Below are 70,973 nucleotides of genomic sequence, written 5' to 3' on the forward strand. Positions count from 1 at the left end.
AAAAGATAGTAGGAGTTACTAGATAGGAAACTTCTCCTATTGATTTAGGGGATGGCGTCTAGATGGCAACCCACTTTATAAAGAATGCAGCAACAACAATTCTTTCAATAAGGAGAAGGCATCTCGAGCTATATAGAGCTTCAAGTGTCAAGCTTCCGGGAATACCCCTATCAAAAGGTTTGAGAGAGAGAGAGAGAGGATGTGAATATATTAATTCCTTGATCTGAAAGTAAAATAAAGGTGGCAAAAGGTCCGAGTCAAATTGGTTCTGAAATAGTTTTTTTTTTTTCTCTACTAACAATTGTATTCTTGTTTATAGGATGGCAAAAATGGCATTTGAGACCCTTCAAAAGAAATTTCACTTTATTCCCCTAATTAAATGTATTAATCTAGTGAGATTTTAGAGTTGAATGGCAATTTTTTAGTGGTCCATATCTTATGCAATTACACTATTATAGTTCATTCTGCCATGGGAGTGGCCCCCTCCCCTCCCATGGAAGACGAAGTTTTAAAAGATCTTCAAAAAGACTCTTGGACCTCTTGTCTAGCAAAACAAAAGTCTTACTGGGGTATAATCAAGGTAAAAATCTGTCACACAACAAATTCAATCTTCCATGGTTCTCAATTCGAAATATAATGTTTTAGCAAAAAGCTTTACATTTACTTATCATGAATTGCATTCGATTTTTTAAGTTTTTTCTTATCACAATGGTATCTCTATCTTAAAAGAATTATGAATTTACGACTTGTGTTATTTTCATGAAATGGAAAAATAACACTATAAGTACCATAATTTTTATATTATCTTTTACTTTTGCATTTCAGCTTTTTGACGGATCACTTTCATAAAAATAAAAAAAAAATAAAAAATAAAAATCACTTAAGGGCTGATTTCGATTTGGAATGCCAGAAATATGAGGTGGCATTAGTTTATAATAAATTGGCTAAGGTGGCTCACTAGAGAATCTCAATTAGCAATAAACGACGTTGTTAGCCCTTGTTCTTCTCCCAAAAATGACAAATTGGGGCTAAATTAGGCCGAGTAACAAAGCCCAATCCTATCGATTGAAATTACTTGTAAAATTGTAGATGATTATCAGCAACAGAGAGAGCACATCGAGGTCATCGAAGAAGAGGAGTTGCGAGACTTTAGTGGGTGAGGAAGATGACGCAGAGAGGGAAGATAGGGCAAGTGTGATCTGGGTGAAAAATCTTCTTCTCCAAGTAAGGATGATCTTGCAGAATTCTTTATATATGCTTTAAAATCGCTAGTCTTTGTTGCCTTTTTCACAAAAAAAAAAAAAAATCAAGATTTAAGTGAGTGGTGTTCTAATTCAAGGTGATTCTTGAAACAAGGCAAACTGAAAGGGGCATCCTGTGAAGCTTCCCCTGATTGTTGAAGGTGGGGTCTTTAGGTGTGTATATCATCAACAGGCTGCACCACGATCTCCACCATCTCCTCAAGGTCCTACGAGAATGTGGACTTATTAACCGGTGCGTCTCGCCGACCTTGTCTTCATCTTTACCGCGTCTCAAATCCTCGACTCATGGTTTCATCTCCCGAGTTGTGGTAACCAGATTTGGAGCATCATGAAGGAGAACCAGAGGTCGAGACGCAGCTTTATTTCTCCATCATGGAATCAGAGCGTTGCTCTTTCAACTCCAGAGAGAGAGAGAGAGAGTCAGTTTGCCAGGTTGGACCAAAAATTGTCCACTTTGGTTTCAATTTCTTTTAAAAAAAAAAACACATGGGAGTCAAAAAATTAATAACTAAAGGTTATGTAAAGATGAATTGCTAGATGTCGTCATCGAAGGCATATAAGTGGATATTTTTTTTGGCTATGTGATATCTAAGTGATTGCTCGAAAAGTTTTAGTGTTAAGATAAGCATCATTACAAATTATGACATTTCTAATAATCTTTTTCTTGGGTTCTTCTTCCTTCACTTACATACGATGCGCTACCTCCCAGTTGTCCTTTTAACGAGCTCCCTTTGCACACATTTTTCGGAACCCCAAGTATCGCTAGTGTGGGTGTGTCCATCACTCGCGCACTAGCTACTAGCTAGCGACTTTGAGATGGGATGTTTAAGAGTACGAGGAGGTCAGGTAGTCAAATTAGCTACTAGCTTCGAGTTGAGCAAAGCGGTGAGAAGGAGGGCAGACGTGGAGTGAGGAAGAAATGTACCATTACCTGCTAATTAAGGACGATCAACCCTAAGGAGGTTATTATCAAAGTCAGTTTTAGGATGCGTCAACTTGAGAATCGAGCTTAGCTTTAAGTAGTACAATTGTTTCTTCAGAAAAACATACTATGTGAGATAATTTGTGGCGTTATAATTATGGTATTAATAGATTACTTAGCCTTCTTGGGTTTGAAATTTATCTCAAACAAATTTTTCTTTCTTTGAAAAAAAGTACAATAGTTCCCTGATTTTTTTACTAAAGATCATATCCAACCCCCTGTGAACCACCAAATGGGCAAGGTCAATTTAGTTAAATGGAGCTGACACATTGCTTGCCCTTTCAATCGAAGTGAATGTCGAATTTGTTTGCTGGTAGGATTATGGTAATAGACTTATACATAATATGGGTGGACTCGGCACTTATGTTTCAAAACGAATTATCTATAGCAAGTTTGAAACCTTTTTTAGTAATGTCCATAAGAGGTAGTCATGGTAGTCGCCTTTCCCACTTTTTAGTTATAAAAAAATTGGTGCCAATGAAGGACTTGGCATACGAATAGTAACTCCAGATATAGATGAGTCATTAGGTATATTTTGGTCTCTTCACCTGAAAAAATTGTGTAGTAAGCTACATGGACTGTGATGATAGATTCACCTTTTAGTGTAAATCTTAGAAATAAGATGTAGTCGAGACATAAATATGACGAAAAGAAATTAATGGTGGTAAGTGGCGAAACAAATCTATAATTTCAAAAGTAAAATATAACTTTTCAAAGTTGGAATTCAATGTCTCCTCAGCTTAAATTTGGAATTGCTTGCCAGAATCTTTAGGTGGGTGGGGGTGGGGGTGGGGTGGTGCTGGAATTGAGATACAAATTGTCATCTCCAAAGTAAAGTTAACGTAAGATATCATCTTAATATAAGAATAATAGGAACATGAAGCTGTGATTTCTTCATAAAAGGTGAGGGGATGCCGAGATTTCAAGAATTCGCATGGAAATAACATACTATCACAGGATGGACATATATATACACACGTATCGCCCTAAACACCTCCTTTTAGAGAAGCTGCTTCCTGGTTTCGATTAGCGTCACCATTAGCCAAAAAGAGCAAAAAAAAAAAAAAAAAAGGGGAAAAAGAAGAAGAAGAAGAAGAAGAAGAAGAAAAAGACACTCAATTAATTCTGACAGAGAACGAACCCTAGACAGCCAAAAAGGGGAGAAGAGAAAAGAAGGGAAAAGAAGGGAAGCGGGATGGATGAATTCGCTCAGGAATAGCAATTAGCAAGCAGCAGCAGCAGATCGACAGACGGAGCGAGGGAGCGAGACGAAGGAAGGAAGGAAGGAAGGAAGGAGGAGGGAAGTGGGGGATTGAATCATCGGCGTATATGGAGGGAATACCGCACCCATTCCCAAGGACGGTGGAGGAGGTCTTCAGCGATTTCAAGGGCCGACGCGCCGGCCTCATCAAGGCTCTCACCGCTGGTGCTGCTTTTTAATTCCTTCGTGGTTTTCCTTTGCGCCCCTACCACCGATTGCACTAGTGCCTACTCTCCCCCGTCTCTTATTTCTCTCTCTCTCTCTCTTTGCAGACGTCGAGAAGTTCTACAAGCAGTGCGACCCCGGTACGTTCTCCCTCCCTCCTCCTTCCCCCGCCAGCCCAGCTCGTCTGTCTCTTGTCCAATTTGTAAAACCTGATTTCGTTTTACGACATCGCTCCTGCATTTCAAGTTCGCCCCTCCAGTCTTTTCCATTGTACCGAATATGCCCCTCCCTCTGTGTTGACGCGACCCGACGCCCCGGTGATTTCTTTTCTTTTCTTTTCTTTTTTTTGTGGGAGATTCCTGGTTTCATGAGTTGCATTCCCATTACTCGTTTCTTCTTTTATTCTCTACTGTCAGAGAAGGAGAACCTCTGCCTGTATGGATTTCCAAACGAGACCTGGGAAGTTAATTTACCGGTGGAGGAGGTCCCCCCCGAGCTCCCGGAGCCTGCTTTAGGAATCAATTTCGCGAGGGATGGAATGCAAGAGAAGGACTGGTTGTCCTTGGTCGCCGTCCACAGCGATTCCTGGTTACTTGCCGTTGCTTTCTATTTCGGTGCACGGTTCGGTTTCGGTAAAAACGAAAGGTATGAAGAGCTATTCTCTTCGAGCAAAGCTACTATCAAGCCTCCTTTTTCTCCCTTGTAGAATCCGACTTCCCTGTTCGCTTCCGCATCGAACTCGTCTCTTTAGCTACGAGAGTTTTCCAACATCTTAGTCGTAGAAATGAATCGCGTGTAAGTTTCGAGTGAAACAACTGCTGAGAGCTAAATAACTATCTGCAACACGTAGGGTTATGTGATCTGTTTACCAAGATGCAATGTGTGGATATAAATATTTTGTTCAAATGAATGGACTTTCTTTCTCTTGTCCTTTCTTTGAATCATGATAATTCAACTGGATCTTTTTCTGACCCTAGTTTCTTGAGGATAGAGAAACAATTTGCTGTGTGGTGTATCTGTGAAGTCCCATCTTGCTGGTCAATGTCAGTTGCTCCTTTTGGGTCTTATGGTTTATTAATATCACCAGAACCATGAGCAATCATGCTCAAAACCACAGGGAGTTTCATCCCTAAGATTGATTTTAATAGGCTTTTCAGAGGTGAGACATCAGTTGGAGGCAAAATATTTGAACAAGTATGAGATGGGAAGATGGGACTTTTCATGGAACACATAATGGTAAAAAAGAGGGTGAAATAGACTCCTGTCAATCTACTTGTAGTTTTGAGCATATAGATGCGCAAAACATGTTTGGGCATTAAAGGATGTTAGGTGCATAATTTGCTAAGGCAGTATCAAAGACAAGGAGCATTGCCCCGTCTTAGTTCGCTATTAGGATCTTATAAAAGTTTGTGACATAGAAGCAAATTGTACTTTATATCGTTCACGAATTTAGATTCCCATCTATCTGTAACGTGAAAAAGACACTTCTGAAACTTGTGTAGCGGTTTTCCTGTTTTATCCTGCTCTTTCTTTTGAATAATCTATTCGAAGATCTTCAGTTTGTATTTAGCATTCTGTTCTTTTTTGTTGCCATCAGTGTGTAAGAGTTTCTCAAGGTCGTGAAGGCAATGACCGATTGCTCATCTGGCATCCACAATATATTGTATTTAACCATGAATCATTCGGTTATTTTAGAGGTTTCGTCGACTGTCTGACTTCCCTCTGACCCCATCTTCTTGTATCAGTTTCAAAGTCCTCCCTAGACTGGCTTATTTCTTGTGGTGTCAGAGCTAAGGGTTAGAACCTGGCGAAGTCTTTTTCTGCTTTTGGACAATCTAAGGGATTGAAGAGAGTCAAAGACTGGTTAACTTTAAGCTTTCAAATAAATCACAGAACGTTTCAGGTTGTCTTTTCATTTGGATAAGAGAGTGAATCTTAACATCAAAACAACTGTGTGATACCATGTAAGGACTGACAGAATGTTTTAGGATGTGATAGGCCCATAGACATCATGATAGATCGATGGAAAGTGCAAGCTTTGACATATTTTAGCCAAAATTAACATCAGAGGGTGTGTGCTATATATTAGTGGGAGTAGTTCTTCTGATATGCAAGGATGGAATATTTCAGGTATCATTTTCTATATCTTTCAGTCAGTTATTTTAGTCTAGATGCTTAGCGTATTTTGTGGCCAGTTGGCATTAATGAGCTGATGGTGTTTAGTTATGTATATGGTAGAATGAAAGCTAGAGAAGCAACTTGATAAAAACCATGCTTATTGAGTCCCATTCCATAATGGAAAGATAAAGAGAAGTTCATGTAAGAACTGTCTGCAAGGATTAGTTTAAGTTATGCATTTTGCAAGCGATGGCATGAGTAGATAAGGATGATTTGATTCTTCTCTCTGTTGGTTTTCTTTGGTTGAACTTCTGATATTACTGGATCTTCTGAGCACCTTCATAGTGCTAGGCAGGGGCATGTGTTTAATCTTCTTCCTTATTCTGCTTTTATCCTTTATGTGCCATTGCTGTTATGTTTATGGGACTGGACGTAACAGAAGACCTTGTTTAGCTATGTAGCTTATGCAATGATGATGCAAGGTGTTGCTGTGCGGATGCTACCAAGCTTCTTGATGCAATAATAGCACTCTTTTAATTTAGTAGAGGTCGCACTTCATGTCATGTCATCTTTTTAATGTTTGTGTTAGTATCGTCTGTCATTTCTCCTCAGTGCTAAGGTAGCTCAAATAAAGATTATTGTGATGATAATCTTGGTTTTGTGAGGTGATGTAATTGTCAACTTTTCTTTTATTCATGTTGTTTTGAGTTCTTCTGTTGTGCATGTTGGTGATGATCAGAGTAGTACCTCAATAGATAATCACTCTGTATATCTTGGATATTTAGTGCAGGCTGACATTGCAGTTCCTCATTACCATTTCTTTTTATTTTTTCCCCTCATTCTTTACAGCTTTTTTTAAGCTGTTGTTTTCCTCGACTGCTTGAACATCGTTCTAGGTTTAGAAGGTTGGAAACTTTCTGTGGTTGTGGTAATTGTTAAATCAGTTCTTGATTGTGAAGAACTATAACATTGACCCTTCTTATGGATTGGAGCATCTGATGTAGCAGGGTTCTGAGAACTTTGTTACACATTTCATGCTAATAGGTGGGGATAGAAGTGTGCTTTTCTCATACTGGGGACTGTCACCTGGGAGGTCACTTAGCCATATTGGCTGTCCTCTAGTCTCAATTTTTCCTACGGAGATTTTGGTCCCTGGGTTTCTTGGGAGGGTGGGTTACCCATCATTCACACGCCCAGCCTATTCTAAATTCATGAGAAATCTAAAGTTGCAGTTTCTGCTGATACAGTGAATTTTTATTTTTTTTAAGTGACACTTTTCTATTTTACTGTTTTGCAAACGTATAGAAGGAACTAGCTGAAGTAATCAGTGGCATTTTGAGTTGAATGGAAGCAGTTCTCCAGGCAAGATCCTACCATTGTCCCCCTTAGATCCTTCATAATATCCCCTATTGGTCAACTTGGATAAATTCCCCATGTTTATTGGTGAACGTCAATAGGAAGCATTTGCGTAGATCATTGTAATGAGTTAAATGGAGGTGGAACAACTAGCTGTGTTCTGCATTTTAGAGCGCAGAAAATAGTTGATAGTCCATATAGCTTGTTCTGATTTTGGATGGTCGGATTTTACAGAAAGAGGCTTTTCCAAATGATAAATGATCTCCCAACTATTTTTGAAGTTGTGACGGGAAATGTTAAGCAAGCAAAGGAACAATCTGCTAATCAAAACAGCAAAAGCAAATCTAGTACAAAGATGGTAAGAAGTTTCAGTTTTGACATGATATTATTTGCAGATGTACTTTTGCTCCCTTTGGTTTGCAAATAGTTATTCCTTGCTGATCATGCATGGATGTTGCTTTCAAACCTCTCCTTGCAGTCTGATCCACAATCCAAGGGAGTGAAGATGTCTCCACCACCCAAACGAGAAGAGGAAAGTGGGGAAGAAGAAGAAGATGATGAGCAGGGTGCCACCTGTGGAGCATGTGGGGATAGCTATGCAAATGATGAATTCTGGATTTGCTGTGATATCTGCGAGAGATGGTTCCATGGAAAATGTGTAAAAATTACTCCAGCAAAGGCGGAGCATATAAAGCAATACAAATGCCCCAGTTGCAGTACCAAGAAGGCTAGAGTCTGAACCATGTTCAGAAATTGGACATAGATCAATCAAGAAGGCTAGACAAGATTGAGAAATTTCTCTTTGCAGTTTAATATGGACACTGTAGTTGGGAACTGGCATTGCAACAGTGGGACTTAAGCTACACTCTTCTTCTGTCCAATTTTCTCAGGGATTATGTTTGAAGTCGTTGCTCAAAATTAGAATGCCTTATATGTATATTATTATTTGTGCAGTCTCATTTGTTGCAAGATCTATGCCTGAAGGCGATTGTGCACCTTTAGTTAAGTGAAGGTTCTTCGTTGGGATGTAACAGAATGTTCAGATGATTAAATAGAGTCCCCCTTACAGTGGAATGCTGTGCTGTCTTTTGAGTTGGGAACAGTCGTAAAAGAATGAGAATGATGAGTGCTCGATCACACCCTTCTAAATTTCAGATGCTGAATTCCAATTATTCCTGGTGAAATGGTCAGACTTCCAACGTACGGTCAGAAAAATTTATGGTTGATATTTCAGCTTCGCTTTTAATGGATGAGTGCTGCCAGACCTGCTGCCTTCAAAAGTAGGGGTTTCGACCTGCATTTGAAATGCAGGCGACCGTCTGGAAATCTACCAGTAATCCTTGCAAGAACATTGGCCTTCCACGAAATGGTGGAATCTGTTGTTGTCCCGTACTATTATCTCCCTGCCTTCCAATTTAGAGATTGCTTTGATCGCAGTATGACAGTCCCAACATACTCTCATATTCTTCATCACCCTGATTGCTTCCCCAGCTTCACTAACAATAAGAGCAAAGCAGACAGCGAGCTTCTCACTATGAACCCCCACCATCTCTTCTCTGTCCTCCTCCACCACGTCCCTTAGAACACAGCTTCCATCCGCCACATATCCGCTCCTCTCCATCCTCCTCCTCAAGTTGGCCAACAGATGGTAGATCTCACTGCATCTCTCGTGCGATCTGTCCCCTGCAATGAACTTATGCACCTCGCCCCCATGCTCCACCCAGCTCCATCCAGTTGCCTTCATCACCCCCCTCTTCCGCATCATCCGCCTTACCCTATCAACATCCTCCCACCTGCCTGCCTGTGCGTATATGTTAGACAACAAAACATAGTTCCCTGAATTGTTTGGCTCGATTTCAAAAAGACCGTAAGCAGCCATCTCTGCCAAATCGGTCCTCCTGTAAATGCGGCAAGCATTCAAGAGTGATCCATACACTCCTGCATGTGGCTTCATGGGCATGGTCTGAATCAATCTATTTGCTTCCTCAACCTCACCCGCACGACCTAACAAGTCAACCATGCATGCGTAGTGATCATTTGATGGAGCTTCAATCGTTTCAAACAACCGGCGACCCTCTTGCAGTAACCCCCCGTGACTGCATGCTGTCAGGATGCCTACATAAGTTGCATGGTCCGGGTTAATGCCTTCCTCTTTCATCTTTGACATCAGTTCCAAGGCTTCCCTTCCACGGCCATGGGCAGCCAAACCTGAGATCAAGGTGTTGTAGGAAACCGCATCTTTCCTTTCCATTTCCTGGAAGATCCGCTGGGCATCTTTAATGCTCCCACATTTAGAGTACATGAAAATCAAGGAATTGTACCCTGATGTGCCGAGCCTAATCTGATTTTTCCCAAGAAAAGCCACAGCCCAGTTGCCTATCTCCAGGGTGCCAAGATGCCCGCAAGCTGAAAAAACGCTCGCCATGGTGAATTCGTCAGGCTTCGGATGTTCACCAGTAAGTGTAAGCATGTCTTTGAAGAGCCGGACCGCAAAAGCTGATTGGCCGTTTTGAGCATATCCAGAAATCATGGAGTTCCAGGAGACCACATCCTTATTCAGCATCCTATCGAAGAGTTCCCTAGCCGAGGCCAAATCTCCGGACCTCGTATATGCCGAGATCATGGCATTCCAGGTGACGGTGTTCTTGCGGGGGCCCAGATCATCAAAAATTCGTCTAGCGGCAGCCAAGCGTCCACATTTGGCGTACATGTCGAGAAGCGCTGTCCTGAGGAAGCAGTTGAAATCAATCCCCCTCGCCCGATGAAGCAACGTGGCGAGCGAGTCGGCAAGGGAAGGATCACCACGCGCAGCGCAGGATGAAATGACGATGACCCAAGTCGTCTCGTTGGGTCGGAAGCCGGCATCAACCATGTCGTGAAACAACCGGAGAGCCTCGTCCTCGAAGCCATTCTGAGAGTAGCCGGAGAGCATAGCGTTCCAAGAGACGACGGTCCTATGGGGCATGGCATCGAAGCAGCGCCTGGCACTCTCCAAGTCCCCAGTCCGGGCGTAACCAGTGAGCGTGGCAGTCCAGGTTACGACATTGCGGCGAGGCATAGCATGGAAAAGGGCGCGAGCTTCCCGGAGGTGGCCCCACTTGAAGTAGGCGGAGAGGAGGGAGTTGGAATCGGGGAGAGCCCAGCGGGACAATTCGTCGAACAGGCGGCGGGCCTGGTGGAGGAGGCCGAGCTGGGCGTAAGAGTGGAGGAGGGCATTGCGGAGGTGGGGATGGGGGAGAAGGCCCAGCTTGAGGAGGTGGGCGTGGACGGGGATGGGAGAAGGTGAGGATCGGATGAGCAGGAGGAAGGAGGCCCAGCTGCGGCTGTGGTCGGGGGCGGTGGACGATGAGGTGGGCATGCGAGTGCGAGTGCGACTGCTTATCTTCTCCTTTTGCGGCATCTATCGATCCACAACATTGTTGTTTACTAGTCTACTATCATAAGTAACTCCTGCTTTTTGGCTTTTAAAAACTCATGCAGACTCTCAGCCGAGCCGATGATGGGCCAATAGGAATATTCATCTAGGCTGTAAACTACGACAACCGAAGCCCGACGCACGTAGCCATCCTTTTACTTGTGTAAAAAAACATCGTTCTCCATATCATTCATGGATGGATGGATGGATGGATGGATTCAAAGATGTTCCAAACCAACCTCTAATCATCGCGTTTCTCATCACGTGGCTTTGCTATCGTCCACGGGACACTGCCTTACATTTACTCGAAGCGAAATCACGTGCAAGCGAGGGAGAGAGAAGGAGCGTCGTGTCTTGTCCCGGGGCCCCCATGTTCTCTTCTCTTCCCAAATGTATTAATTTTATAATTTGATTCCTTCATGCGCGCGCGAGAAGGGCGCCGCATGACCGCCTTCGCCCAATCAATGCCTTTTGCCTTTGGCCTGACGTGACGCGCTTGGTTCCTCATCCTGACCACCCATCCAAAATTGACCATTTTGTTACTTTTCCTATGCTCTCAGGAGTTTCGTTTCTAGACACATTAAAGGGCGCTTCCTTTTGATATTCTGGATCGTGACACCATACGTCCTTTAAGCACTATTCCCGACATTAGTCAAGAGTGTGGTGAGTAATTCTTTCACCGCGACTTGTGTTTCTCACGGAAGTTTTTCCTTCTAGTCATTAGCGATAATTTTGGCAAATATATCAGTTGATTTTTAATTTGTAGTCGCTAGTTGAGTTCTTTAAAACTAAGTAGGGCTTGTACTATTTACACCCACTTTTTGGCTCCTAATATTTTTTTATTACATTGAATTGACTACATTATTATTTGTAAATCTTACTCTCTACATTTTTTCTTCTATTTCCTTTGTTTCGATTTTATCAAAAACAAAACTATTCCAACCCTCTCAAACAACTTTTGCAAATGGTTTGATTGAGTTGTCTTACAATGTTATTACAATCATCATAATTTCTTATCAACAGCTAATTATACCATGTAACCAAGCCAAATATAGCATTATTCCTAATAATGTTTTAGGAAACATGTTCTTTGGCCTTCGCATGATAACAATGAATTTTTATAATTTTTTTTATGTACTTGACTTTGTCATATATTTTTACAACATGTAATGGTGGCATGAAAAAAAAAATCAAAAATTGGACTATTAGATTCACTTAATAAAATAAAGCAGAGAAGTTAAATACACATAGAACAATGTAATGGCACGTGTTAAAGTTATAATTAAACGAAATGCATACTAGAACCAATATATGGTTCTGTTTATCTTACCCATGCTTAGGTTAGTTTTTTAAATGATAGTTTCCTAGTACAAAAAAAAAAAAAAAAAGCATGCAACTCAGAAACAGAATACTTAATTAGCTATCTACTAGATAAACTAACTATTTGGAAAAGAGCGGCACCGATTATGTTCCAAATGGATAAAGAAAATGAGAAAAATAAAAAATAAAAAGAAGAAACTAAGGTAAGAAATAATCTTCAATCAATAGTGGACCTCACATTTAAACTTGCAATGTTATTTGCGAGGAGCACAAATAATTACGTCTCTAGTAAAAGGAATGTACTTGCATGAGGGGATGACCATATTTGATAAGTAAGGTGCAACTTGAGCCATCCATGTTATCTTGCCTACTATGGGCAACCGGAGTAGAAAATCATGATTTTGTATTTTGTGATATTTACAAAAACAAATTTAATGACATTATTCAAGAAAGGAAATCCAAGAGGTAATTGTTTGCAAATTTTAGAAAGTGGAATATTGTTTCAAAATAAAATAAACGATATTTAAGAATTCATTAATGAAGAGTACTAAATACCCAACGCCCACATAATATAGATGCATTGGACTTTCAAGTTTTTTTTTTTTTTGAATTTTTACCAAACGGTTAGTCATGGACTTAATTTTCCTCTTGCGTCACTTCATTATCCTAATACGATTGTCATGGAATAAAAAAATCGGTGCCCCATTAAAGCATCATAAATGAAAATAAAATTAAGAAATAGAGAGAGAGGTTCCATCGCAGCTACCAAAGCATCAGCTCAAAGCTCTAGCTTTAGGACACCATATATGTTCAGGCTCAAGTTTGTGGACTCATAGCCACTCGAGCTCATTGCCATGGCGGCTTAATTCGAGCTCGCAGCTGCCATGGGCTTGAGTTGTGAAGCTCATAGCAAATATGTCCTGCTGATCTTTTGAGCAACGAAGCTTAGCTCCATGATCGTTCGATTTGAGCTTTTAATCACAATGACAGTGTGAATAGTTATAAATCATAAATTTTATATTGTTATAGATATATTGTTGGTTTTCTTCGTGTTAAGCACTTTCTTTATTTAATTTTTATTATATAAGGAATTTCACTGTCATCCCGTTAAGGGATATTTTCCTTCCAAATTTGTATAGGTTTCCTTTGGGAAATTGACAGGCTGAGAAGATACCGTTTCTTTTTAAAGAGGGACAGTGACGTTAGCCAAGCAAAATTCATACAAAAGATAAAGACAAAGAAAATAAAATGTCATTTTAAACTAAGAATGGGTCTCACAAGAAATAATATAATCAATTCAACGTGATATAAAATATTAACAACCAATAAAAGAATGAAAAAAGTGTGGCCTTAAGTAATTTCTCGAGACAAAATGTAAACTTCATAGATATATTTATGGCAACTTTAAATGTAGATAAGCCACAAATGGATTTTGAATGGTAAAGCTCAAGATAACAAATGATGTTAAATGGGTTCACAATTTACATAGATTCAATCCACCTCTATAGTTGTCTTTTTACTCTCACAGTAATTTAGTTATGAGTTTTCTTTTATCATGTTATATATATAATTATTATGGCAATATATGTCAAGTCAGATATAAATTACTAAATTTGTAGAGTGTGAAAATGAGTAAAAAATAGGTTGAAATTGGTTTGGGTCGGATCGTTTTTGTTTAGTCCAAATTTGACTTAATCCATCTGTTCGGCCGGTCTAATCACGATGACTGAAGTCCGAGTGTCCCAGAAGAAAGAGTTTTACGAGATGGATGGGATGGCTAACTTCAGGTAAAGAGGAAATGGAGAAGAATTCAAAATGGGGGAAGTTGCTGAATTTCAAATTTTGGGGGATCTTTTTGGCAGTAGTAAATGGTAAATGGGGACATTTTTGGGGGCGGAGGATCGGGATCCCGACTTTCCAAGTCTCGAAACGATGGATGGAAAGAAGAGGAAACAATTCCCCCCAAAAGACATGAAATGTAAATCCAACCGAGCCCGCCCCCGATCGAACCCTAAAAATACGTCTTTTTTTTTGTTGGTCCGGTTAAATTTTCTTTTTTCTACGCGCACTCCCCTCTGCCCAACCCATTTCTGGGACTCGCAGTTATTCTCGATGGCCCCGCCGTAGAATAATATGAATAATAATGACCCGCTGTTGCAGTAGCAGAAGCAGAAGCAGAAGCAGAAGCAGCAGTAGAGTAGGGGGGTAGTATCATGTCAAATTGTCAATGGTAGATCCCATCTTTTCTTCCTCCTCTTCCTCCTCCTCCTGCGGCTGGCTGGCTGGCTGGCTGGCTGGCTGGCCGTGCGTAGAGCAGCAGTCGGCGTCGGCGTCGTCGTAAGAGTTTTAACAAGGTGGGGGTGGGGGTTGCAAATGGGAGAAGCCCCAACAACGCTCATTGGGCATTTTGGATCCTGACCACCCCTCCCCCCCCCAATCACCACCTTCGCCTGCTCCAATCCTATTACTTCTTTGACGAGATGTCGGCGTCTTGCGTAATCAGGGGGAAGACTGGCGATTCCACTCCCAGCAAGCTCCACCTGAAGCGGGAGCTCACCCAAATCCGCAAGGCTTCCCGCCTGTTGCGGGATCCCGGCACCACCTCCTCCTGCAAGTCCCCTCCTCTCTCCTCCCTCCGCCCCCTCCCCGGCACCCTCGCCGCCGCCGCCGCCGCCGCCGCCGACCACCACCACCACCGCACCCCCGTCTTCTTGTACAACTGGAAGTCCCCCACCTCCCCGCCGCCCTCAGATCTTCCTCCCCCTCCTCCTCCCCCAGCAGTCCAGACGACAGCTTGAGCGATGCCCGCAATGCCGTCTACTCCAAGCCCGGCGGCAGCGACCGCCCTCGTCCCTCCCTCGATTATTTCCACCGCCGAGATGCCCATCTCGTCCCCCGGGCCGCCGCCGCCGCCGCTCCCCCCTCCGCCTTCAGCAAGCGGAGTAAGAAATCCGATGCGCATGCCCATGCCCATGCCCTTCTCCTCCCCAGATATCCTTCCAAGGACCTCCATCTCCCTAGGAATTCCGCCCATTCCATACCCTTTCGCAACGGTCACCCTCCCCTCCCGCTGGCCCCCGATGGCTCCGTCGACCCATCCGACGATACGGACGATTACAGCCGCTCGGAGGATCTGAAGCGGATTTCTGGAGCATCCCCACTGCTTCTGAAAATGAAGCGCCGCAAGAATTGGTCCCGCTCCTCCGCCAAATTGCTCCGGAGCATTAGGAAGGACGACTCTTCCTACACCTACAGCACCCCTGCTCTCTCGACCAGCTCCTACTATAGGCATGCCCATCGGAATCCGAGCACAGTGGGGTCTTGGGACGGCACCACCACTTCCGTGAACGATGGTGATGACGAGGTGGATGATCCTTTGGATTTGCCCGGAGGGCAGGGATGTGGGATTCCTTGCTACTGGTCTAAGAGGACGCCCAAGCACAGGCGCATGTGCGGCAGTTGTTGCTCTCCTTCCCTCTCCGACACCATAAGGAGAAAAGGCAGTAGCATTCTCTGCGGCAGTCAGTCAGTGTACAGTGGACGCCGCCCATCGCCTTCGGGGTCGAAGAAGCGAAGAACCACCACCGCATCTAAGAGTGCTCAGGGTGTTCTCCCATTGCTCACGAATGATACTGATGTCAGAGGAGGATCATCGGTTGGAACGGGGCACAGCGATGATGAGCTCTCCACAAACTTTGGGGAGCTCGATTTGGAGGCGTTGAGTCGATTGGATGGAAGGCGGTGGTCGAATTGTAGGGATCAAGATGGGTTGGAGGCCGTTGCTCCTGCCAGTGGCCAAGCAGAGGAAGATGCTATGCTGGATAACATCAGAAGCTTGAGTCAGAAGTACAAGCCCATGTTCTTTGATGAGATAATTGGGCAAAACATTGTGGTTCAATCGCTCGTCAATGCTATTTCAAGGGCAAGGGTTGCTCCTGTCTATTTCTTCCAAGGACCTCGTGGGACTGGAAAATCTTCCACGGCCAGGATTTTTGCTGCTGCTCTGAATTGTCAGGCTACCAAAGAAGCCAAGCCATGTGGATGCTGCAAAGAGTGCTCCGACTTTATTTCTGGAAGTAGCAGAGATCTTTGTGAGGTTGATGGCACCAATAAGAGACAAATCGATAAAGTCAGACATCTGCTAAAAAACTTGTCAGCTCGGCCACCGGCGCATTCGCGGTACAAAGTTTTTATCATTGATGAATGTCATCTGTTACCCTCTAAGGTATGGCTGGCTTTCCTCAAATTTGTTGAGGAGCCACCACGTCGGGTCGTTTTCATTTTTGTTACAACTGACCTAGACAGTGTGCCCCGTTCCGTGCAATCTCGTTGTCAGAAGTACCTTTTCAACAAAATCAAAGATAGCGACATTGTGTTACGACTACGCAATATTTCTGCGAGTGAGAATCTGGATGTCGAATTGGATGCCTTGGATTTGATTGCTCTGAATGCAGATGGTTCGCTTCGAGATGCCGAAACTATGTTAGATCAACTGAGTTTGTTGGGTAAAAGAATCACGACGTCACTTGTGAACGAGCTTGTAAGTTCCATATCGAATCCTTTGTCAACATTACCTGTTCCTCTCTGAGTTTTAGTTTCGTTTCTTTCCCCCGTAAGTTGGGACAAATTTTTTACTCCGCTAGGTGTTTACCGATAAAATTGATTAACCAAATTTATGTCTTTCTATAGGTTGGAGTTGTTTCGGACGAGAAGTTACTTGATCTATTAGAGCTAGCCATGTCGTCGAACACTGCAGAAACGGTGAAAAGAGCCAGGGAGTTCTTGGACTCTGGGGTAGATCCATTGGTTTTAATGTCACAGCTGGCCAGTCTCATTATGGATATCATCGCTGGAACATACAAGATGGTTGATTCCGAATTTAACGAGTCACTTTTTGGTGCTCGAACCTGTGAGTACAGAACACGGTCTCATTGAATTAATGAATTGTTGCTGCGAGAATGTCTTTTTCATGCCGACCATAATAGCACTGTGGAATTGTCGTCTTAGTTTTATGCTACCGAGAATACTTTTTGTTTGAAGCTCGTTTTGAGTTTTTCCTTCTCATGTGATCCTACTTGAAAATGATACTTCTATTCTGCTTGATTTTATGTAGATTGAGGACCCAGTATGCAGGGTATATAGTTTAGCAGTTAGCAAGACAGATTCTATTTGCTCATTTTTTCTTCAATAGCCCTAAAGCACTCAACCGGTGTTGTCTATATTGATAAAGGCCCGGGCCGTGCTACAAAATTGCCTAATAGCATGGGACCGCTGCAAGCTATGGTTGGTAGGTTCTGACTTTCAGAATTCAATCAAAGAATGGATTATTGATGCGTTAGCCTTTTTAATTGGCTGGTGAAAACAAATTTTCATTGAAGTGGCACCAAGCTGCTGACTGACCCCTACTCAAAAATCATTTACAAGGCCTTAAGGCATTGACTTCTTTTCTTGTGTTAATTGATATCAAGCCATTGGCTTGCCTTTGTCGTGACTGTTGCAGTTTAGCTGCATAATCATATGGTTTGGAACTATTATTAGGAGCTGAGGCTATTTAGTATGTCACCACCTTTAGTTATCTCCTTTAGCTTTGGTCAAAGTTTGAGCCACAAAATTCAGTAATCACTGGAGAGACACATGGTTAGGTTCCTAGTGATGGCCTCATGAGGCTGAGCAAGTGTGATGATTGAACCCAGACCTCGAGCGAGTTAGGTTTGAACATGCTGCCACTTCAGCAGCTCTTGTGCTCAATTCCTCAGCCATGCTATTTATCCCCTCAGTTAGCTCCTCGGCCTCCTATGACAAAGCTTCTTTTGAAGTGCTTGTGGATGAACACTTACGAGTTAATTCTTTTCTCCCCCTAGATTTCTGTGCTTTGTTTTCTTGCCTACAATCATGACGAGTTTAACTCGCTTCATGGTGTGCACCTGCCTTACCAAGTTCACTGGGGATAAAACTGGATAATGTTAGATACTGCAAGCACAATAGACCCTCATCCATCTGGTAGCATTTATGATTGTTGAATTTCTGAGTCAGGCATTGATGCTATGATGTCATACTTTTGGGAAAGCAGAACAATTTCATACTCATTTGCGTTTTTCCCTTCAGAAGAGGTTCTGCTTCAACAGTACTTTACGTTACCCAGTTGCACTTTATTACGAAGTTCTTGTTGTTCGTGATCACATTAAAGGCTCAATGTCTGCTGAGTGGTTTTTCTGTCAAGGCTTTCCCAAAAGTGTGGTTGTTATATTGTGGGAAGAAGCCAACTCTTAGATTTGTTATGTCTGCAAAGATCCTTTGCTATAGGTTCTTTGCTATCTTGTAATAAACGAGTGAAATAACCCTATTTTGATGAGCGGCAATTATTTTTGTAAAAATAAGCAGTATTTTTGCTTGATCACATTGATATGTTGGCTTAGCAGTCTCTGCATGATCCTCAGGCGTGTAATGAGATTGTTATGATGCTTTTGTATCTAGTTGACCACCTATCCTGAAGATATCTTCGCCATTATCAAGAGTTATCCACAAGTGAGCGTGGATTTATATATATATATACAGACTTTAGGAAAAAAAAAGTCCAGTAAAGAAGCTACCGTCAAATTTTGCAACTTCACTTAGAGGGTGATTAATTCTGTGATACCATGTCACTGTCTAGCATTGCATTATTGGCAAATTTGCACCTGCACATGCCTTTGAATGTTGTAGGGCATGTGATCTCAAATAATTGTGTAGATTTCCATAGCTGCAACAATAATAACTTTATGTTTTTTGGCTTTTGTACAGTAAGTGAATCTGAATTAGAGAGATTAAAGCATGCTTTGAAGCTTCTCTCGGAGGCAGAGAAACAATTAAGAGTTTCGAGTGAACGGTCAACTTGGTTTACGGCAACATTATTACAACTTGGTTCTGTGCCTTCACCAGAAGCTTCGCATTCTAGCAGCAGTCAGAAGCAAAGTTCTAGGACAACTGAAGATCCATCAAGTGCTTCTAGAGGATACACTTCTTACAAGCGAAAATCAGATTCTAAATATGCACCCCATGAATCTGCCTCTCCCATGTCTTTGTTTGAAGAAGCAAATTCATCTCCTTGTCATCAGGGGACTGTATTGTCACTTATCAATGATCATACTTTGAGAACCAGAGGCACACATGGTGGGGGGCTCGGAGGCACAATGACCAAAACAACTAGCCTGGAAAAGTTAAACGACATTTGGACACGTTGCATAGAAAGGTGCCATTCAAAGACACTCAGACAGTTGCTGCATGCCCATGGCAAGCTTATATCTATCTCAGAAACTGAAGGTAAGGCGATGAGCTTCTATGTTTCGTCATCCACCCCATGCAAGTATCTGGTGATGTACCACATTCTTGTTCGACTAAACTTTAATGAGTAGTTTTTCAATTGTATTCTATTGAAATCTAAATTTGGAAAAAGAGTTGCAAACTTGGTTAAGAGCAGTTGAACATCTTTGATACCAAGGATTTTGATTGTTGAGTATAAACTGTTGATGTTCAACCCACGCTGGTTATATTTAAGAGTTTCTCCGACACCGTGGGATCTCATGAAGATGCAGGGATGGCCTTGTCGTTTCAAAGTCTACCCTGTCCTTGTCAGCCACATTCTGAACCAGGAATTGCTTATTTGTTACGAGGATGGCCTACATAAATTGTTCGTTAGTTCAATGGCTGACATGTAGCAAAATAATGGTTAACATGTCGTTAGCCTGGTGTTGGCCTGCCTAATGCTCTCTATTGCGTCTATAACATTGGAAAAGAATCTTCATACATTGGACATTGATTTACTTGTGGGGCCATGTGCAAGTATTCCCCCAATTTCATTGTAACTTCTTCTACAATTGTTAGCTTGCCTTTAGAGAATTGTGGAGTACTTTGTTCAAATTGAACTTTTACAAATCTAAAGAATGATCATTTATAATTGCCACACTCACCACTAATGATCCAAACTGGTCAGACAGATGTCCATTGGATTTGTTTCTTGTTATTTTGATGCTTCACTTAGCTGATCGGGGGAGAACTTTTTTGTGCTTAAATAACAGTCGGGGAAAAACATTCCCATCAGAATTGTCTTCTCTAATGATTTCATTTTCATGCAGTTAAATTAAGTTTGGTAAGAGCCAGGTACCTTCTAACTTGTTGGGTGTGATGGGTGCCTATTGTACCCTCTGATCATCATATTTAACGAGTTCACTTCGTATGCTTTTATTGGTTGACAATGAAGACCATGCTTTCTTTGTTTGCTTCTGTATTTCTAATGTAATCTCATCGTGATTGCAGGAGTTCTTGTTGTATATGTAGCTTTTGCTGATAAAGATGTTAAACTGAGAGTGGAAAGGTTTGTGAGCAGTATTACAAACTCCATAGAAATAGTTTTGAGACGAAATGTGGAGGTTAGATTGATTCTCCTTCCGAATGGTGAGGATCTGATGAAGTATGATTCACCAGTTCCAAGTCAAAGGGAAACAGATATGGACGCTCAAAGAGAAAGGAAAGCATTTGTTGAAGGTTATGCTGACCAGGCATCATGTCAAGAGTTACCCAAAGTGTCCCAGAGAGCCCTTAACAATGTAGATGACAAGTTAAAAGTGGGATTGCAAGATGATTCTAAAGACTGTCAGTTGGTGGATGGGGTCGAATGTTCATCAGAGTTCATGGTTGAAGAGACTAATGGTACAAATGAAAAGAGGCAGGAGGTTCCAATGCAGAGAATAGAGTCCATTATCAGAGAGCAGAGGTTAGAAACCGCCTGGTTGCAAACTGCAGATAAAGGAACCCCTGGCTCATTAATTTGTTGCAGACCTGAGAAGAATCAGGTCTTACCTCAAGATGGCATCTGTGACCAACATAAGATGGAATCAGTTAATTCTACAGATTTTTCTTCTCAGCATTGGGAGGATGAACTGAATCATGAACTTAAAGTCTTGAAGATTGCTGACGGAAAGGCATTGCAGAAGGACCAAGTTAATAAAAGTCACTATCCCATGTCCCCAAGTTTGTTGCATGATAGCAGCTTCATGGCAAATTTCAGCAAGGAGAGCCTGTAAGTTGATTTTCTTATTTCTTTTTCTTCAGTTACAAGGGAGCATAGAAAACAAAATAAACCAATTCACAAAACGTGCTAAAGGAATTCCCACACAATTTGCAAGAATGATGTCATCCAGATGTGCAAGTCGATTTCTTATTAATTAGTTTCTCATTGTTCTCTATACTTGGGCAGAAATCAGCTCTCTAAATAAGTTCTGTTGACAATGTCTCCTTTGGAAGTTTAACTGAAGTTATACCTTCTGGTGCTAGTCTTATCAAATCAAGAAACTTAAGATTAGTTTGTTCAAGCTTTTAATGGACTTCTGGTTTTTTCTTCAAAGGTAAAATTTTTAAAAGGGTTTTGCTGATAATTAGAAATTGCTAAATTGTGCTGAAAAGTTTACAGGTAACTTGCACCATTGACCTTGCATACTGGTTCTGATTCTTCAACAATTGAAGATGTTTTTCAAATTCGAGTTCATTTGGTTAAATTACAGTTATCTCCCAAACGTTTGTTGATGATGACCTGCTGATAAAGGGGAGCCGTCTGTACATGCATGCTCCTGGCTAGGATCCACACTCCTACCCACTCTGCATGATTACTGCTCCCTTTGACGATTCCAATGCATGAATAGTCTGATGTTTGGTTCCTTAAATATTGTCAATGAACTTTAAAGATATCCAGCGGTGAAAAAGAGAAAAGCTTTAGAAGACGGTAAATTAAAGGGTGCCCCATGTAAAGCCTTATAAAATGTGCTTTAGAAATTTAAAAATTACTATTTGAAGTGAGTGATCTATCTAAATGTGTAATTCTTTCATTTTCTAAGTGTCTTGGAAAGTGTTATTTCCCTTTTCAGCTAACCAAACTAGTGCTCTAGGGGCCTTATTAACAAGACATCAGAAGTTGCCTTGTGAATAACTTCAAGGATCACAAATATCATTAAACACATTGTTTAGCTTATTAGTGGAGCAAATAGGGAAGTTTACAGAATGCTCGTTTCTGAATTAAGGCATACTCAACATGGTGCACTGCTGATTTTACTATGCTTTCAGTTTACACTAGATCTGATCTTACACGTTTCCTAAATGCTGGCATTTCTGTAGGGTTTATGAGTCTGGTTCCGGAAATGAAGGTTGTGGCAGGATGCTCTGCTGGAATAACGATAGATCTCAGAGAAGGGGAAAGGTGAGCTCTTGGATTTATTTATATGCTTGCATACAGAGGCATTTGCAATAATCTGATGATGCATCTCAATAACATTATGCAGCTCAAAAGGACTGTCATGCGCTCACGCAGAAATGGAGGTTTCTCATTCTTCAGTGCATGCATGAAGGCAAATTCAGAAAGTAAATTAAGACCAAATGATGAGTCGCATCAAATTTAAGTTGCCCTTTTCCCTTTTCCCGTAGTTATCATTGGTGTATTTAGGCATTGCCGCTTTTTATATGTGGATATTGTTTTAAAAGTCAGGCCATTTTTGCTTCAACAGAAAATTATTTGAAGCTCACTGTTGGTTACGGGAGAAACAATTAACAAAGATTTTGCTGGAGCCTCAATCTAACGAGGGTTATTTTCTGAAAGAGAGCATAAGCAAATAAGTCTACAAGATTTAAGTTTTTAACAATAGGGGACTAAAGATTGCACATCTGCTGCTGGCATATCATGTAAATTATTCCTTGCAAGTGTCAATGTCGAAATATGTTTCCACATTCAAAGAGACATCTGCGTTTTTTCCCATGAAACCAAGATGCCTAAAATTGAGGAGGGACTCCCCCGTGTAACATTTCCCTCTCATGTTTATTCACCATTATTCGGCTCATTAAACCATTCAAGCCCATCAAGTTGCATCAAGCTCAAGTGTTGCTACCAAAGGCACTCTTTGAGCTGCTGTCCCGCCACTTGGAACTTCTTGCTGCAAGAATAACATCATTTAAATTTGAGGAGCTCCATTTTGATTTTGGATAAATCGTCAAACAGCTCAGTCTGAAGTTTCTATGGTGATGGCTCTCCGACGTCAATGTTCAATATTCTCTCAGCTAGTAACAGATCATCAGGAGTTGTGACCTGAAAGGCAATAACTACTATGTTCATAGGCAAGCAGATAAGAGTAACAAGTATCTAACCACTGTTGGGGGAAAAAAAAAGTATCCAAGCAAGGATTCAATAGTTCAGGCATTTCAAAGCATGGTTTAACTAATGCTGGGTTTTAGATTTTCACCTTGATGTTGGTGTAAGATCCTTCAGTGACATATACAGGATGCCTGAGGTGCTCCACGATAGATACATCATCAGTCACTTCAAGGCCTTCTCTGTAATTTATGGCATCCCATTCAATGTAATGTCAATAGTCATAATTCAAAAGTTATGGCATCAAGTAAGCTCCAAAAGAGTTCCGTCACCAATACAAAATCCACTACAATATGCCCGCGCATAAGCATATGCTTCCATTTCACACTCATAAGGTGGCACAATTACCCACGTGAGACTGCTCACTGAAAGTCAGTTCACGCCTACAAGCACATGCCCACCTAGCTAAGCATTACTCAGATTCAGCGTGCCACTGAACTTAAGGTTGGTCAGATACTGAAACCCACTTAAAGGATTAGCCTCGAGTGACCTTCAGATCTGTCTCCACTTATGCATCAGTTCCCAGTCTCCACATTCCTCAATGTGGGACTTGGATTTGTTTAAAACCTACCTACCATCCTTAAACCAGTACTTAGAAGGTTACATGTACAATATGGTTGTTCAGAGCCAAGGGCCAACCATGTTAGCTGGCACCTTCTGGAGCCATCGGTGATATAGGCGTTTCTAATAGGAGTTTACAATTAGCTCCAAATCTTCTGCGATAATAGCCAATAAATAAGATTTTTAGAGGTTTGTTAGGATTGTCCATTGCCCAATCATTAATTCAAACTTCCCATTTTGTCCTTCAGAGATTTGCCAGGTTACATTAGCTACCAGATTATCTCAATCACGCCAGCCTGTAAGTTGCTCACCATCGGTATTGAGGACTTTCTTCAACTGATTTTACAGTCTAATTTTGAACCTCAGCTCCTTCTACAGCAGTTTCCTTGGGATAAAGGACCTAGACGATATGCAGGAAGTCTGCCATTGAAGTCTATAGTCTATGTCACCGTAATTTAATTACCTCTATTTTGAGCAGGTTAAACCTCACTTCAGGCTTGAAGCCTAAAATTTTTAACATGCCAAGCAGAAATAAGCAGAGTGCAAAATTCTGCACCAGAATCACTCCCTTATGCCTTCAGAACAACTGCTAATAAGACACTTTTATTATGTTGCCTCTGTTAAAAGGTTATCCTACCCAATCAAGCAGCATTTCAAACTTTCAGATATTTAAGCCAGTGCCAACATTGAAACGAGTGTAATAACCAAAAATAAAAATAAAGACAAAAATGGACTTATTTTGCTCTCAGGGATTGGGATATAAACAACAAAAACAAAGGGAGTTCATATAGAATGATTCTCTGCCCAACAGTATGAAATGAAAATGCAGAAAGGGCACACTCAGTACCTATTGACTAGTTCAAAGCCTCTCTTAAGCAGCGAAGGCTTGATCACCTGTAACAAATTAAGAGAGCTGGTCACAAGTGGTCCACAAATTCAAGTGCTTACCTCCTTGAAAACAAACCTGAGGTGTTTGCATCTCCCAAAGTGTTTTTCGATCCAGAGTTTTCACAACAAATGATTCACTATTTGCCTGTAAAGGATCGACATAATTCCACCATTCAGTACATGAACTGGCAGAAACAATTATGTTCACACCTCATGTCTACTTTTTGGCAATTAAAAGAAAAAGTATTTCGTTGAAAATGAAAAATGTAATTCATCAGAAATGTACATACTGAACACGTAAAGGCCACCACGATGTCATTAATTGCAGAAACAGGCAGTATTAACGGTGCTGCCAATTCTTAAAACCGAGGTTCATCCCGACATATAAAAATGATGCTTATCATGATGCAGTTGTAGGACAAAGAGGTCAACATGTACTGACGTGTAACGCTGTGTACGCGCATTCATGCAGACTTGCACTAGACAATAAAACAACTTCCCATAAGTGACCAAATATATATTCAGAGATTTACAAGCCAAAACCAGCTTGGCAGCCAATAAAGATATTTATGACGAATACCCAATAAGAGATGTTCCAATGTAATGTATCAACTGGAATACAAGAAGCAGCAACAGATGCAATAAATTTGATGAGGAAAAGACATGCAGAAAGAGTTCAGGCTCAGAGAAAAGGCATCAATTGAAAGCAGCAAAAGGTAAAACAAAACCTGTACAGGCTACTAAGCTGCATTAACAATTAAAAACTACCAACAGAACAAGTTGTCCATGAAAGATTAAGTTATAGAATAGAAACACCAAGAGATTAGTATGAAATTGTGCAAAGAAAGGAATACAAGAGGTAAAGATAACATTCAATTACATGAACCCAGAAGAACTCACCTCTTTGATGGTAGCTTTAACAGGAACCCCAAGAACAGCAGCTCCATTTTCCCAGCCATCTTTAAGTACCTATAAACAAAAGCAACTTAATATAAATACCTATACTCACATTGTAATGCAGATATATTTGAAGGAACTGCACAGAATGAGGAGAAAATATGGGTAGAAAAAGGCCAACTGGTGATGCAATGTCAAATAGAATTCAATGTGAACAAGAAAGACATGAAGGAGCTTTGCACATATTCATCTAACCACTTCAAAAACAAAAACAGCACGCCCTACACAAGAAACTCTCAGAATGTAACTGGGCTTTCATTAAAAGGTGAAAAACACTTAAGACCTATGGGTTCAACATCAACAATTAACATAATCCAGCCAGCCGAACTCACAACAGCTTTCTTAGAATGTCCAGGTCCACGCTTATTCTTTCACATAGGTAAGCTATTAAACTTTTCAAATGATGGTTGAAATGAAACTTCTTACATCAAATCTTATATAAAGAACAGATAATGTATTCACACAAGGCTGAATTACTTCTCTAGGATCACAATACACCGTTGCAGATACAATTGGGAAAAAACAGATCTATTAGTACATAATGAAGGAAACTTCACATACACTGGTGGTGACTTCTACAAAACAATGTCAGTGAAAATGCTCCAAGCTCAGATGCGCATGCGTACCCTAGCAATCCCATATAATAGTGCTGGACCAACTTAGGTTGGATATAACCCTATATATATTACAAATCCTTTTAGTTTTTAAGGATATTCTATTTTTAGGATCTAGCCAGCTGAGAAGCTTCTGGCTAAGTGATCTAAGTCAGGTTACAGCTGCACTGCTTTCTCTTAAGCAGTTTTTGCCATATAAATTGTACTAATCCTTAGGTCAGACTATGCAAGTGAAGCCCCAACCAGACCATACAAGGCTGAAGCACATACGTCAGTCAAGTCTATGCAACAGGTACTGTTGATGCAATCTCAGTTACAATCTCCTCTATGGCAGATTAAAGGCATAGGGGAGCTTGACTACAAGACCCACCCCTCGAGCGTTCATCACAAAGGAATAGGAGGCTTCAACGAAACTGTTTAAAAACAAGGACTTTCTTCTTTGTATCAAGAGCTTGTGGAACAAATAAATAGAATTTTAATCTTACTTTCTAAGGAGAGAGGAAAGATTTGAAAGCCTGGTTGCATGATCACAAAGAGCAGCAGTTTGGCGCACTACAAGGACAAGCAAAGGAAAAGGAGCAGTTTGGTCGTTCTTTCCCCTTCTGGAAAGAGTAATAGACCAGATGCACGTTCTCATACATCTTTTGGATAAGAAAGTTCACAACATATCGACCTCATGAATATAGATATTTATGTCAGCTTCCGCACAATGATGAACTGACAAAATCAACCCCAATTGTCTCCCATGAGAGTAACATGCACCCCTTAAGTCAGCAAAAATACTCGGTAAAGAAAACTGCTGAATGCAATCAGACCTTTTCTATGTCTCCATGTGATACGAGAGGTCTTGCTGAATCATGAATGCAGACAAGCTCAGACCCACTATCAACTGCCTGAAGGTAAACGTTCCACACAAATGGAAGTTAATAAACCATCATCTCTAGGAAATAACATAAAAGCTCGTTCAACCTTAAATAGTACCTTCACATCCTTCACAGAATTAAAAGTATATTCCAATCAAATATAATTTTCCTTTGATACATGGTCACTAGAAAAATAAGCTGATACATGACAATGTTTGAATCAGCAACTACTAACATTTAGACTTTCTTGCAAATAAAGGGCAGAAGATTTGCAGTCTCATAATAACTGAATCAAACATGATGCATCAGATTTTAGTCTTATGAAATACAAAAATAAAGCAATGCATATGAAATTACAATGCTATCACAAATGGACATGAGGGACATCGAAATTATTTGTGGACTCATTTTCTTTCATTCTTTCACCAAAAAATGTGGACAATACTTTTCATGGTAAAATGACTAAAGTGTCAACAGACATGTGTGACTGAGAAACTATACATGTATCTAACGCATTGCCATGATATAAAATGTGCAAGTTCTTTCATTTTTCTCATGTGAAGCTTGGCAACGCATGACTTAGTTTCTTTAGCTTTTCCTCTTCCTTTTACAACAAGAATAAAAACATTTCCTCCTCACCCTAGCTGAACTAGCAAGTAGAACGTTTAACACGACACTGGCTTTTCCACCTTCCTAAAGCTAAAGTTTCAGAATCTACCCTTGCTACGCCTGCACTGGCTGTTGCCACTAGGGCTCTTTGTTAATATGTTCGCAAAGTGCAGTTCTATTGTGTAGAAATATAAGAGCTGAAGAAAGAATGAAAATTACAATGCATGCAAAGAAGAGACAAAGGAAACAAAAATACTAAATGAAGTGCTGGCAACAGCAAGGAACTCCAATGTCCAATGACAACTAGGGTTGGAACAACTGCATCGGAAGTTCTGCAAGGTTAAGTGAGTAAGTTGATCCTACATAGTGTGATTGTCAACTCAATCAAAGAGGAAAACATCGGCAGCCTTCCATTACAAAACGCAAGCAGCATAATAATTGAAGCAAATCTTAAGCCTTTATTGACAAGAAAGCACTATTGCACCTGAAGGCCACTGTACACAGAATCCTGTCTCTCCTTCCCAGGCAGCGTAAATTTAAGATCCACTTGAATCTCCTCTTTGGTGTCTGAGACAAAGGAACAAATTGGTTTGCATATTCTCATGAGCACAAAGAAGGAAACAGCGTGCCTTAAATGAGGCAGAACAAACGCCAAACCAGAAAAGAAAATTAGAGCCCACCAAGCAAGCAGACTCGAAGATAAATAAAAAAAACAGTTGGAGAGGAAGGTGTGAGCCACGGTACCTTCAAATATGTCTTTGTACGATGGATCACAAACTACAATAATTTCCTTCACCTCTCTCATCTGTGAAAATGTATAAAAGCTGCAAAAGAGAAGCCACGATCTCAATCTCGACTGCATGGAGACATGAAGAAGAAAAAGAAAAGCGAGGACATTTAGGAGCCAACAAGCACTCAAGGTCCAGTAGTTATTATGTTGCTTAATGTGCCAACCGAGCTTTCTAAGTGCACCGTCAAATATGAAACTAAGTTTTGGAGAACCATGGTTAGAAAAGAAACTAGAATTCCGATATATACCTAACTACTACGAGCACTATAAGTAACTCTGCCGACGGATATAGATAAGTTGTGTTAGCTCATCCAAGGAACTCATAAGCATAATCAGTGCTGCCATAAAAGGATGTTCTGATTAGGAATGGCAAGGATCAGCTTAATGCTCTACCAAGTTCAACTTATTGCTATTTGGTCCAAATGAAGATAAAGGGTTCTCTCAGAAAAGGCAAGGGGTGATTGCACTTTGTAGGTTCTTAAGAATAGCAGCCCTACAATGTGAGCAAGTTTCCTTTACCTGTACAAAGCAATTGGCTGGCCAAGAAGTGGAAGATACTGCTTTGGCATGCTCGCCTATTCTAATAAACAGAAGAAAATCATCATCTGGAAGATGAAACACTGAGAACTAGAAGCAATAAAAAGGTAGGCACCAAATATTGTTCGGATGTTGCTAGACAAATACCAGCAGTACAAATGCAAACATGCCATGATAGAATGACTCCTGAAAGATAGTAATGCATGGGCCCAATGCCGACATGTGCGACCTTTCCATGTGACATTCGGCAGCTTACAGGAATAGGAGGTCAAAAGGAACACATTTTCCACAGCATAAAAGGCACCAAGCAGAAATATTAAGGAAGTCATCCTAGCATCAAAACAGTGGAAAGTTGGTTGGTTTTACGCGAAAGTTAAAGGTTTCAGGAAACAAAGGGGAGAGACTAGACTCTCGAGGATGATGTCATTGGATTGGAGCAATGAATGAAGCAACTTGGGAGGGAGGAGGATGTGTTCGAATTGGAAAAGGTAGGTGAAGAAGGAGGGGACTTACGCCCATCCTCTTGCCCTTCCCTCCAGCCAAAAGAATGACCGAGACGCTCCCCTCCCTCACAACCGTGACGCTCTGCGCAAACGCCAAAATGTCAATATTGTTGTCAGAACGATTCCTCTGGCTTCGGACGAGAGGCGCGTGATTGTATTCACTTACGTTGTCATCTTTACCAGAGCAATGAACTCTCGTGCTGGAGGCAACAATTTTAGCCGTTCGTCGGGGATGGATGGCAAGAGCTGAAGTAAGAAGTAAAAACAAGAGGGATTACCGGACGGGGAGAGAGAGAGAGAGAGAGATTAGAAAGAGAAGGAGGAAGCTTTTGCCTTGGGCAGAGCGTCGGAGAAGGAGAGGCTGCTGCCGGCGAAACTGGGTTCTGCCGCAGCTGGAATTGCTGGTTGAAGGAGGCCAGAGGGTCAAAGAGGAAAAGGCTCCGACCAGTGCTTGAGCCATCATGTCACCGCACGCACCCTCGCTGTCTCTCTCGGACCTCTCACCTCTCTTCTCTACCCTCGAACCAGATGAATGTTGAAGTTGGTGTGTGTGACAGAGTGGGAGAAGTTCTATTGATCGTGATTGATTCCCCACTGAAGATGTGCAGATATCCCGTCGAGCGCTGACGAAATTTCTACGTCCACGTCTCTCCTCCGCGTGTAATTTGCCTTCTTTTAGCTAACCCAACTACCCTATTTGCCCTCTCATTTTCTTGGCTGGCCAAACTTAATCAGAAAAATATGCAGCTTTACCTAACTAAGTTCGTCACTTCATTGATTATCTACACTTCTATAGCAATGGATCTCAAATTTCTTTTTATTCCCTCTATAGCCTTAATTATTTTTTCTATTTCTTTTTTTAATCCATGAACAAAAGTGTATGCAAAATTTGAATAATTCCTGTCCAAGATAATTTCAATTTTGGAAATGTTTTCTCTTTCTATATATAAATAAATGATTTTTTTCTTCTACTATAAGAAAATTTTCAAATAAAATCTTGAAGTAGAATCATTTTTTCAAAAATAGCTCGTGGTGAATATTTTCTTAAATAAGGATTTGAATGGGTTATATTGTATAAAAAATGGGCTGATCTCATTAACTGGCAAAATTTTTGTTGGCAAATTTTTTTGGTGACTAGAATAGGAGCAATTTTGTCCAATAATTATAATTAGATAATAAATGGATACAATCTAATTATCGGTTCTTCTTTCTTCTCTTCTTCCTCTCCCTCTGCTTTCCCACTACTCAGGCAAATCTCTCCCCCAACTCCTCGCCCGTTTCCCACGCGCTTCAAGTTCATCGTTGGTGAGCTTCAACTCTTGACGCTTGATAGATATAGGGAAAATTCTCCCAAGTTGGATGAGATCTATCTAGGGATATTTCGTGACGCTTGCTTTATCTCCTTTCAATATCTGTAGTGGCCAGTCATATATGAAGCAGAATTCTTCGAGAAACACAAGTAGGAATAGATTTCTGTTTCTTCTTAGGGCCAGTAAATATGATTCTCGGTTTGGAGTTTGCACTGTGTCCTATATGGCAGTTCTCTGTCGTATTGTTATGTGGAGCTTTCCCTTGCAGAGTTATGAAGTTTCCCACAAGTTAAAGATCATATAAAATAGCTTCCTAAACATTTAGAGTCTCCATTGCGGAGTTGCGAGACTTATGTGATGGTCAATTATGCAGGTTAGAAGGAATTTGAGCTGTGTGGTTGGGATGCAATCATCGGTGATGAGAACTCTTGCGGAGTCTTCGCCGGACTCTTGCGAATAACAAGATAAATTGAAGCCCACCTTGAACATAATAGCGAGAAAGAAGATTTTGATTTTATTGAGTGGGCTGATGATTGTCGCAATCCTTTTTTTTTCAGATGCAGTATGAGAAGGAATGCGTTTAGAAGTAATGCGCAAAAGTGGGCCGACGGCCCTCAAAGGGAGGAGTCCGTATCTTGCACACCGTCGAATTCATTTTAGATTTGATTTAGCATATAAATATCATATGCAAAGATGGAAGTCATCATTAACTTATTGAGATCGGCTAGAAATTAATGAGATATAGGATATTGTCTCATGTTCTACACAATTAGACATTATTTAGAATTGGGGGTTTAATTACACTAATAGTTTAATTAGCGCCCTCTCAGTACCTCTAACTTGTTATGTTTATCTAAGTGATTAAACATTCTTTGTCACCAATTATGAGTCCTAAAGGTCATTCGATGTCGGCTAGGTGGAATGGTTTTTTAGGAGTTCATTATGGTCTCAAGGCTTATCTTAACTGTTCTAAAAAGAGAACAAATTATATATTGAAAGTGTAGGAAGTAAACACCCATGTATTGAAAAGGCTTAAATTAAAGTATGAGAAAGAAAACTCAATACTTATGAAGTAAAGAATGTACAAGGCTTTGCTCTAAGCCCTGGGACATAATTTCCCAAAAACTTGATTCGATACCAAGTCGGGCGAAGATTATGCTAGGCTTTGTTCTGAAGCCTCGGGGCATAATCCTTTAAGCTTGATGTTAGAGACTAAACCTCCTAAATTTTAAGCTAAATTAAGGTGGGCTTAGCTTCTACTCATTTTATTAGGTAAAATTTCTAAACTAGACTATACGACCCATTTTATTAAAAGAGTGATCCTAAATCTAAATTGATTTTTATTTTCCAACTGGTTTGGGGATTTGTTGGTTTTAAGGTTCAAGGTTTTAGGGGGGAAATTATCTAAAAATTCATAAACCTATTACACTTCTATTGATTCAATTCTAAACATTTTAATTGTATTTATTGAGTCATAATCTTTTCACATTTTGCCATTGAGTCAATCTAGTCAATTTTGTTCGAAAATTGTTAATATGGAAGCCGATCATCTTACGTGACATAATTAGTGTCAACGTGGATAATTTTAATAATATTTTAATGTATTTGAATTTTATATTTATATTTCCTTTTATTTTCTTTTTCATTTTTCTTTTTTTTTTTTTATTGTTAAGGGTTGGAGGGGGCTACTAGCCATCGGTCGAGGCCTAGAAACCCCCGTTTGTTACTGGGTGAGGATCATGACCCTTGCCCAATGGTTGGTCAGGGTTCGCCGCCCTCACCCAAATTTAAATGAGGGTTGCAGCCCTTGTTGGTTGTGTGTGAATGGCTCAATGTGAGGGCCATGAGCCCTCATTGACCATTGGGGGAGGGCTCATGGCCTCACACAACTGTGATTGAGGGTTGCGAGCCCTTGCCCAGTGGCTGGTGAGGGCCATGACCTTTGCTAGTAGTTGGCGAGGCCTAGTAACCTCTACTAGCCACTAGGCGAGGGTTGATAGGCCTCCTACCAACCCTTAACAATAAAAAAAGGAAAAAAAGAAGCAAAGAAAAAAAGAAAGAAGAGAAAAGAAATAGAGTAAATAAATATAAAAAATTAAAATTATTATTAAAAATTCTTTACTCTAGCATTGGCTATGTCACATAGGACGATTAGTGTCTACGTTAGTGATTTTCAAACACAATTGGCCAGAGGGACTCAATTGACAATATATAAAAATATTTAGGACTTCAATGACACAATAAAAATGATAATGATTTAATCAACAAAAGTGCAATAGCTTAAGCATTTTTGGACAATTTTCATGATTTTAGGGTTTAGGATTTAAGGCTTTAGGGTTTCAGTTTAAAAGTTTTAGGTTAGGGTTTTAGGGGTTTAGGAATTAAGGGCTTAAGATTTCAGTTGAAAAGTTCTAGCTTTAGGGTTTTAGGGGTTTAGAGTTTTAGGGTTTCGGGTTTCGGGTTTATTAGTTTATGATTTTGGGTTAAGGCTTGGGGTAAGGTTTAGGGTTCGGGTCTGCGGTATGTTCTTTGGAGTAGGACGTCGGTTTGCCTCTGGCAGAACCTGGCCATAGTGGAGCCCAAGATCCCCATTGCATTGCCCAGGATCTCTCCAACTTCTTCATCCTCTGTCGTTACTGCATCCATTCCCCTGCCCTTAGGTTGGTTATAGATCCTTTAAAGAAACGTTTTTTTTTGTTAGCCACTGTTTGCTTTGTTGCCGTTTCTGAAAGCAACTCTTTCTTTCATTTTTATCACTATCATATCGGTTTATGTTGAAATTTGTTCTTTTTCCGTTGAATATGATTTTTTTTTTCATCGATACTATTTTACTCCTATTCTAACATTCACTTTTAGACTTTTGCCGACTTTTGCCTTGTCTCTTGTCGAAATTCACACCTAAAGTTAAATAAGCATCCTCACGCTAATGGTTCCATTATACATGCTAATTGATACAAGTTTAACATTGATGTATCAGCTATGGGCAACACTAGATTAGATACATGGGATGCAACAATGAAGAAACACGAAGGATGACCGGAATGTTGGTTTTCCCATTTACAAAGGGCCAATAAAAACTTAGAAAGAGAAGCAGATGCCCCTCGTTGTGGAAACACTGTAATCCTTCCCAAGAAATTATTACTGTGTTCCCAAAATTTGCTGTAGATTAAAGATTTGTTCCCATCGCTTCTAGATTTACGGATGCTACATGATAAACGGACAATTTAACAGTACTAATTGATCACGACATTTGGAAATCAAGCATTTACGCCGTACTTTAGTGCATTGAAACTACATGTTAGTATTTTATAGGCCTAATATCCTTAAAAAAAAACCCTAGTTTTAATGGCAGACCTAATTCTACCCTAATATTTTTTATCTTATAAAAAACCTCCAACTTAAGCCTAGTACAAATTTTACCCTAATTTTTTTTTTTATCTCATAAAAGCCATCAACTTTTTCCTAAATCCCATATCTACCCGGTTAACTCTCTGTTCAAAATCATCTTTAGTGATCCTACGTGACATTTCCATGTTGTTGTTCTAAGAAGATGTCTTTTAGAGATGAATTCTCATGTTAGCCCAAATGATATATTCTTGAGGGTTAATACGTTGAAAAATCCCAAACTAGTACATTTATGACAAATTTGCCTTCAAAATAATTTTTTGACTATTAAAAACCCAAAACTGGTACCCTTTTGACAAATTTACCCCTAAACTGGTGCACTTATGACCAATTTACCCTCTGTTAATTTATGTTAAAATTTTATTGTCAAATTATTAAATTGAATGACATGTGACAATTGATTGTATACTAGTTTGGGATTTTACTCTCAATTTATTATAGTTATACAATTTTTTGTGATATTAATCTAATTTAATGGATGATATATTTATCACAAATGTATCGGTTTGGAGTTTTTGACGATTTAATAAATTAGTTTGGGGTAAATTTGTCACAAGTATATCGATTTGGGATTTTTATAGACAATTGGGATAAATTTATCACATGTGTATTAGTTTGAAGTTTTTCATAGTTAAAAAAATAATTTGTAGTAAATTTATCACACGTGTACTAATTTGAGATTTTTTAGGATATTAACCCTATTCTTGATTATGAATTTGCGTAAAAATTGGAGCAATTAAAGTTGGCTTACTTCACTTACTCAAGAGAATTCTCATTCCATCTCACTGCGTATCTTTGATTTTAAGCTTAGTCTTTAATCTCCCGAGTCTTTCATCTCTCACGATGGGACATAGGGTTAAAGGGAAAAAATTGGTTTGTAAATAATTTTTTTTGATTTTTTATGAGACAAAAGACTTTTAGGATTCTTAGGACAGAGTTTTGGCATTCTTTTGCTAGAGCATAGGGGATGGTCGTTCTGTGTCCTTCTGGTTTGACAATTGGCACCTGAGAGGCCCCTCAACCTTTTATTTTCAGACTCGTTGATCTACGGTTTTGGTTTACCCAAGCTCGCTACAGTGGAAGATCTCTTATCACCAAATAGTCAGTCCATTTGCGTAGTTCTAGAGTCTTGGGAGCAACCTCTCCTTTTTTTATCACAAGTATTGAATCGCTTTACTTGGTAGGAAGTACTTCCGGTTTATTTTCGGTGGCGTTGGCATGGCACCTAATTAGGATGAAAAAGCCTCGGGTCAAGTGGGCTTTTTTGATATGGAATAATGCTATTACCCAATATATCAGTTTAATCTCTGGCTTATCACCAAGAATTAACTCCCCACCCAAGCTCTTCTTTTATCTTATGGTAGGATTGGGGATGCAGTTTGTGCTTTTTGCAAATTGATGCCAGATTCGATTGATTATCTGTTTTTCGGTTGTAGCATTACAGCCAGTTGTGCATTTCTTTGGGTGGCTCGATGCAACCTTCTTTGGCGTAATAACAGTTGGGCCGACAACCTTCGTTGGGTTTTGAAATTTTTACATGGTAAGGACTTCTATCACTCCAATACCCGATTTTCCTTTGGAGCACTATGCCATCTCATTTGGAAATATAGAAATGAGATCCTTTTTAGGAACCTTACATTCACGGTCCTGGCCTTGAAGAATCACCTCATTAAGGTGGTCAAGGATAAGGTCTTGACTTTTACAAATGTGGAGGACAATCCAAGAAATAGAAGACTTCAACGTAGCTGAGGGATTGATGCTTGCATCTTTTATTCATCCTTGATGGTTCCTTAGGAGTCCTACTGCGGAGTGTCTACTGCATGGGATTCTTCTCTACCTTTGGCTGCATCCTGCCTTATTCTTGCTTGCCACGTTGGGCTGGCTAGTCACCTTCTTTTGCTTTGGTCATTCTTTAGGAGGTGATCGTCTTTGTTTTGTTTGTGCCTTCTAGCTTTTGCCTTGTTGGCTTTTCCTTTATTTCGACACCCTTCCACTCATTATCCCTCGTTTGTTTTGAGTGTAAGCTGGTGTCATTGCTTGTACAAATTGGCTAAGCTTAATACAATTACCGTTCACCAAAAAAAAAGACTTTTAGGATAGAATTTAAACTGGATATAGAGATGATGGTTTTTTTATGAAACAAAATAAAATTTAAGATATAATTAGGACTGGACCTACAATTGTTTTTTTTTTATAAATGTATTAAGCCAATTTTATAGATAAAATTGAGGTGCTTATTTTTCCTTCTTTATTGCATTACCGTCAATGTAACCAATTTATCACTTCTGTTTAACCTAAAGTGAAAGACCACAAATAGATAAAAGCCAGTCTTTTCCAGAATTAGTAAGCCATTTGTACCATGATCTAACACTATAATCCCTAAATCACACCCTAATATCCCTGAAACACATTAAATGCTGTGATTACATACACGGTCATTGTAATTAAGCAGGCATTGGTAATCACTGACAAACTTCAAAGGTTGAAAGAAACATAAAATCCACCCGTACAGTAGAGTCAACCAATGTCTTGCAAATAATAATTAAGAAAAGGACCCTCCGTGAGACGAAAGGAAGTCCATAATGATCTTCTGACACAATCTCATCAATAAATGAGAATGAAAGGATAATATTCATTGTTGTTGAAGCATTAGGTTGACAAGGAATCTCAAGATTCTTCTAGATACAGAGAAGGTGGTTCACATTGTACAATACAATGGTCAGATCACTGCCTATGTCTCTTCTTAGACAGAGTTTTCACCAGACCCTTGGCAATCTTCCAAAACCAAAATAGGTTCATGATTGCCAAAACAGAAGGCACCAAAAGCAAACTGTAGAAACCCAAGTCAAAAATCTCTTTCACCTGAAACAGAAGAGGTGAAAAAGATGACGCCTGTTTTATATCTTGAATCAAAATTATGGCAGCTCAGGAAGTGAAATCATCAATATAACAGCATAAACCATCTAAGGTGACTAGACTCACTCTCCTATTTCCAGTGATTATTTCCTTTCCAAACAAATGAATAAATAAAAGAATGACATTATTACATACATCTATATCAGTGACGCATGCTGAGAAGTTAAAAGAAACAGGAAAAAAAAAAGAGAAAAATTTATAGACAACGAAGCAGAAGAAATCTCAAAGCGAAAAGCACCCATGATTTTCTATAGAGACTTCCACCGTAAGCAACCCTGACTCTGTTATTAAAAATCACAACACATTCAAGTGTTGGTATTACGGTTAATTTTTATCATCAAAGAGGTCACTTAAATCTTAATGCTAAGAAACAACTCACCTGGTCAAAATGGATAAGCATGTGGGTGAAAAAGAAGATGAAGAGAAGAATCCTTGCAAACTGCAGACATCAAATGGTTGCATGATCAAACTATATGTGAAAGAGTTTGAACAAACATATCATCTCGAGTCAGATGGAAATGTTAGGTGTCATCCAATAACCTCAATCAAGTACTAAAGACATAAATTTTCAGCCGTAATCATAACTTAATGCATTCGTCTCAAAGTTAATGCAGATCGCAGCCCAATTGATAAACTTCAGTTGACAATTAATTTTTTGATTAATTGAAACCCAAGTAAAACTGAAGGCTGAACAGGCTCATCCAACCGATCTAGTATTTATATTCACAAGTATTTATTTTCACACTTAAAAACATACGGATTTAGTATATTCATAATGGAGTCATCCACTTGATTATCCTCCTTTTGATGAACGTCATAGACGATTTTGTATACATGGTATATCTCTAAAAATAGTCTAATGTTTTTTAATATGATTACATCCATACCAACTATTTCGAGCAAAGTGGCTTCTGTATGATTTTGTGTGGTTTTGGTTTTTTTTTTTTTTTTTTTTTTTTGTCGGGGGGGCGGCGGTGAACCTTGTACACCCAAACAGAAAAAGCAACTGCTACTGAAGCTTATAGTGAAGTCCAGTCCAGAAGATATGAATAGATGGTAAACACCCTAAACCCAAATCCTTTCTTTCGACCAAAACAAAAAATCCCAAATCCGTTCTGCTCAGTATCTAGTTGCCAGGGATAGCACATGTCTAATGATGCCTTTTGGTTCCTCATTTAGTATGGTTGTACTTATATGTAATTAACAATGCAGAAATTCCTTGAGAAGATTAAGATTCGATCTATCAAAATGTTAGGGTGAAAGGGGTGAAGAAAACCAGCTTTAGATAGAACTATTCCATATTTGAAACTTTGGCAGAAATCAAGAAATTGGCCTCTTCTTCAAGGGCCATTGTAGCTTCAAAAAAGCGAACTTCAAATCCTTCTTAATTTCTAGTGAATTAGTAGTAACTTGTACGCCAAAAAGACAATGCCTGAAAATAAACCAAAAGATGAATCCGTGATTCTTTTATTTCATCCTGCTGCAACCAAATAGTTTAACTTCTGTGCTTAAATTCCACATACTACCAAGCAGATTCTGATAGAATGTTCAGCTAGTATTCAGATCTCAGTTATATGTTTACTCTAATATGTATTATAAAAAAGACCAAATAGTCAACTATATTAAACTGCAGTATAAAGGCAAACAAAGTGCAAGATAAGGAAGTCCACATTGGCATGGAATATAGTTATCTGATATTCGGCCTTTTTCTACTATTGTTCAAATTTAATCAAACTGGAAAGGTAACAGTTGTAGTGACCAAAAAAAAAAGAAAAAGAAAAAGAAAGGTAACAGTTGTAAAGTAAATCAAAGTAATAGAAGCCGGACAGTACCAACCACCCCAGGAACAGAAAGATGCCATTGCAGATGTATAGATTAGAACTCTTCTGACCATAAATGTCCAAGTACCTGAATAGATTCCTTATTAAGCCAGCATTTGTTGACAATACTAAAAGAGGAATGGATTGTTTAGTCCAAGAAATGAGGTATGATGAAGTAATTTTGAGAGTCACTAACCATCTTAGATTGACAAATGGGGTTGTGCTCTCTGAAAACAAAACCATAAGTATGTATATTTGGCCTTGACCACTTACAATGGAAAGAAAGATGGAAAACATGGATAACCCATGGTGTAGAACCTGAGAAGAACCGTTGCGTCATTACTTCACATAAAATAAAGAAACTCCCAAAGAGCAAGAGTAGTTCCACAACACTAGCAAAGCAGGAACAACAACTATAACCATCCAGCTAACCCCAATTCAACAACTTTGCCGACAATAAAAAATTTTAAGTCATGGGGAGAGGGAGAGGGAGATACATGCTACATAGAGACGAGGATGGAAACAGAAGGATCAACCCTAAGTGCTCCCCTTCAATATTTCATATAATGAAGGTAACTTTTACACAGACAGTAATAGCCCTGGACTTACGACCCTCATTTATTTTACAGCATATCAAATTATGTACTTAAACTTTGACAAACACTACTTGACTTAACTAATAAAGCTCTCACGACATATACTCTTTCTTTAGCTGTAACAAATTCAGACACCAAGAGTCAAGGCTGATGGAGGAAGTGTTACTGCAAGCTAACAAATCATAATATTTGTGTCAAGTGTACTTACATATTCCCAACCACCTAAAGCTGGAAAATGCCACACAATCATTGCCAAGTCTGACAGAAAATAACCTATAGAGACCTGTGAAGTGCCAGAAAAGAAGCATGAGTACATAAAGAGCCTTCTAGGATAGTCTTACATTGTCATCTACATGGGTTCTCTTCACATGTCCTAAGTGTATTAACTCGTGCCATACATATCGGTTCAAGCTCAGTCATGCACACATTGCAAACGAATGATCAAGCTGCCTTTTGTGTGCATTTACATGTTTATAAACATGCAATTGAAAAAAAAGGGTACACCAAAAAAATATAAACACACAAGAAAAGCAATAAGAATAAGAAGGGGCAAAGAAGCCAGAGTAGAGGAGCCAAATCATGGTAGGTCACCTAGGGAAGTATGGAGTAACAGACTTTACTGGACAGTTTGCCACTGCCAGGGATGTGAAATTTCCACAAGACAGGCATAGCGCATGTGTGAATCAACATATTTCTGAATTTTTCACTTAATACCTTAGATACTTACAATTTGATTAATTTATATGATAACATATCATTACTAGTCTAATCAGGTCACTCAGAGACGGAAGAGAGAGAAAGCGCGTCAGCTGCCATTAACATCTATAAGTTGGACATAATCCTGTAGCAGCACCAATCTGCTCATTGCCTTGGCCCTTTCCTGAACTAGTAAGTCACAACCTCCCTCTTGCCCAAAAATGGGATGAATAGCGAAGTCAAGTTTCCTTTTTATTTAAGAGATGACACCCATTAGTCTCTTCTTCTTCTTCTTCTTCTTTTCTTTTTATTTACTTATTTTTTTCAATAAACTTGTGTATAACATCTGACATTAAAAAATTCAGTATTGACCTCTTTTGTAAAAAATAAAATACTATATATGGTGCTATGGTTCACTGATGCATTTCAAATGCTGGTGGACATTGATTTGAGTAAAATATGTTAACCCTGCAAAGGGTTATTGGAAGCTTTCATATGAGAACTCAGTGGACCTCTCTTTTACCTATCCAAGGAAAAGATAAAAAAAGAACTCTGTGGTCTTCTATTATTAATTTATAAAAAATTAAAAAAGGAAGCCAATAATGGCAATCATAATTCGTTGAAACGGGTAGAAGAAGATTTTAAAAGCACGTGGATTTAACACCATTGTTTAAATCATTCTTATTACAACTTCCCAAAGTGAGCTCTGTTTCAATCATTATTTCGTAGTCAACATCAACGTGGAATTTCTCCCAATCTCCACAATGCTGATTCCCCATACCAACACCCTCACTTGTAATGGAGTGGCATTAGAAATTATTGGAAATACATCCACCAGAATGGTGTTTGCACTTACTCGCATGCAAATTCATTTTGTTGCAGTTTTTCATGCAGAAAGATGCATACTATGACATGATAATATCTTTTGAGGGAAGATGAAAAATAGGAGCAAATCAAATAATTACCTATGTCTTCCTTTCCAATATCAACCATCAATAAGTTCCTCAAGCAATAAATCTATAGATAGATCCTGGATTTGGCCGAACTAACTGAAGTAGCCTACATGGATCCATTTACACCATATCAAAATATCTTCTAATGCATATGGACAAGAAAGAGATACTGTCATAGCTATGATCAGGCCGGGAGGAGGAATCGAGAAAAGGGTTCAATTAACCCATTGTCACCTTGTCTTATTAATAAGTTACGTTAATTGATTAAATGCAATGAGGTCTATTTAGGGTGAATAATAAGTTCACTCTCTAAATAGACTTCTTCCAAAGAAGAAGTAATGAATCTTTTCTAGCACTTATACCGGACTTATGTGCTGCTTCATCAATGATATTCCCCTTAAAGCATTTGGCAAGCTTTATTAAACAAAACTAGTTTCATATGGTAATCACCAATAAGCAGCGGTATACTCCAATAGCACTTCAGAGCATTCTATTTCTAACATTTCCACAATGATGTATGAGAAAGATATTATTACTAAAAAGATTGTTACAATGGTAGAATATGTCTCAAGCAAGAATGATAATTCAGCTAACAGAGTGCATATAATTACTCCAAGTAGTATGCAAAACAGTTGCATCCTTGGTTTAGTTGGAGCAGGACAAGTCAAAGAAATATGTCAAAAATTAACATCCAGCAAGGGAAATCCTGAGAAAACACAAAAAAGTAAAATTTGCCAACAAAAACTCCAAGGTTGTCATGCTTTTACTGTTTGTCTAAGAAGTAATTATGTACATAATAACAGACACGTATCCATTTGAAAATACATGAAAGCGATGATAAAAAAAGATTTGGAGCATTTAGCTCTTTCAGAAGGCTTGATACAAAATAGAGTGCAATGTCATAAAGGAATTGGCATAGCCAACCCTACCAAGTGGGAGAAGGCTTAGTTCTTGTTATATTTATGCATAGTGATGTTGAAGGCTAATCAAAATAAAACCATGTACCAGTTGGAAAGTTTTATCTAAACAAGCTATTATCTATTTCAATCGAAGAAACCTGATACACTTTTTCACAGTACCCCCAGTATTGTCTCTGATACGATTGATGTCCTGTTGACGACTAATTGGTCATGAGAATCTTCTTTGAAGAGATCTGAAAACAGCAGGAGATATAGAGAAGCAGACGATACAATAATTGCATGGAATGTTGAGAATCCCCTGGACAAAAAACATTTTAGAAAAGGTATTTCAACCCATCTCTTGCATTGTTCCTAGGGGAGAATGAGTGGAATGTTGGACAATTAGTTGAGAATTTCGCAAAGCACTTAGAATGGAATAAGGATGAGGAAATTACCGGTTCTTCCATTCTACTTTGTCCATGTTCTTAAGTTTCCTATACCCATCGAAGCATAAAAGACTCATGAGACCTGCTATCTTATACACCTTCAAGAGAAAAAACATTAGTTAAACAAACTTAATCAGGTATGAAAAAGAGTGAATGCACCTTTCATTCAAATGAAACGCTGCAAATAGAAGGAAAAAACTGTCTACTCTCAACTCATGTTTTTCACACAAATGAGGATTGACTAGAAAATTTTCCCTACTAATAAGCACGGTCGCAGTGTGAATAACATGTAAAATAAATGGCCCAATATTTGAAAGCAGCACATATATTCTCAGCTCCAGATTTGAAGATACTGAGATTATTGCTATCCTAGGTCCAAATTCATATTAAGTTTAGAACATCGTTACTATCCTGCTCCCAAATTCAGAGCAGGTTGAATAAAATGGAACAAAACTGCTACAAATAGTATTTAAATTGAATTTGATCAATAGTAAGTCATTTTTGCCCTCTAATAGACTTCTTTCAACCACTGTTCACAGTTACTAGAGATCTTTATCATTTCTTGTAAAGTCTTGCAATCAAATCAAATCACGAGTTTTGGTAAAATACATCAAATACATACATATCAAAGTAATATATTGCAAACTCAGGTCCCATATCCAGTAAAAATGACACTTTTTCTTACAGCACAGTTAATCAATTCTGCAAAATCATTGCATTGTTATTACCCAAGCAAGAGCCATGAAAACACAAAAGCAAAATCTTAATTTTCCATTTAAATTATCATTATGCTATAGATGCAAAAGCTAGTTCAGATTGTCGTGAAACTATTACAATATCACATAACATTAGATAAAATTAAAAAAAAAAATCATACTTTGTTCAGTAAAAATATATGGTTAATGAATAGGTAGCATTAAGAAGTCCGCTTGATTTAGTAAATTGAGTAGCGCATCATCGGATATACCTATGGTTTGGTCTCTCAAAGATTCATACAATAGATCCTCATTGTGGAAGCATTGATTGGACCAAATTATAAGATTCCCATCGAGAACCAATGGAGTACAAGGACTAGACGACCCCCAGGAGCAAGCAAAGGCATAAGTTCTGCATGACCCACGCTCAGAGTCTTCTCAAATAGTTTTCTAGGATTTTAAAGGGTGGAGATGGCCAGAGCAAGAAGTCAGAGTTCATTGTAATCAGACATGGGATTGCAAGGTGTGCTCTAGTCATACAAATCCGACCAAAAGTACAAGGACTGACTCTCACATAGGGGAAAAACTAGAGGAATACATGCAAGATCAACGGCTAAAACCTGTGAAAAAAAATCCAAAAAGGAACTTGCAGGAAGAATCTCAAATGTTGGGAGCAGCAAATTTAAACTGAGAGAAATCAAAATAATGAAATTTGTTTAGTATGTGGAGTACAGAGCATGTGGGCATTCAATGAAGAAGCAACTTACAGAATAGCACATGACAATCCCAGAAAAGACCGCAGCCAGCCACAGAAGCTCTTTCCTAGGTACATAGCCAATAACGGATACTGAACGAGGAGAAAACAATGCGTCCATATTGCTCTTCCGGCAGAAGAACTAAACCAAACAGGCATCGTCAAAAAGGGTAAGCAAATGGCAGCAGTCGACATGAGCCAGCATTAAGAATGAGGTCATTATCCATCTCTATCTCGCGGTATAAATAAGAGAAATTAGATAGAAATATATTCGCTTTCAGCCTGAGTTATGCGAGGCAGGGGTTCCACTTCAATACATCTTTACATCTTTGATATCGATACATCGGCATGGCAACCACTGAGAATTGGCAGGTGCTATACAATGGGAGTTCGGTCCTTTCCTTTCACCCTACTTTAAGCCGGGTATCTACAGCAGAGTTGTTTTTTCTCGTCCACTATACCCCCAAGCGACCTGATGAAGGAAGCCCCGACATATACAGTAGTGACGATGAAAACCCTCGTGATTGATTTGGGGAAGCCAATCCATTCCGACTGGGGAAAAATGGAAGAAAAAAGAAAAAGAAAAAAAAGAAAAAGGCAGAAGAAGAGATTGCGAACCCGCTTTCCAACAACGCAAAGACTTTCTTAACAAGAAAACGAGAGGGTAAGATTGTCTTATTGGAATCACTAATGAAGGAATTTGTAGGACGAGAGGAAATCAGGAGATGAGAGAGCCCCTTTACTTTTATGCGCTCCCGATTCTCTGGTTCGCTGCTGCTGCTGCTGCTGCTGCTGCTGCTTCTCTCTCGACGAGCAGGCTAGCTCGGTCGTCGAGATGGATAGGGTATCGCCCAAGGAAGATGAGATGAGTGGTCAAAGCTGGTCGTCTCCATCGCGCTTTCATCTCCGTCGTCGGCCTTTCCGGACCGACTCCGCGCGACCTTTCTTTTCTTTCTGCACTTTATTTTGAAGGGCGGTGCCGGCGTCGACCAAAAAAAAAAAAAAAAAAAAAAAAATTGAGGGATTAGGAGTCAAAGGAAATTTTCTTAAATATGGCTAAACAAGAGAAGGATTTCAAGTCGTTTGGATGCTGGCGAGGAAAAAACAATACGTATTGTGATGTATAATATCTTTTCATGTACTTAAAATAAATAAATGTAAAACAAGGGATTAAGAGGGGTCTGTGTAGTAATACTTCTTATTCTTTTTTTTTACTTGTATTTTATTTTATATAAAGAGATTTCAATGGATTCAAACTGTATATAATGAGACTAATCCCTCTTAATCTCTCATACTCCCTTCTAATCATCATCATGAAAACTTTTATTGAATTTTTTTATTGTCTTATTTCTTTCAGCCATTATTAGGGTTATAAATACAAGTTGAGAATAAAACTCATTTTTGCATTTGACATTCTCTATCCAAATTCAACACAGTCTCCTATCATAAAACCAAAACACAGCGTTTGGTGAAAGTTTATTCACGGGAATCAAAACCGATGAAACAACCTCCAAACTATGATGAAATATAATCAACGTCACAGCTTATTTTAGGTGTAAAGCTAGAACCAAATCAACAGCAATACTTATGGATATAAGCACATCGTCGGAATCTAATCAACAATGCTGGACCTTGTGAAACGACATCGGAATTTAATCAATGATGCTGGACCAAATAAAGATACATGTTGGAATCTAATCAACGACGAGAATCTTGAAAGCTACAACTAAGATGTGATAAAGTAAAGATAAAATAAAGACAATTGTTGTGTTTTTTGCGGGAGGGACTTCTTAGTGGAGAAATTATGGTATTTACAGGGAGCCAATGTTCTTTAGTCGGTTGTTTCTTCTTGGGCACTACTCTTTGCAATCTTCACGTGTTTCTTTTCCCCTTGGATGTCCTTATCCTTTAGTAACTGCTCCTTCACCCGTTGACGATGCTCGTGTAGCTTGCCCTTCAAGCAAATAACCATTTCCTATTTTTACACACATTTCTCGCAACAGTTATTTTTGTTCGGATTCCAGTGCTAATCCTACTTAATCTTCAAATTTAGCACGTCATCCTTATAGCTTGACATGTGGTAATTAATTTCCTAGCCATCAACTTTGAGTTTAGCTCCTATAATTCTGTCAAGGCTTAGCTTAAGTAGCTTTCATGAGAATTGCTTTTCATTGATTTTGCGAATCAAAACAGGGTGTTTCATTTAAAACTTCCCGGTGACCAGCATGTGCTTCCGAGGGTAAACTTAGGTGTCAACATATGCCCCATTTTAAAATAAATAAATTTGAATTTATTTCTATTAAAGAAACTTTCTAGGGTGATCATGATCTTCTTATGGATTTCCATTCCCTTTATTATCTGACCAGCGACTTTTGCTTCCGAGGGTAAACTTAGTTGTCAACATATGCCCCATTTTAACATCAGCAATTTGATCGCTCATTGAATAGAGGAGCACGTTAAAGATTGCCATTTTAGTCTATTGAGTGAAGTCGAAGACGTGACGGGTTGCTTTCTTTTGGGTCCTATCATTATCAATTATAATAGAATTCTTTCCCCAATCAAGGCTTGCTCTTCCACCAAGATTGAGTGTCACGCCCCGATCCTCCGAGCGCGTGCCCATCCCTCTGTGGTTGATTAATAGCGATGTCCCAGGATGCATCACCGAGCCATTCATTTTATTACGCAAGTGGAAGCAATTAATAAATCCTCAGACAACAACAAGATAGAATAGAAAAGTAGGGCATCGATTTATTTTTTTCTTAAACCAAACAAGCCTCTTATAAACAAACATATTTATTTACAATACCAGATTGTTTACAAAAATATCGGTTCAACAAAAAGGGAACTGTCTTATGACCCACTAGTCAGACGCGTTCGCCGATTTTTTGATCTCCACCTTCCTAAACTCTGGGGCTTCCGGTCGTCTACCAAGATGACCTAAAAATGGTTATACAATAACCAATGAGACAATGTTTCAGTAAGTTCAACCTCCTAAGACCCGACTAGGAAGAAAATATGCCATGAGGGCTGTCTAGGCACAATCACGAGTCATGAGACTTATCTTGGCCTTAATTTCCTTCCTGCAAGTCAATACAATTCATAATCTCATCAAGTCACATCAACACATCAACTCATTCATTTGGATTGAATTATCGATCAATCGACTTAGTTGATTTCATGTCAACATGACCATTCTCTGGTCATCTCAATCAATACTATCTATAAAGTCCGACCATAGTCCATGACTACTCACTTTAACTGATATATAAATAGTATAGTTCACCAAAAGCTGCCACAATTATTCTCATATAGTATACAATTTATGCTCACTAGAAGCTGTTGCAATTATATTCATATAGTATACTATAGCTCACTAAAAGCTGCCTCAATATCAATATAGTATACTATAGCTCACCAGAAGCTGCCGCGTATACTATAGCTCACCAAAAGCTGTCGCAATTATTGATTTTGATCACTTGATCAAATCGTCATTTTTATCTTTACCGATAAAAATACTCGTGTGTGGATATACGATCGGCCTTAGCCAAAATATAATATTTTATGCCACTTGAAAATCCCACCAATTTATATGGTCCACCAAAATATTTTTGGTATTATAAATCGATGCTTAGTTATTTTCCAATTAATTACTGAAATTAAATAAATTTAGGAATAAATTCCAAAAATACAAATCATGCACAATAAGCACAAATTAGAGCTTGATTAAATAAATAGATCACACCACTGCAATCGGCATAAAATTCCGATTACCGGCTATCTCCGTCTAATTTTTGAAAAAAAATAATTAATTAAATAATTACGAAAATTAATTAATAAATGCAGAAAAAGCATACTTAGGCCCATCAAGCCTAATTATATGCCGGAACGGGCTTGGAAAAATTTCGAGACTCGTTAAATAAATACTAGAGTCCATCTACTTACTAATTACACAAAACTAATCACCTAACATGCATCGGTAATTAACTAATTCACTAAACCATTCTAATTATTCACTAAACCAATCTGAGTCTAAACTAAACAACCCTTAAACGTCATTAACCTACTAAGCGAGGATTAGTGAGTTAAACTCACTTGTTTATCGATCTGCTCAGTTCAAATCGACAGGGACGCAGCGAGGCTCGATCTTCTCCAAAGTGGCGACGGCTTTCGAGCACGGATCGGGCTAAAAAATTGGCACACAAAGCTCATGATTTTCTGCTCGGGTTCCTCGACTAAAGGGGCTGATTGAGTGGCTGATTTCACGGAGAGAAGGGCTGGACTTGCGGCTTCAAGTGGCTGTTGAAGAAGTCGCGGAAAGGTACTTTTAGTTTGAACTGAACTTACCTACCAAAGCCTAAACCAAATCAATGAAATTAGAGCTCGAAAACATATCTATAACGTGCAATGTATGGCTAAAAAGAAGAAGTACAACTGGATATTAACAAAAAAGCCACCTATTTTAACACATCTATCGAAAAAGAGGAATATATATTCACAATTTGATCAAATTAAATTATCAAAATGTTAAAAAAATATTATCTAGCTAAACGGTAAAACACAATATAGCACACAAAAATCTTTCATAAGTATAATTTAGATTAAAATAAAGCATTGATAGGCGACTTGAGAAGTATAAATCTTTTATTTAATAGTATAAAGAAATCTAAGATAGCAAAAACTTACTTGGTAAGCTAAACTACAAATTTTATAAGTCAAAGTTGGTTTGATTCGAGTATGTTTGGGTTATCATTACCCTAATTTACGTTTGGGGTTGACTTCGATAAACGACTCAGTTTAAGGTCATGAGTTGGACCAACGGTCTCTGAAATTATAAACTAGAACACTTCATTGGTTTTTGGTTTTTGGTTTTTGGGTTTTAATGAATAATTCTCATTTTTATATCTAGTAAAAATCAAAGTTATGGCTAACTAGTTATGGAGCTGAAAAAAACTCTAAAATTGCTAAGTGATTCATTTGGGTCAAATAGGTGTTGACTCTAAAAATGCAAATAATGGAAACATTGAAAAAATTTACAATATATTTAAAGGCTTGGCGATGATAATGGTATCCTACTATGGAAAAAAGAAGGAAGAAAAGGAAAAAAAGATGCTAAGTCCGCGTACGATTTCGTTGTCGATAGGCTTTTGAGTTAATTGAAAGTTTCTTTTGGTGAAACGTACACAACATGATTATAGGTGGTGGGGCCCAGAGAGAGAGAGAGAGTGTCATGGTGATGAACTAAAATATGTGTCACTCGATACAGGATCCCACACGCGAGTACCGCTTGATCAACAAACTGAATTAGAACTGTTTTTTTGGTCGGTAAATTAGAACTTTTGTTTTTTGTCGGTTAGTAAATTAGAACTTAAAAGCCGGTCTTTATTGACTTACACATTTTATTTTTTGCATAATATAAACTTTGCGATTCACGTACTTTAGCTTCTTCTTTTTTTTTTTTTTTCGCTTTTGTAACTCTTGAAACTTTCGTACTGCTCACGAATTGATACTATAATTTTCATAATTTTCATAATTTTCTGAAATTTCAATAATATTTTGAATATTTGTGGGAGATTTAAATATTCTTTTCACCAAAGTGCAGATGTGAACAAACATGCCTCGAACGTTTATGCACTTAAATTTAGAACCGCACTAATTCCACCCGTATATGACTAAATACACCTTTATTTTCACTAAAATGACAAAATTGCTTTCTATCATTTAATTGCAATTTGAAGTTTTGACCTCACCTTATTTAATTATTTATTTGTATTTATATTTTTGATCTGATCACGATAATTAAGTATTTCACATGTTTTGTATTTGTTTAATGTGGGCATCCCACGTATATTAAAGGGCATTATGTTTCCTCTTCTATTTTTAGAAATTACTTTTGTAGAAATAAGTTTTGTCGAAAAGAGAAATTTCCAAGAAAATATATATCAAGTCTCTTAATTTACTACTTCAAATAATTCGTCTTTTTTCCTTACTATTAATGAGATATCTTTACAAAAAGCATGTAAAGACAATATATGAGTATTTAGGAATACACTAAAAACATTGATGTGAAAAAGTTTTGTACTATGAGACATTTTGATATTTTTTACTTAAACACTTCGTGGATGATATTACTTTTTGTTAATCCAAAATGATTTTTAATCAAAAATTCTCATCTTATGCAATTGGTTTAATTAAATTTTATCTTTTAAGGCTGCCTTTCGGAAAAATAAATGTGATTATATTTTGGAATATTTTTAAAGAGGGCCTTTTTGGGTTTCATCCTATTATCACATAATATATGTACCTATATAAATGACAACTGATAAGAAAAGTTTTGATGGTGATATGCACAATGAAATTGTAAGTTTATAAGCAAGTGATTGTGTTAAGAAATTGTCTATGTCAAAAATTTTCTACATTGTACTAGACAATTGATCCATAAATTTGCTTGCCAATGTAGAATAGAACTAAGTTTCTTGAAAATTGTTCTTGTCGATACAACTAATATTTGCAAAAGTAAAATCTAACATTGAAAAAGAAAACATATTGCCCACAATAAACAAAAACAAAACATGTGAAAATTTTAATTATGGCAACTAGATTCTACATGGAAATAAAAACGACCACAATTTTTAATTTCAATTGATTGGTCTTTTTGGTAAAATATGGGTGGACTTAGTCATTTATGGGTTGGATTTAGTGCCACCCTAAATGTACCTTACAAAATATACATATTGTAAATCAAAGCGAAAGAATACATAATTTTTTTTTTTTTTGGTCGGACAAGAATACATAATTGACTTAGCATGTAACTAATGAAGTTTGGCCCATTTTGAAAGTATTTGTATTGCAATTGTACGATCTCACTCGATGCAATTACAAGCCTATCCGATTGAACCCGCTAAAATTGATTAATGTATATCATTTAAGTAAAGAAGTTATATGTGTTATAAAATGTATAAATTGTTCGTTCATACAACACTCAATTTGCGTCCATTCGCTTTTCTTCGAAGATGTTTGTGTACCTCTAAGCTTATGAAGCGAAGCAGTCATGGCACTTTACTTTTCCATAGAAAGTTATTAGTCGCATTTGATATGAACTTTACTTGCATTCTTTTATCTTAGGCATGTGGCTTTCCACATTTTTAGTCAGAGAAACGGCATTTCAATTAGTAGCAAAAGTTTCTTTCAAAATCGGAGAAAAGATAACTATAATACGTATGTCCAAAGTTGCATTACTAAATATACGTACGAGATATGGAATTTGTTGGTTCCTCCTGTTCAAATTTTTTCGGACGAGGAACAAAGCGAGCGGACCGCATAAATCCTGACCTTTTTTTCTTCAAGAAGTATTACGGATAGGTGAAAATCACACGTGCACCCACGCCATTGAGGTCGGTTCGTGTTAGATGGAGTGAAGGGAAGAATTTCACTACTGAGAGGGATGGAGAATCCGCAAAAAGGACCGCCCACCTCTTACGAGTCGATCAAACATCTTTTTGATTCTTCGCCAAGCAAAGACTGCAGTCTCTTAGGAAACTATCATATTACCCACCCCTTTCTTCCTTCCTTCATAGAGCAACAACAAACAAAGAACAAAGTTTCGGCGGCTTCGCAAATGGGAAGCGAAATCAATCTGGGTGGACGTTCTTACGATCTGGCCATGTCGAAGAGAACCAGAAAGCCATTGAAACTCGAAGAGACCATCAGCGATATTTCAGTTACAGGCTTTGCCCGAAGTCAAGGCTCGGAAGCTTTTCTTGATCAAGAGAAAGGGATCACCGTAGAAGAATTGGCAAGTGACCGTCAAAGCTTGAAGCAACTCATTAATAGCGAGGGAAAACCACCGCTCGAATCGGGTGAGGAGAGACGGCGGAGTTCACTTGGCCACCACTTCACCGAAGAAGCAGTAACGCAACTTCAAGTGGTCAGGGTCAGGGCGAAGCAGAGACAGGGTGGTGCCGAAGGGATGAAACTCAAGGGAATGGTTAGTCGTTGTGCGAAGGTTTTGAGCCAATTAATTAAGGGACACCCACCACCCGCAGGAGGATCCAAGAAACAGCTCATCCTCCGTCTCACCAACTGAAGCTCTCTTCGAGCCACTTAGGGGAGGTCGTGTTCGGGGTAATCATGGAAATAGCCTCTCTATATTTCTAGCTAAAGCTGTCACCTCTGCCCTTTTCAGAACTCTACGATGGCACTACTCTCATTTACGACGTACCATATAAAAAATTGCTAGTTCTTAGTCCATTTTCCTACAGGTACATAAGATATGAGGGGAGCGGATGCCACTCGAAATCTAGGACCTCGATATTGAGATAGAGAGGTTTCTGTCGGCTGGACACAAAACTAGCCAACTTAGCATGCTAGGCTGGCTACTTTTGCATGTATTGTGTGGGCTACATTCTCGCGGATGAGCTGCTTTCTTGTCAAATGAGCCGTTAATCGTTTATTTTTTTACTGGCATTTTGGTTGCTTTGCGCCTGATATACTTTCCCAAAATCTTGAAGAAAAGCCAATAGCTTATGACCTCGATTAGGCCGAGAAGCCTAGGTGGATTTGGTTCTTCATTGGGCAGGATTGGTTGTTTAAAGTATGTTTGGGCCATATCATTCGAAACGTTGAACATGAAAATTAATGTCGCATGCCCATCTAAATGGCTAGACCGAAGGCCTTTTGGTGTCGAAAGTAATTGATCTTCATGCTGCTTTCTTGTCAAATGAGCCGTTAATCATTTATTCTTTTACTGGCATTTTGGTTGCTTTGCGCCTGATATACTTTCCCAAAATCTTGAAGAAAAGCCAATAGCTTATGACCTCGATTAGGCCGAGAAGTGGATTTGGTTCCTCATCTGGGCATGATTGGTTGTTTAAAGTATGTTTGGGCCATATCATTCGAAACGTTGAACATGAAATTAATGTCGCATGCCCATCTAAATGGCTAGACCGAAGGCCTTTTGGTGTCGAAAGTAATTGATCTTCATGCTGCCACCGGTTGAGATGTGATACATGCCTATGTATGGCATGCCAAAATGAAATCCCTAAGAATAAGCTAGAAGGATCCTTAGCTCGATCTTGTGCGTTTGGTTCACAATGCGTCTTGAGAACCCTTGATGTGCTAGTATGAATTTGTGGTGTCATGGTTCTCTTTTCGTGTCATGAGCATGTCTTGCCTCTACTAGTAAAACACTGGAAAAATTGTTCAATTACTCATAAATCTATTGTATATATGCCAATTCAACACAACACTTTTAATTTTTACCAATTTAGTCCTAAATTTTTGCATGAAACTATTACGTAGGATGGTCGATGACTAGAATGCTATGTTAGCGATTTTTAACAAAAATTGACCAAAGGATTATATTGAAATTTCATGCAAAAGTTTAGGACTAAATTGGAAAAATAAAAAAGTTTAGGACGGAATTGGCATCCACACAATAGATTAAGACTAATTGGGTAATTCTCTTGTAAAACACACATACTATTATATAAACTTCTGCCTATTGCACGCTTGCTAAACTTATGGAAATTTAATAGTATTATAACACCCACGTTAGTTATACTCGGGCATAAGTACTTCAAATTTGATCTTATATCAGGTATTTTCTTTGATCAATTAATAACGTAACACATCAAGAATAGTTTATATGCATAGATATGATTATTTTATTTCAAATTCACAATAATGAGTACAATATTCTTGTGATCTCTTACTAGATGGCTCAAGTTAATTATAGGATACGATTTTTCTTTTAAGTATTGTAAATTAAAGTCGTACTATGGTACATAAATTTTTATTGTTATAATGGTATTGATATAAAATCATGATTTCATTATTTTATAGTAACGCTGATTTGTTTGACATACCTTTAAGGACAATGACAATTTATACCGTCCGTTTATTGAATTATACAATATGCGTTCTCGTATATTACTAACAGTTCTTGCATGCTTGTATTTTATGTAATTTGTCTTTCATGAAATGCGTAATCAGAGTAGGAATATAGAGAGTCAAGAAATTGCGACATGAATTATTAACAGTGTTATAGAATTATGGTGGGTTTTTTTGGCGTAAACATAATGATAAAACAAAATGCTTTTTGGAAAAGCATTTTTCAGGAAAATAGATAGTTTTCCTTTATTTGGTGACATGTGACCGAAAATGTTTGTAGCATTTGGATTTTATTTAGAAAATGATTCCAATCTTATGACTTTATTTAAAAAAAAAATTGAATTTATAAATAATTTTTAATTTTCTTTTCTTTAATTTTCTTTTTCCTTCTTCATCTGTTGGTTGTCGGGCCTTGATGATAGCCGATGACAAGCCACGAGCAAGGCTTGACCTTGCTAGCCTTAGGTTTAGGATCAGGCAACGTCGAGCCTTGCTAGCCCATGCTTGTGGCTAGTCATTGGCTATTGCTAAGGCTCAGTGATTGGCTGAGGAAGAAGGAAAAAGAAAAAGAAAGAAAAGAAAAAAAAGAGAAATGAAAAGAAAAGAAAGGAGTATTAAAAAAATCAAAAGAAGCAATTTTGAAAAGCCTTTTCGCCTCTTTAGATTTAGAAATTCACTTTTCTAATTTTATGCATGAATATTTTTGATGGCTAGAAAGTGCTTTTGGTTAACTAGATATTTTTGATGACCCAAACAGGTGAAAGTCCATAACGTTAATTTTCGAAAAACACTTTCACTCAAATAAACACCCTTGGGTTTTGTCCTTTTAACTTAATCAAACAAACATATTATTTTCTTTTCAACAGACGACCCTTTGAGCCTAGTGTGGACATGTTTACAGTAGATTTAGAAATTATCTCCTCTTTTAGGATTATTGAGAGTTGTAAATTTAAAGGCTAATACAAGTAAATAAGGAAATTTAGAAGGAATTTGTGATTATTAGTTATCTAGGATATTGGATATATCTAAAGGATTCATAGGGGGTTAGAGAAAGTACATCTTTTTTTATTTTATATTTTTATTGAAGAGTTACTTTAGGCTTACGAGTACCCTCGAGATCAAGGATATTGATTGTCTAATTAGGTTATTAGGTTTAGGGATCAGGATTTTGGGCATAGGGTTGGGGTTTGGGGTTTGGGGCCTAGAAACTTAGGGCTTAGGTTTTAAAGGGGGTGAATATGTTGTTTTGAAAAAAACGTGACAATCTTTTGCAAAAATTAGCTGATGCTAACTGCTAAGTAAAGATCGGCTCAAGATGATGATGTTTCAAAATTCATGATCATTTTGAGTGCTTGTGAAAGTAAAAGAGAGTAAAATAGTGGCACACAATGATATGAAGAAGTATAACCCAAGTGCCAAAACTTGATACGGAAGGACTTAAGTGCAAAAAGTTAGGAAAGTGACACTTAAGTGCCACTTTTAAAAAAAAGTGAAACACTTAAGTGCCATATCTGGTGAACCCCACCGGAAATTCTACGTGGCAATTTTTATTATTTTTTTGTCTACGTGGTTTGCCGGAATGCTGACTCAACAAACAAAACCAAAATGACATCGTTTTTAAGCGGATTCAAATGCTAATAAAAAATAATGTTTTTTTTTTAAAAAAAGGCGGGGAGAGGAGGCGGTGGCGAGGGCTAAGCCCCGCCGCCGCCCTCCTCGCCATCGCCAGGAAGGGCCGACGATGGTGGAGGGAGGGTCGGTCGGGGTCATCGGCCCTCGGCCGATCGGGCGGCGACCGGGGCTAGCGAGCCCTTGCCCATCCGGCAAGGGCTCGCCGCCCTCGCCGCCTCCCCGCCGTTGCCGAGAAGGGTCGGCGACAGAGGGGGAGGGTCGGCCAAGGTTGCTGGCCTCCGCTTGACCGGGCGGCGAGGGCCGGCGAGCCTTGCCGCCTCCCCACCATCGCCGGGAAGGGCCGGCGATGGAGGGGAGAGGGGTAGCCGGGTCGCCGGCCCCGGCCGACCCCACCGACCCCCCCTCCGTCGCCGGCCCTTCCCCGGTGGTGGGGAGGCGACGAGGGCTCGGCCGTCTCCCTTCCCTCCTTTTAAAAAAAAAAAATTATTATTATTGTTATTATTATTATTTATTAAATATTTGAATTTGAATTTTTTAATGTTTTAAATAAATTTAATTTTAAATTTAATTTAATTAATTTTTATATTAAATTTTTACCACGTCGAGGCAAAACGATGTTGTTTTTGCATTTTTAAGCCATATCATCGTGCAAAACGATGTCGTTTTTGTATTTTTAAGCCATATCAGCGTGCAAAACGACGTCGTTTTGCACTTACCTCGCCGGAAAATCGCCACGTCAGTATTTTGGCCGGATTTGTACTTAAGTGTCGCTTTCCTAACTTTTGACACTTAAGTGTCCCTTCGTGCCAAGTTTTGGCACTCCAAGTATCCGTGGTTCCACAATGATATATAGTGGTTCGGTTTTTATCTCTAAGCCTTTGTCCACTTTTCAAACTAACAGTCACAAGTTGGGCTAGATTGCACTAGTAATTTGCTCAAGCAGTTACAATAGGCAAACACTGGCCCTATTACAAGATAGATCACACTATCAGCACCAAGATGCCGCTCTTACTCTTACACTTAATCTAGAGCACAATTACTTAAACATCACAAACATAAAACTTAGTGAAACACTTGAATAAGAGCGTATTGCTAGGACGAAGCAGAGTGCAAATCTTTAGATAATGTTATTCTCACTCTCCTTCGGCTTCTTAGGTCTTCTCTTTTATATCCATCTCTAAACAATCCATTGGAAGAGGGTCAGAGGAGCAAGGAGTTGTTGGAGTTTCCGTTGAGCCACTGTCCAAAAATAGAACTGCCCATATAGTCATTTTTCTTGAATATTTGCAATCTACCTAATAATAGCATCTGCCACTATCCCGTCACTGCAATCTCTAACAGACTTGTTAGATGACCTAGCTTCTCAATTATTGATTTCAACTGGATTCTACTGTTGTACAAATTCTTAGCCACAACAGCTAGTTTGCTAACCTAATGAACTTCACTTGATGTTTGTGGTTGTTGCAACACCAATATTCTGATATTTGCAGCTATGATTTAAACGTAGCTATCAGTTGATCTTTAGGTTTGCTAATATTGTTTACGCAAAAACCATTTATGGACTTGTTGCATACTTTCATCCACCGGATCACACCATGGAAGTTGCATAGTCTTTAGGTTTTCCAGTTATATGCACTTTTGCATTAAGTTTGAGTAGGCATATCTTCTGAATGCGGCATCTCCTCTTTTTGATGGGCTTTTTTGCTGACATTTCCTATGGGCTTTTTTTTTTTTTTTTTCGAAATTTGTTTTGATTCCACATAATATTTCGAGAGGAAGGCCTAAAAAAAAATTGTGCCTAAAATAAGTTGAACGACACAGTAGCAACAATTTTTCCACTTATATGCACTTTTGCATTGAGTTTGACTAGACATACCTTCTGGATGCAGCATCTCTTCTTTCCGACGGGCTTTTTTTTTTTTTTTTTTTTTCCCTGAAATTTGTTTCTATTATGCATAGTATTTCGAGAGGAAAGTATCGGAAAAAAAAAACTATTCCCAAAATCAGTTGAACGACATAGTAGCAACGTTTTTTTTTTTTCCAGTTATGCACTTTTGCATTGGGTATGGGCCGGCACTCCTTGGGGATGCAGCATCTACACATTCCGACTGGCTTTCCACCTGAAATTTCCATCTATTCTGCATAATATTTCGAGCGGAAGGCCTCGGAGGAAGAACTGTGCCGAAAATCAAAGGAACGACACGATAGCAACATTTTTTTTTTTGCAGTTATATGCACTTTTCCATTGGGTATTGGCCGGCACACCCTGGGGATGCGGCATCTCCACTTTCTAGCTAGATTTTTGCCTGAAATTTCCATATATTCTGCATAATATTTCGAGCGGAAGGCCTCAGAGGAAGAACTGTGCCGAAAATCAGAGCAATGACACAGTAGCAACATTTTTTGTAGTTGTATGCACTTTTGCATTGGGTATGGGCCGGTACACCTTAGGGATGCGGCATCTCCACTTTGTGGCTGGCTTTCTGCCCGAAATTTCCATCTATTGTACATAATATTTCGAGCGAAAGGCCTGAAGAATTGTGCCGAAAATAAGAGGAACGACATAGTAGCAACATTTTTATGCAATTACATGCACTTTGCACTTTTGCATTGGGTATGGGCCAGCACACCTTGGGGATGCGGCATCTCAACTTTTTGGTTGCCTTTCCGCCCAAAATTTCCATCTATTTTGCATAATATTTTGAGTGGAAGGCCTCGAAGGAAGAATTGTGCTGAAAATCAGAGGAACCACACAGTAGTAACTTTTTTTTTTTTCAATTATTTGCACTTTTGCATTGGGTATGGGCCGGCACACCTTGGGGATGGGGCATCTCCACTTTCTGGCTGGCTTTCCGCCCGAAATTTCCATCTATTTTGCAAAATATTTCGAGCGGAAGGCCTTAGAGGAAGGACCGTGCCGAAAATAAGAGGAACGACACAGTAGTAATCTTTTTTTGCAGTTATGTGCACTTTTGCTTTGGGTATGAGCCGACACACCTTGGGGATGTGGCATCTCCACTTTCCGCCTGAAATTTCCATCTATTCTGCATAATATTTCGAGAGGAAGGCCTCGGAGGAAGAACTGTGCTTAAAATAAAAGGAATGCTAATGTGTCAATTAGTGACTCATTTAATTTAATGCTAATGTGTTAATAGAATCACATCATTAATAATCACATTTCATGCATCTCATGCATTGCATATCATTTAAGTATCGTAAAAGAAAATATAAAGGTCACTACCTTTTTAAATAAAATTCATTAAGTCATGTCTAGTGTCCTAGAGTTTAGTCTATTAAAGAAAACACAAAAATCTTTCACATGGTTAACTAATAGGGTTAATTCATACGTAATCCTTTTTCACGTCATTAAAATTACATATAGGTTGCATTGCACATAGTTTAATCTTTTGTTAAACAAGAAAAATTCAAAAAGAAATAATCATTATTGCATTTACAAATCATGTTTAGGCCATGCATATATTGTTTTGTTAAGATTTTGCAGAACACTTGGCGTGTTGGAGTTAATGGAGTTTTTGCTTTCGCTTGCTTGAGATATTTATGTTCTTTCCTTATCTCTAGCAATTTATTTACTGCTTTAATTATTGATTGTTAAATTCTTATTTTTGCACTCGCATGACCACCATTTGCGTATTAGTGGCTTAACTTAAAATTGACTAAGACTACCTGCAAAGTGCAAATATTTTTTTGAAATAAAGAGAAAAGGCATCGAAAAGGCGTTAAATTTATCTAATGCAATAAGGTCTCCATATTCATGAATCTCTAGTTTGCAAAAGTGAAATGCTCTCCACACTTTACTTTTTTTTTTTTTTTTTGGACAATCTCTCCACACTTTACTTAGGTATCTGATCGACTTATTAATAACTTATAGTAATAAAATGATTTGCATGTTTAATAGAACAAATTAAAATCCCAAAGTTGTGGTTGGTTTGGACTTGGAAGAGTTCGCACTAAGTCTCCGCGCTTAATAATTCATCAACTTTCTCCTTGATGGTTCATCTTTGCAAACAAGATCCAAGATTTGAAAAAAATTGAAAAATATGAAAAGGGGAAAAGCAATTAGAGTCGGGGGATCAATACATGCCAGTGAGCACAATATGCGAAACTCTAAACCACATGTACAAATAAGAATCCCCTTTGTCACATGATTTCTTTTTCACATAAATAGATATAGAATATGTGGGGCAATTACCTAGAAGTACTTTTTGAGTAATGACCCATCTTTATGAAAGTAAAAGACCCAATGATCCTGAATCGATCTTACTTTGGATTGCAAATTCCAAGTTTGTCTATAAAAAGCAATTCTAAACCACTCAATTCATGTAAAAGAGAAGGGAAGGGGTCCGTGTCTTTGCATTCCTTGCATATTTGACCCTATCTACACTTGAAGCCAATTCCCTATCGATTTTGCCAATACAATCTAGAATGGGAGCTCATGTGTAAGCAGAGCAAGGCTAAGCTATAACCGGGATGATTGGTGTGGTTCCGGTAGTACAAGAACATCAAACCATAAATGAAGAAACACATGAGAGAAAAATATATAGATTAGTGATTGGTAGGCTCAACTCTTGACTAGAGGGGACACTTAAGGCATTTGCGCTTCCATCATTGAATAGGGATGGCAGAGATTTTGATGGCAGGGCTTTTGATTTTTTCATATCCTAAAAAATTTGAAGAGGAAGAGATATTACCACAACCATGATGAGAATTCAATGTCCTGGAAACCTAAAGGTTATTCTTTAAGGCCTAAGATTGGAAAGAATTCAAAGCTTCCAAAGAATGCATGGCTAGAAGAGTTATCAAAAGCTACATAGGCTATTCATGATGATGAATTGAAATAGACAACGCTCTTATTATGTTCTATAGTTATTAGTTCAAAGTATGGATTGGTCTATTTTTTTGGAATTATATCTTGAACAAAAAATCAGCAAAATGAATCACACAAGCCTCTCCTTTTTAATTGAATGGAGGCCATGTGGTTTAGAGTTTAGGATTTTAAGGTTTAAAGTTTAGGACAAGTAAGAGGAGATGTGCTCTACTAGATTGATTCCTTCGAGGAACTTCATTTTTTATATAACCATTACTTTTGTTACAAACCTACATTTAATCAAACAATCAAACCATATACCCAACCATTAACCTATTTTGATCCAGCACACGAAAATACAATATTCTCAAAACATCCCAAATAATAAATTCGAGGGCCCTTGAGCAACGGTTCTCTAGTCGCCCTATGACTGCTGGAGGAAAAAAAGAGTAAATCTTGTTCATACTTAAGTTTTGTGTGTTACGACAGTTTATATAGGGGTTACAAATAAATATGAGCAGTTATGATCTATTAAGATCGAGGATCCGTCCCTTGGTGGACCATATAAAACTGCGCCCATTGCCCCTAAGGTTGCGATCTCCATCTGAGAGGGGGAGAGAGAGAGAGAGCACCTACGACTATGGTGGCTGGCATGGCCGATGGTGTTTGTTGTGGGGAGATTAAATATTTTGGTAAGCGTTAGAGTTTGTGGACACTAATTAATAATTTTGGAGCAGTGCTAGTATGACGGTATTGTTACTTCCAATGAGTAACGGTGCACTACTGGCCGCCCATTTTAGTTGTTGATGAAGATGACTTGTTTCGTATTTAAAGAAACAAATGGATGAAGTTCTTGAAGGGAGAAGAAAATCATGGGGGTAATTGAGTTCCTTTTTAATGGTAGACATTTGTAAAAAAATGATATAAATGATATACTTAAGAAAACTCATGTAAGATGAAATTTAAATATCAAGTGTAAATATAATATTTTGATTTGCGAACTTTCAAATTTCTCTAACTGTGAAAAGAAATTAATTGATCTCTCTTTATTTTGATGTCAAACAAACAAAAAGAAAAATCAAATTACAAGTGACAAAATAAGGGTGGAAGTGGAGCAAGTCCCAAGTGACAAATTATTTTTCAAATTTTCTGAAGAAATAAATAAAAAAATTAGCGGTGCACATGCCACCGTCACCGTTGAAAGAGTAACGGTGCCGTTACTTGATCAATTCCCATAATTTTTATATGGATTGAACTTAAAATCTATCCAAACCCATGTTATCGGACTTTATTTGACGGACTCACTTGGACCCATTTTTTGTGTTAGGTGAGCTCCCCATGTTTTGACGGACTCGCTGCAATTTGACAGATGCCGAAAACTGTGCTTTTTTAAGACTTTCGAAAAAGTGAATAGAATTGTTCTTGATGTGAAAGGATGTGCATGGTTTTTTTTTTTTTTTGGTAGTTGGTCCTTTTAAAGATAATTATCTTTAATTAGTTTCTTCTTCTTACTTGAAGGGTAATGACATTAATGGTTTCTTGCACGACATTCGTATATTTTCTTCTTCCATCAGCACTAATTTATTCCTTACGATGGCACACAAGGTTAAGGGTCCGGCTCGAGTCTCCAAACCCAACACGAACATACAGAGTTTTTCCCAAAGGGAAAGCTCAAGACATGCTTGTGATGAGAAGAGATCACATCCTTTTGTGTAACTCGACCACCCACATGTTGTAAGCTCGACCCAAAAGTTTCGGAGCATCGAAGCCGGATGCACGTGCCGGGACCTCAAATTCTCTCTCTGTCCGATCCTTTTCGCCGGGAGTGATATTCAGCATGGACATGTCCGCTAGGAGGGCGTTCCTCGTGATGATATCCGTTTCGGGATACTTTGGAAGGACAGCGTCCACGATCACGACCTTGCCCTTCTCAGGCAATGCCTCCCAGCAGTTTTTTTTGAGTAACTTGTCATCTTGATCTGTAAGAGCATAACTTGTCATCTGCACCGTGAATTATCCACTACAAAACGACGGGTTATCAGTTAGTTTTGGATACATATTAAGATCCCCTTGATATATGTGGGTAATCAGGTTAGTTTAACATTTCTTTGACACATTCCACTTATAACGTTATTGATATGAGTAGTTTTATTTTTCGCAAGTAATCAACCATCCATTGCAGTAGTGATGGATAAGGGATGTGTAGATAAGGGTTACACGAGCTGTGTAGCCATTATTAAACCGAGCAAACCGCAATATATGGAAATAATCATATTATCATGCGAAGGACTTGATCATGTCTAATAAGGAAATTTTGAACAGAGGAATAACCTTCATGATAATGAAGTCCGCTTTAGCATGTCCCCTCCCACATGTTCTATGCCTGTCATCAAAAGATAAGTGATTCAATCCATCCTCAAACTCCTCAGCTTTATCCAAAGAGTTCATTCTCTATCCCTATATGGAAGCTGATTTTGTACAGTTTGAATCATGTTTGACTCACTCGAACGATTGTGTTAAGGGTATGATATGAATAACTTAGCGACGTAATTGAACTTTCCTTAATAAAGTTCATCCCTATGAGAGATATTTTTTAGAAAAGAAGATGGAGCAGAAGGGGAAAAATAAATAAACCTTACCAGGATAAGGAGGAGCCTCTTTGACCACATGAGGTAGATCAAAGTTTTTGCCATGAATGTGGGGGTGCTTGGATAGTAAAATCCTAAGGTTTGCACCATGCCACCACCTACATCGACCACCGTCTTGACGTTGTTGAAGCCTTGATAAGATTCCACAATTTTACTCATGTACATATTTGTCGGGCCTTGCATTGCGTTGTTGAATATCTCATTAAATTTCCTGTCTTTGTTAGTGTACTAAAAAACATGCAGTCCATTGGCAAGTTTGAAGGTGTCTCCTCCTTCCATAATCTCTTCTTTTTAGCAGTACCTGTAAGCCATGCACGGTATAATCAAGATATACTTACGGCGCATGTGATGGAGGACATGGCCAATTCAACACAGCAGAAAGAAAGGAAGGAAGAAGCAAAAACCAGCTAGAAGTGACGATATTGTCGGTAAGCAGAAGCATCAAGGGGGCAGCAAAAGTGGCAGTGCCATGGGCTCTGACAAAGTGTTTGCTTTTGGGTCCCAAACCGTAAAGCCTCAGGGGGTTGCCTTCTGTGTCTTGGGCGAGAGTGCAAGAGAGGATGGAGTAGCTGGCGAGAAACCGGAGGATCCGGTCAAGGGTTACGGGGGCTTCCGGGTTCTTTGCGGAGAGACGGGAGGCAATCTGAGCAGGCGAAAGTGGAGCCATAGGCCCACACTCGGCCAGTATTTCGAGGATCCCCAGTTCGATGGTGGCCTTCAAGACCAAGGGAGTGCAATCAGAGCATTCATTTCCATGGCGAACAAGAACTCTTCATCTTCACTGGGCGTCGTGATTGCTTGGCTCGTGCATGCACTCATGCTTCTATTCTCTCTCTCTCTCCTTCTGTACGCGTTTGGGCTTTGGCTGCTTGCAGTTGCAATGCTCTGCTTCTTAAATTACTGGGTTTCTTGAGAAAGGAGTGCGGACGCTATTTGCTGCGAAGTAAGGATGGCCCAGCGAATCGATTAATATTAATTGGAAAAAGGAGAGGAAATCGGACACTAAATTTACATGATTCAATTTGAATATCAAAACCTACATCTACAAAGAGAATAACATAGAATCCCACCATTAAAACAAGCAATATGATAGAGATTACAATAACTCAAATACTCAAACACCTTCTCGATATTTTTTAACTCTCAATTACACTTAATAACTTACACAGTGTCTAGCTCTTCACAATTCCCAGTAAAACCTCACTAAAAAAATTAAATAAAATCTACTTATAAGAATTTAACTGGCTAAATCACTATATGTATAATTACAACTAGAAAATCTCCCTCTGTCGAGAGCTTCTACCTTGTCTCCGGGGAGGCTCACGAGTCTTCTCTCTTCTTGCTCTACCTCGGTCGTCCTTTGCGGTCCTCCTTTTATAGGAAAAACAAGACAGAAATATGAACTCATTAAATGGCAGCACAGGTGCCCACAATCAGCTCCGACGTCCACCAAATTTATGTGCCTGCATGCATGAATGAGGGAAAGAAAACTATAGCCGTTCTTGCAGAGGGCCATCCTCTCTTTTCAATTATTAACAAAGATAAAAGAAGGGAAGGGGAGAAAGCCACGTAGATGGAGCATAAGTCAAGTCAATTAATAAACGGAAAATTCCAAATAAGGACTTGAAGTGAATTTATTTTCTCAAATAAGGATTCAAAAGTGAACTTTGTGTTAAATAAGGACCGAAGTGGATCAATTGTTTCAAATAAGAACCCAAAGTGAATTTTGTGTCAAATAAGGACCAAAAGTGATCAAGTTAATCTCTATTGAGGGCCTTAGCTCGCCGACAAACATTTTCCGAAGATTAAAATATGAGTAATTTTGTCAAAAATTTATGATTGAAAAAAATGAAAAATTCTAAATTAATTAAGTTTAGGTTATTTATTTAGATATTTACATTTTCTTCTTTCTTCTCCTCCTCAACCAAATTGTTGCCTGGTCATCGTCATGACTCAATTCTCGTTGCTCCTTGCTTTGCCTAACCGGCGGAGAATTTGCGTCTCCGCAAACAAAGAAATAAGAATTTGGTTTTGTTTTTGTTTTTGAATCCGTGTCTCAATCGGCAAAGAATTTGGGTCTTCGACTTTGCGGAGGATGGGTACAAGGAAATGGGAGAACTTCGGTCTTTGACTTTGCAAAGGATGGGTACAAGGAATGGGGAGACCATAGAAAATTGAGGGTTTTTTTTGTTTATGTTTTAGAATTTGTTGATTTTCCCTAATTGCCCAAATTCCGATCGTTGAAAATGTCACATGCTTGATAGTTGACGAATATTTAGCTGATCAACAAGCTTAGGTCCTTATTTGGAATTGATTCAACTACTTTGGATTTTTATTTGAGATAATGAGTCACTTTAGGTCTTTATTTGACACAAAATTTATTTAAGAAAATTAGTCCATTTCAGATCCTTATTTGGAATTTTCCCTTAATAAACAAAATGTGTTCTTCATCTAAGGCCGCACGTTCTACAACATTCCGACTCTCCTCCACGGAATTTTTAGGCTAGGCACCGATTATAAAGAAGCATTACCGCTGAAGCTGTCTAGCGTGCCGGTGTCTTCCGTGTGTCCATGTTAACTTGTTCTAAGTTAATTTCTCATCCTTAGGTAAACGGTCGCTTTTCTCGCCGCTTATGTCCATGTATATTAAATAAACGGTCGTTTTTCTCGCCGCTTGTGTCGATTTTTAACCTATTACAAATAGAGCCTTCCACAGGAGGGCCGGCTAACGTGCGCGTGAGGTTAGGAACTGAGGACGGACTTGTGACCGGAATATAAATTCGAGTTTTGGATGGGGGGCTTGGGTTCCGGAAGGTTGTACGTGGGGGCCCCACGTGGCGTTTTACCAAGAAGTTACCTTATCAAGAATTATTTTAAAAACATCCTTAAGATATATATTTATATTATAATTATATTGGGCTTTTAAAGTAATTTTGAGGAAAAGGTATATTTTGTTTTCTATTTGTAACCTCGTTAACATGCAAAACTGGTTTTTTTTTTTTTTTTTTTTTTTTTTTTTTTTAGCTACGGACGATACAGACGAAATAAAACGTTAAAAAAGAAAGAAAGAAAGACCTTTTCGTCGTGGGTGATTGGGAAAGTCAGAGGTCAAGCTAAAATAATGGCCTTCTTGCTTGGTTGTCTCATCTTTGTTAATATATATAATATATATTATATTTTGTGTTGAACAAGGTTGTGTCGGAACATTCCACAGGACATGTGCTCCCCCCTCCCCCTCCCTCTATCTTGGAACCTTAAAGATCCTTTTTTTTTTTTTGGCCACAAATATTAAAGATCATCCATTTAGTAAAGGAAAATGTCACAAATGATTCCTATACTTTTACTTAATGTGCAATCTTGTTATTGAATTTTGATTTGCTTAATTTGGTTAATAAATTATCGATAAATGTTCAATCTAGTTCATTCCGTTACTGTTTTTCTCTTTTTTTTTTCTTCTTCTCTCTTCCCTCCCCGGCCATGGCAGAGCCGGCGGAGGGAAGTCGGCATCCGGCGAGGGCCGCCTTAGCCATCCTAGGTGAGGGCAACCCTCGCCAAAAAAAGAAAAAGACCAAAATGCCAAATTTTGTTAACTTTAACTAATGGAAGGACAAAATTGGTTAATTTTCAAATAGTTAGGGACTAAATCGGACATTTATTGATAGTTCATGAACTAAATTGAGCAAATGAAAAGTTCATGGATGAGATTGCACATTAAGTAAAAGTATATGTACCATTTGTGACATTTTCCTTTTAGTAAATAACTTTTATAGGGTAGCTCCTCTGCATGGGTAGGGTATAGCTGAAATATGGGAGGAAAAAAGGACAATTTTTTATGGATTTTCCTGGGAAATGGGAAATGAGGAGCAACTGGATATTTCTCACTTTTATAATCGATTTTGACATGGGAAGATTCCAAATGGTGAAAAGGAAGGCCATTTACTTCTTTTTTTTTTTTTTTGGTCTAAGAATGCCATTTTTTTTTATCGGTTCTACTCTATTCTTATTTTAACACCCATTCTCAGACTTTTGCTTTGCCTCTTTGCAGGGCGTGGAGTTGAAACCCACTCCTGAAATTAAATCGTCCCCACCCCAACTTCCCTTGAGAAGGTGGGGATTCGAACCCCCTACCCTCATTCCAAATTGGAAGGGTGACCACTGGGGCAAACCCAGTGGTTGAAGGCCATTTACTTGACTCTTCGAGGTTGGTGCTCTTTGGAAAATTCAACATTCCGACTGGAATTTTCTTCATTTAATGTTGGTTTAGCATTTAATTCAGAAGTCGACCTGCATAATGTTAGTCTCTAATTTTTGAAATCGAAGACTGGCCCGATCGAGCTTGAGACCAAAGACTGAATATGACCATATGAGTTCGATCCGGTTCCAAAGTCAATTCGGGACCACAAACAAACCTATTAATTTAAATTATATATCAATCAATAATATGGTGTTGAGCAACCAAACTATAAACACAAGTGCATACTGAACAAAATTTAAGATAAGGTAACTATAAAAATTTCACACTTGCTAAAAACAACAAACTATAAAACGATATGATTGCTAATAGAGATAAAGTGTTTCCATCGCTAAAGCATGCTATAATTTTCTTACTTTTGAGTTGTCTTTGAATCATTCTTCCATTCGGGAAATGGGACGAGATAAGAATTTTAAGAGAAAAAGAATTTTAGGCCAAAAAATGTTTTCTAGGCATTTGCTCCTATAATCATCTATCAATAATACTTGTAACACTATATGAAAAAACGGTTCTTGCATTTAATCAAGCAAAGTCTAATCAACCAATAATGAAGATTCACACCACTTGACAAGCAAACCATCACAGCAACTGCAATACTACTCTTTGAAAACTTCTTCCATTTTACACAAACTAAAAAGCAACTGCAATACTACTCGGTGGATCACCTCTTCTTCGCATGCCGTATACCGGGGAATCTCGCCTCCTTCCTGGGCTGCGAAATTCAATGTCTTGTGGCGGAACAATTCTTGGCGGGAGAATCTTGATTGGGCATCCAGACGATTCTCGGACAGGGGCTTTTATCACTCTATGGCTCGATTCAGCTTTGGTGCTCTTTGCTACATAATATGGAAAGAGCGCAATAACATCATTTTCCGGAATCGACTCACTTTATCCCGGCGATGAAGATGCATCTTTGTAAGGCAATTAAAGACAAAGCGATGACGTTCAAGCATGTCTTGGATACCTCGACGAACGTAAGGCTGCAACAGAGCTGGAACTTGAGTCCGTCTATCTTTAATTGATGGAGGGTCTTTCGGTCTAGTTTAGTCTTTGTTGTTTAGGTGTCCTTGTTTGGTTTTCTTTGCTGCTTTTTGGATCCAAGGCACCCTTCACTCTCTTTCGACTTTGGTCGCCTTGAGTGTCCGCTTTCTGTTGGTGCCCGGTTTCCCCCCTTTTTCTTGTTAGTTTCGCTTAATCTATATATTTCTTACCTTTACCAAAAAAAAAAAAAGCAAAGTGCAATTGAAAATTACTAGTGAAATATAATTAAACCACCAAAAGTTTAAAATAGTTAAGATAAACCATGAACATACAACTTCACATCTCGTTAACTCATATATGATCGCTTCAGCTTCTAAACACCTAAAAAAAAACAAACAACACACATAATTAATACTTAACAAAAATTTTAAATTAAAATTATTATTAGTGCCATTGATGGAACATCTTATCATTTATGGTCATTTGACTTCAACGTGCAAACTCTATTTAGTAATGGTAATCTCCTTAGCAAGACAATCCATATCTTAAAAAAAAAAGGAATTCATTCATTAGATATACAAAAGAATTAATAAGTAAAAAGAAATATGCATGATTTAAGCTTACCTAATTCATACTTTTCAACATTCTCAATGCACTTTTAACATTAATAGGCACAAGAGCAGCTTTCAACTAGTCTTGAGTATAAATTAAAACTTTCACCATTCTAGAAGTCAAAAAAATTCTAAAACCATCAAGAACCCAGCCTAAAGTACTAAAAGCCCACTTTGAAGCAACAATAGTTATAGGAATAGATAAAACATCCCGAACTATCAATGATAGAATATTATACTTCGAACCAATACTCTTCCACCACATCAAAATGTCAAAATCAAGAATATCTTCAGAATCCTCTTCAAGATACCGTTGAAGCTCTGATTTGTTATCCTCAAGCCCTCTTTTCTCGTCAAGCTTTGATGTTGATCTTGTCGTTTCCATCATTTTTGTCGGTATTGGAAGTGTGACATTTTAGAATTTTAGTCATGTTTTCAATTAAATAAATCGAGCATTTCATCAATGCGCTTATAGTGCTATTCTTAGAGCTGATCATTCATAAGATAACCAAACTATCTGGGGAAGTCATTAAGGGATTTTAATGTAATAGACTTGAGAATTTGACCAAAAATCGACTGCTCGACTGTGCTTATTTGCAAAGATCATTACGGCACAGTAAAGATTGATTATAGATCAAAGATAGGTTGGTTTGACTGAGATGTGTGGTTAAACGTGGGTGATTCCACCAAATTGAAAAATTCTCGTCGATCGGCACTAGACTGATTTTTTTGTCATTTTAGTTCCCTGTGTTCGTATTTGAAACATCGGCATTTTTACGACAATCAAAGGTCACCAATGTGTTGAAGAGGTTCATTGATTCGAAGAAAATTGACCACAGGTCATTTGCACTAAAATTTCTGAAAACTACCTGGTAGCTTAGGTTACGCTAAAATCGCACCAAATTGAAATTAATTGGGAATTTGAATCCGATTTCAAAAATTGAAAGTTTTGTCATGTTACGAGTCATTTTAGGAACGTTGACTCATCCTCCGAAGATTTTTTTGCAAACCGAGATTTTTGGCGAAAAGTCGACATAATGCTGTTTTCAATCGGAAAATTCAGAGGACCATTTTTTATTTCGTTTTTGGGATGCAAGTGAATTCTAACGGCAATGAAAAATACCAATTTGATCAAGGATGTGATGGTGGAATTTATAGAGGCCGAATTGCACCGATTCAAGAAGGTATTGAATCCAATTTGGGAGGAAATTGCTTCAAATTCGTATGCCCCATGGTCCATGACTTTTTGGACCTCTTCATTAGCTTTTAGAGGAAGATTGAGGCTGGAAATTGGCTGAGGAAACCAACTGGGCATGGTGGACTTCACCAAGGGGACAAGATGATAGGTTGAAGTGAGAAGTGGCCCCTTCAAGCCTTTTGTTGTCCCCTCTCCTTCATTTGGTTGACCACCCTCCATCTCCAGCAGCTTGAAGCTCCCAAAAACCTAGAAAAACCGACTAGCAACCTCCTCTTGCCGTCGAGCAACCGTTCGAGCCATCTAGCATCGCCGCTCGCCGTCGCTCGCTCGTTGCATGCCACGACAGTCGTGCGATTGTCCCGCACATCCCTGACCGTTGTTTTGTCTCTGCCATGACCCTAGGCTATCCCCCAAGCCATTCGAAGCCCCCTCACCATCGCCGGAGCTGCCTGGTTGCCCGTCGAGTCGCCGGAAGCCCACCGCATCCCGTCTGCCATTGCCTTGGCCGTCTCCAGCCCAACTGGCCATCGTCCAACCATCTTCAACCCTACCATAGAATCGAAGCCCGTGGGTCTCCTTTGCACTATTTGGCTCGCTTTGGTGCCTTTTGGACCTCGAAAGGTGCACCCGCTTTGGAGTTTGTGGATCGCTTCTGCGTCCCCGTCATTGTGGTCCCATTGAATTATTAATCAAGTGAGTTTAACTCACTAATCCCTTCTTAGTAAGTTAATTATGCTTAAGGGTTGATTAGTTTAGACTAAGAATGGTTTAGGTGGTTAGTTATAATAGATTAGTGGTTTAATCGTTCGTTATTGCATGTTAGGTGGTTAGAGTAGTGCAATTAGAAAGTAGATAAGTCTTAGTATTTATTTAAATGGGTTTGGAATTTTTCTGGGCTGTTTCGTTATTTAATTAGGCTTTTCCGGCCTAAGTTGCATTTTGGGTACTTATTAATTAATTTTCGTAATTATTTAATTAATTATTATTTTCCGAAAATTAGACCGGAATAGCCGGTGACCGAAATTTTATTTTGATTGCAATGGTGTGATTTGTTTATGTAATTGAGTGCCTGATTGTGCA

The 70,973-nt window shown here is 38.7% G+C and overlaps 6 protein-coding genes across 9 annotated transcripts; 3 read left to right on the forward strand and 3 right to left on the reverse strand.

Moving 5' to 3' along the window:
- The first annotated feature begins 3,316 nt into the window (after positions 1–3,316).
- LOC104420039 (PHD finger protein ALFIN-LIKE 7) lies at positions 3,317–8,218 on the forward strand. Its single transcript, XM_010031938.3, has 5 exons — positions 3,317–3,670; positions 3,778–3,810; positions 4,087–4,315; positions 7,379–7,502; positions 7,623–8,218. The coding sequence occupies exons 1-5, from the start codon at positions 3,574–3,576 to the stop codon at positions 7,881–7,883; spliced, it is 744 nt and encodes a 247-aa protein (XP_010030240.2). The 5' UTR covers positions 3,317–3,573; the 3' UTR covers positions 7,884–8,218.
- Positions 8,219–8,286: 68 nt separating this feature from the next.
- On the reverse strand, positions 8,287–10,867 carry LOC104420038 (pentatricopeptide repeat-containing protein At1g14470). Its single transcript, XM_010031937.3, has one exon. It carries the CDS (start codon positions 10,542–10,544, stop codon positions 8,472–8,474), a length of 2,073 nt encoding a protein of 690 aa, XP_010030239.2. The 5' UTR covers positions 10,545–10,867; the 3' UTR covers positions 8,287–8,471.
- A 3,488-nt stretch (positions 10,868–14,355) lies between these two features.
- LOC104420040 (protein STICHEL) lies at positions 14,356–22,475 on the forward strand (the record flags this gene model as incomplete). Its single annotated transcript, XM_010031939.3, has 6 exons — positions 14,356–16,419; positions 16,569–16,788; positions 18,660–19,178; positions 20,172–20,934; positions 22,023–22,104; positions 22,187–22,475. Coding segments are annotated over 6 exons (3,765 nt in total), but the record flags the coding sequence as incomplete, so codon positions are not given.
- A 91-nt stretch (positions 22,476–22,566) lies between these two features.
- LOC104420041 (2-C-methyl-D-erythritol 4-phosphate cytidylyltransferase, chloroplastic) lies at positions 22,567–30,013 on the reverse strand. 2 transcript variants are annotated; one of them, XM_010031940.3, is made up of 12 exons: positions 29,702–30,013; positions 29,535–29,614; positions 29,379–29,450; positions 28,848–28,903; positions 28,283–28,362; positions 28,023–28,105; positions 26,882–26,959; positions 25,396–25,464; positions 24,572–24,640; positions 24,455–24,501; positions 23,138–23,228; positions 22,567–22,983 (listed from the first exon to the last, which is right to left on the reverse strand). In XM_010031940.3, exons 1-12 carry the CDS (start codon positions 29,829–29,831, stop codon positions 22,912–22,914), a joined length of 927 nt encoding a protein of 308 aa, XP_010030242.2. In that variant the 5' UTR covers positions 29,832–30,013; the 3' UTR covers positions 22,567–22,911. The 2 variants fall into 2 exon arrangements, with proteins under 2 accessions (XP_010030242.2, XP_039158023.1); XM_039302089.1 differs by lacking the exon at positions 29,702–30,013 and having other exon boundaries at positions 22,570–22,983; positions 28,848–28,908; positions 29,535–29,695.
- Positions 30,014–36,545: 6,532 nt separating this feature from the next.
- LOC104420042 (TLC domain-containing protein 4-B) lies at positions 36,546–44,816 on the reverse strand. Of its 3 annotated transcripts, XM_010031941.3 has the most exons (9): positions 44,602–44,813; positions 43,872–44,000; positions 42,419–42,507; positions 42,144–42,282; positions 39,624–39,698; positions 39,016–39,137; positions 38,832–38,907; positions 37,379–37,438; positions 36,546–36,945 (listed from the first exon to the last, which is right to left on the reverse strand). In XM_010031941.3, exons 2-9 carry the CDS (start codon positions 43,977–43,979, stop codon positions 36,808–36,810), a joined length of 807 nt encoding a protein of 268 aa, XP_010030243.2. In that variant the 5' UTR covers positions 43,980–44,000; positions 44,602–44,813; the 3' UTR covers positions 36,546–36,807. The 3 variants fall into 3 exon arrangements, with proteins under 3 accessions (XP_010030243.2, XP_039157504.1, XP_010030244.2); XM_039301570.1 differs by lacking the exon at positions 43,872–44,000 and having other exon boundaries at positions 42,144–42,335; positions 44,602–44,816; XM_010031942.3 differs by having other exon boundaries at positions 42,144–42,335; positions 43,872–44,814.
- Positions 44,817–51,374: 6,558 nt separating this feature from the next.
- LOC104420044 lies at positions 51,375–52,331 on the forward strand. The gene has a single exon (XM_010031944.3). The coding sequence runs from the start codon at positions 51,474–51,476 to the stop codon at positions 51,939–51,941; it is 468 nt and encodes a 155-aa protein (XP_010030246.1). The 5' UTR covers positions 51,375–51,473; the 3' UTR covers positions 51,942–52,331.
- Positions 52,332–70,973: the final 18,642 nt, after the last annotated feature.

Source organism: Eucalyptus grandis, chromosome 9, assembly GCF_016545825.1.
Source record: "Eucalyptus grandis isolate ANBG69807.140 chromosome 9, ASM1654582v1, whole genome shotgun sequence".
Lineage (NCBI taxonomy): Eukaryota > Viridiplantae > Streptophyta > Magnoliopsida > Myrtales > Myrtaceae > Eucalyptus > Eucalyptus grandis.

Bases quoted from the DNA above. Each gene is read 5' to 3' on its own strand.
- LOC104420039 (XM_010031938.3), top strand. From the start codon at position 3,574: ATGGAGGGAATACCGCACCCATTCCCAAGGACGGTGGAGGAGGTCTTC. The intron at 3,811-4,086 runs GTACGTTCTCCC...CTCTACTGTCAG, and splicing joins CTACAAGCAGTGCGACCCCG to AGAAGGAGAACCTCTGCCTG. The intron at 4,316-7,378 runs GTATGAAGAGCT...CGGATTTTACAG, and splicing joins GGTTTCGGTAAAAACGAAAG to AAAGAGGCTTTTCCAAATGA.
- LOC104420038 (XM_010031937.3), bottom strand. From the start codon at position 10,544: ATGCCGCAAAAGGAGAAGATAAGCAGTCGCACTCGCACTCGCATGCCC.
- LOC104420041 (XM_010031940.3), bottom strand. From the start codon at position 29,831: ATGATGGCTCAAGCACTGGTCGGAGCCTTTTCCTCTTTGACCCTCTGG. The intron at 28,106-28,282 runs GTACCGTGGCTC...CCTTTGTCTCAG, and splicing joins GTACAAAGACATATTTGAAG to ACACCAAAGAGGAGATTCAA. The intron at 24,641-25,395 runs GTGAGTTCTTCT...GATCCTTTACAG, and splicing joins TTAAAGCTACCATCAAAGAG to GCAAATAGTGAATCATTTGT.
- LOC104420042 (XM_010031941.3), bottom strand. From the start codon at position 43,979: ATGGACGCATTGTTTTCTCCTCGTTCAGTATCCGTTATTGGCTATGTA. The intron at 42,508-43,871 runs GTAAGTTGCTTC...TTTCTCTTGAAG, and splicing joins GGATTGTCATGTGCTATTCT to GTGTATAAGATAGCAGGTCT. The intron at 42,283-42,418 runs GTAATTTCCTCA...TTTTTTGTCCAG, and splicing joins AAAGTAGAATGGAAGAACCG to GGGATTCTCAACATTCCATG.
- LOC104420044 (XM_010031944.3), top strand. From the start codon at position 51,474: ATGGGAAGCGAAATCAATCTGGGTGGACGTTCTTACGATCTGGCCATG.